The 58,207-nt window shown below is 47.6% G+C and overlaps 3 protein-coding genes across 7 annotated transcripts; 1 reads left to right on the forward strand and 2 right to left on the reverse strand.

Moving 5' to 3' along the window:
- The first annotated feature begins 9,280 nt into the window (after nucleotides 1–9,280).
- Nucleotides 9,281–16,286, forward strand: LOC104021669 (retinoic acid-induced protein 3). Of its 2 annotated transcripts, XM_087765775.1 has the most exons (4): nucleotides 9,283–9,544; nucleotides 12,104–13,071; nucleotides 14,130–14,182; nucleotides 14,879–16,286. In XM_087765775.1, the coding sequence occupies exons 2-4, from the start codon at nucleotides 12,150–12,152 to the stop codon at nucleotides 14,969–14,971; spliced, it is 1,068 nt and encodes a 355-aa protein (XP_087621901.1). In that variant the 5' UTR covers nucleotides 9,283–9,544; nucleotides 12,104–12,149; the 3' UTR covers nucleotides 14,972–16,286. The 2 variants fall into 2 exon arrangements, with proteins under 2 accessions (XP_087621902.1, XP_087621901.1); XM_087765776.1 differs by lacking the exon at nucleotides 14,130–14,182 and having other exon boundaries at nucleotides 9,281–9,544.
- A 14,465-nt stretch (nucleotides 16,287–30,751) lies between these two features.
- Nucleotides 30,752–40,761, reverse strand: HEBP1 (heme binding protein 1). 3 transcript variants are annotated; one of them, XR_015706846.1, is made up of 5 exons: nucleotides 40,625–40,761; nucleotides 40,322–40,460; nucleotides 38,895–39,075; nucleotides 31,927–37,584; nucleotides 30,752–31,001 (listed from the first exon to the last, which is right to left on the reverse strand). XR_015706846.1 is itself a non-coding variant. In XM_087767460.1 (4 exons), exons 1-4 carry the CDS (start codon nucleotides 40,700–40,702, stop codon nucleotides 37,413–37,415), a joined length of 570 nt encoding a protein of 189 aa, XP_087623586.1. In that variant the 5' UTR covers nucleotides 40,703–40,761; the 3' UTR covers nucleotides 30,752–37,412. The 3 variants fall into 3 exon arrangements, 1 of the variants encoding a protein (XP_087623586.1); XR_015706845.1 differs by having other exon boundaries at nucleotides 30,752–31,796; XM_087767460.1 differs by having other exon boundaries at nucleotides 30,752–37,584.
- A 3,438-nt stretch (nucleotides 40,762–44,199) lies between these two features.
- On the reverse strand, nucleotides 44,200–52,149 carry LOC148054637 (uncharacterized). 2 transcript variants are annotated; one of them, XM_087766285.1, is made up of 4 exons: nucleotides 51,822–52,149; nucleotides 46,853–46,985; nucleotides 46,315–46,444; nucleotides 44,200–44,535 (listed from the first exon to the last, which is right to left on the reverse strand). In XM_087766285.1, exons 2-4 carry the CDS (start codon nucleotides 46,953–46,955, stop codon nucleotides 44,313–44,315), a joined length of 456 nt encoding a protein of 151 aa, XP_087622411.1. In that variant the 5' UTR covers nucleotides 46,956–46,985; nucleotides 51,822–52,149; the 3' UTR covers nucleotides 44,200–44,312. The 2 variants fall into 2 exon arrangements, with proteins under 2 accessions (XP_087622411.1, XP_087622410.1); XM_087766284.1 differs by having other exon boundaries at nucleotides 46,853–46,990.
- Nucleotides 52,150–58,207: the final 6,058 nt, after the last annotated feature.

Consider the following 58,207-nt stretch of genomic DNA (forward strand, 5'->3'; position numbering starts at 1 on the left):
ATTGGGGCCTCAGCTTCAGTTCTCAGGTACTTAATCTCTCTGGCTAGGATTCAAATCTATGACCTCAAGTGCTTCAGCTTTACAAAGGCAGCCACTGAACTAGACAGCATTTAAAGAGTGCAGATCTTCAGTTCTGGCTTCAGAGAGCAAGCAGAGGGGTCCTGTCACAGTGTAGCACATGCTAAACATCCTGCAATGAATTTTCCAAGGAAAACCATTTTCAGTGGTGCTCCTGGCTTGCAATTGCCCTTTCTCTCTCTCAGCCTGCCTGGCTATCACTTCCATCAATAGCACCCTCACACCTTGCCAGTCCTGCATTTTTAGCTAGTTTTAATAGATACTGCAACTACAGAGGCAAAAGCACGGCAGGCAGTCCGAGGCTGGGTGTGGCCAGGCTGCTGTGTGTGTGTGCTTGTGCACAGGTATGCGTGTTTGTGCGGGGTTATGTGCCCACTGAGATTAGGTAGACACTGCAAAGAGAGGCATTGTTTTACAGAAGCAAGCAGCTGGAGCAGGAATGCTATCAGGCCTCTTAAACACACCCATTTAAATTTCTGCCTTAGTTAAGCAGATAGAATAGAGCACTGTTTCCCCCCTCATTTTCCCTAAGTACAGCTACTTGAATGTGTATCATTATGTCATAGATTTTTATGCTGCTTAACTACCAGATGCAGCAGGCATGCGTCAAATTAGCATTGCTATGTCTCTTAGGGAGCTTAATGTCACTGGTGATACTAGGAAGCTGGAGATCTCATAAAGCATCAGTTGTGATTAGCGGTAGGACAGCAGGAAACTTGAAAGACCTTAATGTTGATGCAACAACTGATTGCTCCTGGCAAATATTGCACTGGGAGAATCATTCAAGAAAGGATTTTGGTGGGAGGAGTGAAGAGCTGAACTGCAGTCCTGGGCCCCTAGTGAGGCAGTATCTGGGGATACTTATGTGGGTGTTGTCCTCGAAGTTACAAGAGCAGCCCACTCACCTTAACATACAACATGATGGAAGAAGCGGTGGAAAGAGGACTGCACGTGTTGTCTTGTGCCAAGTGAAAGGAAGGTGCTCAGAAATGTGCTGGCCTTTTAAACAGAGGATACCAAGCGCTGTTGCCCAGCCAGCTCTGTAACTTCCACCCAGTGTGAGGGTCCTAGGCTACCATCTGCACTCCTCCTGTGATGGTGGGACCCACTGCTATCTGTGCATGCCTGAGGAGCACCAGACCTCCAGGCTCCCAGGGCATGCCATCTACCTGTGCCAGAAACCAAGTGCTTCCAGGCTGCTGCTGTCTGCAGAGCAATTCCCCTGGCTCCTGGGTTGCTGTCCTGGTTTCATCTGGGATAGAGTTAGTTTTCTTCTCAGTAGCAGGTATAGTGCTGTGTTTTGGATTTAGTATCAGAGTAATGTTGATAACACACTGGTGCTTTAGTTGTTGCTAAGTAGTGCTTATACTGGTCAAGCGCTTTTCAGCTTCCCGTGCTCTGCCCGGTGCACAAGAAGCTGGGAGGGGGCACAGCCAGGACAGCTGACCCAGACTGGCCAAAGGGCTATGCCATACCGTATGACGTCATGCTCAGTATATAAGCTGGGGGAAGAAGGAGGAAGGGGGGGACATTTGGAGTGATGGCGTCTGTCTTCCCAAGTAACCATTAAGCGTGATGGAGCCCTGGTTTCCTGGAGATGGCTGAACACCTGCCTGCCGATGGGAAGTAGCGAATGAATTCCTTGCTTTGCTTGTGCGCGTGGCTTTTGCTGTACCTATTAAACTCTCTTTATCTCAACCCATGGTTTTTTTGACTTTCACCCTTCCAATTCTCTTCCCCACCCCACCCGGGGGGGGGAGTGAGCAAGCGGCTGTGTGGTACATAGTTGCTGGCTAGGGTATAAACCATGACAGTTGCCAAAGGGAGGGGAGTCTTCAGCATTTGAGTGAAAAGGCATATTGTGTGTGCTGAAAGCATGGCCCTAGCCCTGCCCTGATGAAATACACATTCTGTTTTTCTTCCATCCCATCTCTCTGGGTGTTTGCAAGGCTGCATCGGCCTTTTTGGCATGTGCACACTGAGCTGGGGAAGGACTGCAGCATGCTCTGAGCTAGGGTTCCCCTCATGGTTGCTGACATATGAGTGCTTGAGCTGCCCTGAAAGACACCTGAGGAGTTTTATGGACATACATAATCATGGTCAAGCAACAAACTTTACCTAGGATGAACTAGTAAGCAGAACTGAGGCGTTGGCTTTATAAACCATTTATATGTATAATTTGGCAACTATTACTCGCTGGCATTTTTGCCAGGTCAGCACTGGCATGGCACTTCCAGCAGTCTCCAGCTCAAGCCCAGAGGAACACAGACTATCTCCCCACAAATCACAGGGACCGACGGGCTGTAATGCCCACGGTTGCTGGGAAATGGCTGTGTCTGTGGAGCAGAGCGGTGCTAGAAGCCCCCACCTCCATCTGCCTGAGCTTTGCTGCCAAGCACCTGACACTCGAGAAGATGAAACTGTGCAGAAGAGAAACTCCTTCTTCCAGGGCTGCAATAAGACATTCTTTATCAGGGCTAGCACCAAAGCCTTGTGTGTTACCGTGTTCCTCAGTTGCATTTCCCTGAAGCCTGACCGGGATTCCCAGGGACCTACATGGCTCCTCAGCAGCTCTCCAGCTCCAAGAGGTGATACTGGGATTTGTGGCAGCCAGAGATCAAGAACTGCCTGCCCTGGGGACCTGCTCTAAACCACAAGAAAATATTGAGGCTATATAGGCTGTGAATTCAATTACTTGACCTTACAATTGTTTCTTATATTTTTCTTCCCTGCTGCCCATTTCCTTCAAGAAAAATCACAGCATTGATTAATGATTAGCCTTGGTTGGATAACGCACACTGACCGAAACTGCTGGCTGATCCCAGGCCATGGTTCTGCAGTCAATAGCAGATATGTGCACAGCCATATCGCTCGATAGGATGTGTCTGATTAAGATTAAGCATGTAAATACAATTGTATTTTTGATAATTTAGCCAGGATATACGATATTGAGTTTATGCCAGCTTTTATGCTGGCTGTGTGGGGACACAGATCTGTACCAGCAAGAAGCTTGTTGATAAAAAATAAAACAAAATCTATCAACACTTTTTTTTCTGATGAAGTCTAAAAGGAAGGAGTGATTTATGTTGAATCTCAGCTTTGTTTTGTGTTATTGCAGTGCTGTTTGATCCAGGAGCAGTGAAGCAGAATTTTTTGTATCATTGAGCAGGGAGTTTTTGTGTGCAGCCTAATTGCCAGGAATGCTTCTTGCGTGGAAGCAGTCCTTTGCAGAGCCTCTTACCCAAAGCACTGCTGGTAGGAGAAACCAGCCTCAGACTCCAGGGCAGGACAGCTGTCTCACAACGTCTATTGCCAACAGCCACCCATGTGAGAGAGGGCCTAATCCTCTCTCAGTGAGAATCTCAGCCAGTCATATCAGCCCCACGTGGAGTGGAAAAGGACGGAAAAGGGAAAACTACTCCAGGCACAGTGGGCAAGGAATACCGAAAGGAACACCATTAGGGGCCAGGCAAGGGTACCAAAACGAGGACCGGCACACAAGGAAAGCAAAGGCTGACTCCTCTTGGAGTGCTTTGCTGAGAGTCTCTCTATCAGGCTTCACCAGCTAAAGATACAGCCAGACATCCCCTCTCTCCTAAATCATTTCCCCAGCGTTGGGATCAGCCTTTCTGGGAGAGAGAAAATGCCTCCTGGATCTCCCTTGCTTGTCTTCCTTTCTGAGGGTATCAGGCAACATCCCCACCAGTTGGTATGTTTTCAGATCCCTGTTTCCTGAGAGTTATGTAATTCTCCCCAAATGTCTGTCTACATAGAATACCCATTCATCCATATCAGTGCAACTTGCTGCTTTGGGAACACATCAGCACAAAAGCAGATGAGGTTAATGCCATAAAGGAGAACTGGAGCCTTCTTAGCTGCTCTGGTAAGTGGATGGGCACGGGATACCTCCAGAAAACTACATCTAGAGGAGTGGCTCAGTTGTCCTGAGTGAAATGTTTATCAGCATACTGTTGAAAGTCCTAAAGGAGGTGATAAATCTAATTATTTTTTTAACTTGCTCACAGCCTTCAAGTGCACCAGTTTCATTGTATTAAAAAGCTCTTCCTAGCCAAAGTGATCACAGCCACAGGTGCTCTTAGTTTTTAGCTGTACTCCACTTATTCCTTCCTGTTCTTGCTCTGGCTTCCACACTTGTGGAATATGAAAGACAGTGTGACACCTGCCACTGTGGGATAGGAGCAAGTCTAAGGCATGAACTCAGCACAGTTTCAGGAGGTGCTCCAAGAGCCACCCCCTACCCCTGGGTTTCCAGGTACTAGGCTGGCTGTTCCTGGGATTACATACAGAAATGATCCTGTTTGCAGCACAGCAGAACATTATGTTCCTAGGGGAGAACGAGGCAGTCCATTTCCATTAAATTTCCAGAAGCAGGGTCTTCTCACCAATTAGGGATGCTCTGGCAGATAATTCACAGGTTTGAAAGTTTCAGTTTATAGGACATACTCGGTAGCACTGACTTCAATATTTTAACAAGTCTCCTTGCCCTTTTCTTGCCCAAATCTCTCCACTTCCCAGTAAATTAACATCCTGTACCAGAAACCTGGGCATTTAGGAGCCAGGAAGAGAAAGAGGCTGGCCAAAATCTACTCATTTAAAGAAGGGAGCTACTTTGAGAGGAGCAGCAATCAATACTCAAAGCAAAGCAAAGCACATCACTGTTACGTACTAGAAAAGTTTATTTGGTTCCTGAGACTGAAAATGGCAGGGAGCACAGCACGCGGTTTGGAAGAGCTGATGGCTGCAGAGAAAAGTAACAGCTCTGAAGGACACCAGTATAAGGTTCTTTTGCAATTTTTTTAGATAACATTTACTTTTTGGTGCCACAGTTTTCATTTCCAAAGGAAAAAGATTCAACTCTTAGACAGGGGTTTTGGGAATCCTTGGATACATGCTTTCAGAGCCAGAGCACAAGGGATTGAGGGACAGGACCCCCCAGGACAAAACCCAGTGTTATGCAGAGGTGCCATATGTCCCTTTCCAGAAAATTACACCCCCTGCCCTTGTCTTCACTGTGCTGGTTTTGACTGGAAGAAAGTTAATTTTCTTCACAGTAGCTAGTATGGAGCTATGTTTTGGATTTGTGCTGAAAACAGTGTTGATAACACAGGGATGTTTAGTTACTGCTAAGCAGTGCTTACACAGAGTCAAGACCTTTTCTGCATCTTACCCCATCCCACCAGCGAGTAGGCTGGGGGTGCACAAGAAGCTGGGAGGGGACATGACTGGGACAGCTGACCCCAACTGACCAAAGGGATATTCCATACCAATGACAACATGCTCAGCATATAAAGCTGGGGGAGGAAGAAGGAAGGGGGGGGACACTCAGGGTTATGGCGTTTTGGTTATGTCTTCCCAAGTAACCATTACATGTGATGGAGCCCTGCTTTCCTGAAGATGGCTGAACACCTGCCTGCCAATGGGAAGCAGTGAATGAATTCCTGGGTTTGCTTTGCTTGCGTGCACAGCTTTTGCTTTACCTATTAAACTGTCTTTATCTCAACCCATGAGTTTTCTCACTTTTACTCTTTCAATTCTCTCCCTCATCCCACCGGGGGGGAGTGAGCGAGCGGCTGTGTGGTGCTGAGTTGCCGGCTGGAGTTAAACCACAGCACTGTCTAAAGCAGAGGTGCTCTGAGCTGGCTGCCTGGACTGAAGACCCGTCACCTCTGTGCCAGGCTGTTTCCAAGGGTGTCATAATGTTTGTATCTGAACTGATTTAAAGATGAAGGAAATGGATAGGGCAGGACAGGGTGGAGGCTGCTGTAATGTTAGCTCAGTATGACTGTGATAAGTGCTGGCAAGGGGGATTTTTTCAGGGAGAGACGTTGTTCTTGTGTTGTCAATGTACTGCACAGGTAGCTAAGCAGAAGGAATGACAAAAGCATATTCATCATGCAGCCAATATCAGTGACCTAAAATAAACATGTTATTTAGACACATTCCAGAGTGCCAAGCACCGTCTCTCCCCAGACATCTACTTGCTTTATTACTTGGCTTAATAAGATACTAACTCAGTCCCTGAACCTCCCAGACATGCTCTCTCCCCAAGACCTGGCTGAGCTGAGAGGGGCTGCAGCACTCTGCCCTTCGTTGGCAGCTCAGTCCTGCAACACTGAAGCCAGCGGAGCAGGGCTGGCCCAGGGCACCGTGAGCAGCACTGGGCATTGGCACCCCACGGGAGGGAGCACGGGCAGGCAATGCCAGCAGTCAGAAGGGGAAAGGAGTGGAGCGGACACAGAGGAAGAGCCCAGCCCTCCTCCTCCATCTTGTCGTGCTGCCCGAGGGCTGGAAGGGAAGGTGTGGGTGCCTGCTGCCCAAAGCGGTCAGTCGTGCTTCCATCCCTGCCTCTCCTTGTCAGTTGTAGCCACTGGTCCTTCCCATTCACCAGCAGCCAGCTTGCTTGTCCAGGGCTGAGGTATGGCCAAAGCAAGCTGTTTTGCTACCAACAGCCTCCCACCCAAAGGATCTTCCAATGTTACAAGCATTTTGCTACTAGATTGTGTTGAAATTATTTTGGAGACTTGCTATGCAATTCAGCTGACCAGTGTAAAGATGTGTATCTGAATTCATTATCTTGTCTCCCTTCACCTCTGTTGGAGAGAAGCAGATACTTCTCAGGTGTGATTTGGTTTGTCATGAAGCAGGTCAACTGAAACTCCCCTGGAAGTGCCTCTTTCTCTCCACCAACTATAGTGGGAATCTGGATGACTGCCTCCGGTGAAGAAGTCTGCTCTGTAGATACCTAGGAGTCCATTTAATTGCCTACACACTGGTGCCTAGGACCCTTTGAGATCCCCTGGGTTATTCAGTGTGAGCTGATGCTCCAGAAGGGTAGTTTCCCACAGCTCTTGTATCCTGTGTGCCATCCCTGTGCTGGTGACTGAGTTACAGGTGACTCAGCTACAGTACCTTCAATGAACTACTTGTCTATGCTGATGCACCAGAATGAAGTCCATATGGTGGACATCTATATCTAGGTACCTACATATAAGCTGGGCATCTCAGCTCTGAAATAGCCAGTGGAGATTCAGCACTCAATCCATTTGCTCTTACAAAAGTGATTTGAGTTGCCTAAGGGTATCCAAAATATCTGCACAGGACTGCCAGATCTGATACAGGAGGTATGGGAGACTCATGTGCTCCTGGAGTGGTCCCTAGAAGCTGAGCAGGATACCCTGTGGCATCTCAAACAACATTATATGCCGATGTGCAAGCAACTAAGGTGAGGCCCCAGGCAATCCAGCCAACCACACCCAGGGGCATTTCAGTGTACACAGAAATAGGCACCTGCATCCAACCAGCTGGGCCAGTCCTTCTGACCTTTTGGCTGTTTGGGAGCTGAGACACGCAGCTCACATTTAGGTAATACCCATCAGACATCTAAATTTAGGTGCCTCTATCTGCAAGTTGCATCCCATCCCTAAAGCAAGGTGACAAGCAACTCACCTTTCTGGTGTGATTGTTGTGCCGTTTGTACTCACCCATGTAGACCAGCAATACTTCTCCACCCTCCTTGACACAGCATGAAGGCCATGGGCACCATTTCTCAAGCTACCTACCATGAATCAACAGCACTTGGGCTCCTAGGTCACTTGGGATGTTTTTTTTAAACTTAGCCCCATTCGTTAGCCTTTTGAAAGTACAGGGTGTGTTTGATGACTGACTCTCAAGGATTTCTCAGGCATTCTGGAAAATGTCAGTGTTTTACTCTTCTTATCTTTTCTTCTTTTTTTCCCCAATATAATTTGACACGCTGCCTTCCATGAGGTTTTGTGTGTCTGTGTAAATGTAGGGAAGTAGCTGGCGGTCCATAATGTGCTCTGACAAGATAAAAATAGGCTGGCGGTGACCAGTGGCCTTTGAAAGCTTCTTGGGATGTCTTCCTAAACAGGTTGGGTCCCATGGAGCTGGTGCTAAACTCCTCCCCATCACTCCTTCTTTCCTCATTTTTCACAACTGCCGCCTTCTTGGCTGGCTCACTAAGCCTGGGACCTGCTTTAAAGTTAAGACTAATTTCATGTAAAGAAACATGGTATGTCCTTTCCTAAGAAGCCTCAGGATTTTACACTGAAATGAAAGTAGGAAGGACATGAGGAACTGTCCTAGGGGTCAGCATGGCCCACCCTGCAGCGACTGTACTGAGCGTTGCCTTTCACTCGATGAGCCACTCATCCCTGCAGGCCCTCGTGTACTTCTAGGGGGTGTGCAAGAGAGGACTCTCTTGTATGTGTTTTGCGGCAATCTCCATTGTGACATTCAAAAGGGATCAGCACCCAGAAATAAGCCAGGGGCCCTAAAACAAAAAAGCAAACAAAATTAACATGCAGATCAGATAACCATGGGCAGTCAGACGGCAGCACAGGCATGTACAGCTGCCCCCCCAGTTTTGGGAAGCAGCACAACCTCCACGGGGTAGGAGGGATTTCCAGGTTTAGGGGCTGTGTGTGGGACCAAGTGCTTGGTGTGGATAGGCCCTGATGTCAATTCTTTAATCAGAATATACTCCCAGTGAATAATATTTAAAATTACAGATGAAGTCATGAACACATTGGAGATACCTGAGGCTTTGAATGGGATTGTGCTGATAGGTGTGTCAGGCCAGAGGCACAATGTAGAGCAAGGGGGAATTTGTCATTGCCTTCATTCATTAACTGTTTGGGCCAGCAATTTGGGCAAAAAGTGACTCACAAGCAGACAAACTGTGCCTTCAGAGAGCAGGGCTGGGCTGAGCGAGACACCAGGAAAGACAAACTGCCCTTTTCAGGAAAGGAGCCCGTGGCTTTCACTGGCACAGGTAGAAGTGATGAGCGGAGCAGACACATCCCCGCACACAGACGCAACGCCCAGCAAGAGCCCTGAGGAAACTGTCTCTGGAGCTGGGCATGCAGCCACTCTCCCTCCAGGTGCTGTGGGACCGTTTGCATCCCACAACCTCCTCTGTCTTTCACCTTGCAAGCAGTTATCCAGCAAGAAAGCACGCAAAGAGGCAAAAGCCTTGGAGCAGGGAGGGGATGCACTGCTATTTATAGGCACGGTCCCCACCCACGGGTGCCAGCAGTCAGACAGGGGAGAACCTTACCAGGCGCTCTGCTGAACAGCATTCAATCCCATCCCAGGGCTGGGACAGGCAGCGGCTCCATCTCCACCCCGACACGGGGGTGAGTTCCCCGCTGACGTCAGGAGGCCTTACTTCATTTCCTGGCACAAGGACTGTATTTTCATAGCCGTGTCCTGCCAGACAGGAGAGGCTGTGGAACTGGAATAGGCGTGCTCAGCCACACCTCCTCAGCCCTCCAGCTGTTAAAGCTCCCAAGGAGGGCACGCACGGGGCTGCTGCTTGGCTGGGGTTAACAGGAGCGGAGGTGACTGTGTTACCGGTGCACTGGGAAGTTGCCTTTTCTAGCTGGAGCCTCCCTGTTGCCGTCTCCAGGCAGGACCCAGAAAGGTAATTCAAGGCAATGTCCTACAGGATTGAGGGTGGACCTGCCTTCTGTGGCTGGGGTGGGATGGTATGCAGGACCATGGCTCTGTGGGGTGAGAGAGCAGGGGCATGGGGTGCCACGGTGAACAGAGACTGCATCTCACCCTTGACCCTAACATGGGATTGCCAGCTGGAGCTGGGAGAGTTATGGCAGACTTTCCTGGGAAATGATTTGAAATTTGTGGTTGGATGGGTGTATTTTATGCACAAGTATCACTGAGAGATACTTCTGGAGGGAGAAGACTTAGCACTACAGTGAGAACCATGATTTGGGGTGAGCTGTGATGTGGACCCAGCAGCAGTGAAGTGACCACAGCACAGGCTCCCTTGCACAGACTGAAGAGCCCCTTGGAAATCCCAGGCACTTGTGTAGGTGCTGGATGAGCAGACTCGGCTTCTGGGGGGGCAACACTCACCCAGGAGACAGGGCAGACTCTTCATGCCTCACAGGACATCTACCCTGCAAAAAAAGAAAAGGGAGTAAAAATCAGCACAAGTGACCCAGTTGTCCAAGGCGGCAAGGTTCTTTCCATCCTATTTGTTCCAAGGGCCATGGCAGCCAACTGTGTGGCAAGTACCACTTTCAGTAAGCACCAGTCAGGACCCAAAGCTATGGATGTTCTCTGTGCTGCCCTGGGGTGTCATGCTGACTCTCTGGGTTCTCCACCCACTCCGACAGCAGGCACTGATCTGTATCTGCCAGAGCTGTGAAGAGATAAGCTTATCTGATCAACGGTAAATTTCTGTGGTTAAGATTGTAGCATTTTCTCTCCAGATTTTCAGAAAGGTTTGTTATTTACTACTCTTGAATGTCCAGATAACTCTCAGCTATGTGTGCAAGAGATCATAAATCCCCAAAATTTTGTGAATGATTTGTGAAAACTCCCATGTGTGTTATTCACCAATTCCTTTCTCTTCATGATAGTCCAGAGTTCCTTCATATTTGCATAATTTGCATTTTATTGTAGCCAGCTTTTTGAAGAGCTGCACATCTCCTTTTACACAGTGAAGTTAAAAGCTGGAAAAATACCCCACCATTTATAAGCAGGTCACATTGAGGCATATGTGGGGCTGAGAGTGAGTCAGTGATATTTTCTCCCTTCATTCATCCTTTGATTAGATCATCTGCAATTTATTGAAGACTCAACCTCCCCTCCCTAAAATCTATTGGAAGGGTTTTAGAACCAGCCTCATAACTGCAGTGTGTTGTTCTGGAGGGGGAAAATGCAGGCAAATGGCACAGTGAGCACTAAACACTAAATTTTGCAAGGGGAACTTTTTTCTTTGTATCTCAAAAAAGAAAACCCTTGGTTTTCCAGTGTGGGTCACCATTAAGGCCAGATTCCCCCATGTTTCATGCTGATATTGTATGTAACCTCCTGTTTTGATAGATTTTAGAGATTGGAGCCTAACTGAGCAATTTGGTACTTAGAAAGCAGTACCTGGCCCTGGGATCTAAACTCACTCAGTGCCTGCATAATGGGCCACGAAGTACGCAGTGTCCTCATGCAGTGATTTCTGCACATGCTTCAGACTCCCGAGGAAGCAGGCAACTTAATTCCCCGCGGCGATGGGCAGAGCTCACCTAAACAGCCCTTTTATCCTCTGGCGAGACAGGCTTAAACCAGGCTTACTCAGACAGCACTGAACTCCTTATGACAAGACAGCAGGAATTTGCTGGGTGCATTAGAGACTTTGTCCATCCTTGACTTGTGGACTCCTCAAGCAGTAACTTGGTGGTTACTTCTCGTGCAATGAACAGCCTTAGCTCTGACATGTCAGGCCTCCAGCCAGCGCAAGGCAATATCTTGGGGAGGGGACCGAGATCTTTGAGTTCTTCTTGCCATGCTGCCATGAAGAAGAAGGAATATGAGTTTGGGGCTCAGGGTTAGTGGTCAATATTTGCTATTTAATTTGGAGTGAGAGGAGTTATGCTGGAGGCATCCAGATTAGTTATCTGCAGGGTAGAACGCAGTTAAAGTTCCCCTTCATTCATACCCATAAACCAAAACAAAGAGTGTTTCAGAGAAAGTAATAGAGGGAAAAGAAACAGAATAATGGTTTCCTGTTCTGCATTGTTCGTATCTGAACTTCAATGGTACAAGGTACTGATGTTGTGTGAACTTGTCAAAAGAGCGTAAGCTGTATTATGACTAACAGCTCCTCTTGTACCACAAAAGTGACAAGGCAGCTCAGTCCCTGCTGCAGGGCACCAAGCTAACGCCTGTGAAAACACCTCACCTTCTCCCTGGTCCCCATGCTCCTATGACATTGCACAACCCCAGGCACAGTGCAGAGGACATGCAAGGTGAATCACCTCTTGCTAAGGGGCTTGGCTTGCCCTTGACAGAGAGCCGATGCCACAGAAGGGGATGGCTCTGCTCCCACAGCCCCATGTCCTTAGTACTGTTGTGTCCTTGCCCAGTGAGCTGGGGATGGACACCTGTCCTGCCTCTCTTTCCTCTCTGCTGATGGCACCCAGGTGGTTGATAATGAGAGCCTGTGTCTTTTCTTCTTCTACAGCTTTAGGGAAACATTTCACGGGGAGGTTTTTCAAGAAGGCAAGAGGATGGTGACGTCACCTCCCCGAGGCTGTGGCAGCATCAATGCTGACTATTACCTGCTCTGTGACATGGAGAACGCCTGGGGGATTGTCCTGGAGTCGCTGGCAGCAGCTGGTGTCCTCATCACCATTTTCCTTATCTGCTCGCTCTTCTTTTTCATCTGTAAAGTCCAAGACAACAGCAAGCGGCACATGATCTCCATCTATTTCTTCTTTCTTTTAGGCACACTCGGCATTTTTGGTCTCACTTTTGCCTTCATCATCAAACTCAATGACAGGACTCGCCCCACTCGCTTCTTCCTATTTGGAGTCATCTTTGCTCTCTGCTTCTCATGCCTCTTCACCCATGCCTGCAACCTCAACAAACTAGTGAGAGGAAGAAGGCCCTTCTCCTGGCTGGTGTTGCTGCTCCTCATTGTTTCCTTTGCCCTGGTTCAAGTTGTGATCAGCATTGAGTACTTAGTCACCATGCTCGTAAACCAGAAAGACAGATTTCTGAATATGTCTGCGGAGGAGACCAACAAGGACTTTGTCATGCTTTTGATCTATGTGCTCTTCTTGATGGCTCTGACCTTCTTGGTTTCCATGCTCACATTCTGTGGGTCATACAAAAGCTGGAAGAGGCATGGGGCGCACATCTTTGTCACTGTCCTGTTCTCTATTGCCATTTGGGTAGTGTGGATCACTATGCTCACAAAAGGCAACACAGTTTTAAACAGACGTACCTGGGATGATCCTGTCGTGGCCATTGCCCTGGTCTCCAATGGATGGATCTTCCTGATAATGTACATCGTCCCTGAAATTTGTTTCCTCACTGCCCCTCTGAAGCTGGGAGACTACCCTCCAGAAAATGACTTCTGCGAACCCAAGTACTTAAAGCAAACTGGAGTGGAAAACCATGCCTACACCCAAGATGAAATTGTGCAAGGTATGATGAAGTGAACAACTCCACTGTCCCTCAGCCCTAAGCACACATGCACCACTCATGAGCTAAAAGGGGTAGAAGGACTACAAGAAAAGAATTGAAGATGATGGATAACGGTTGGACTTGATGATCTTAAAGGTCTTTTCCAACCTAACCCGTTCTATGATTCTATGATAATTCAGTGGTAGGAAAAAGTTTCAAACTGATGAAACTTCAGAAGTGCAAGTGAAAATGAATCTCCAGACAAGAGGAAAAAGAGTAAGGACCAATGCAAAAGCCAAAGATGTGTAGGAGAAGTGACCGAGTAGGAGACTTACTGGGTGTCAGGGCTGAGACATAACTCCTTATGATTCTGTTACATCTGGGAAGTCCATGTAAAAATTCAGGAGTTTTTTTGTTTGTCTCTTAGCAATACTCCAGTTCTTCAGGCCTCTCCAGGTTATACCTTGGAGATTATTTATTCCAGTTCTGACCTGGTTCCCATTAGCTATTTAAAAATGAACTCATAATCCAAAAAGGAGGCAAGGAGGTCTTACTTTTCTGTATGAGTCTCATGCCTACTTGTACAAAGCAAAATGTTTTATCAATTGAGACTTCCCAAATCTATGGGTAGGAGATGTGACTGCACTCCCTGTGGATCTGCTACTGAGATCACATTTGTCCCCTGGAGTCAGACCTCCAGGTTTGTAAAAGAATAGCCAAGAAAGGCTGTGCTTTCCCAGGGAATACCACAGAGAGGGTCTTGTGCATGCAAGTGGGAGGGATTTGGCCAGTGATGATGACAGTAATTGTGAGGCAACAGGAGGTGTCTAAACTCCAAGGCCACCTATGTCCTGTTATTTACAATACCATTCATTCCTGTTTTCATAAGGAAATATTTAATAAGTCACCCACCTATGGCTATTAACCCATTCCTGCCCACATATTGCATAGTTTGATCTGTCTAAAAGCAAATGCTAACGTGGCCACAGGCCCTCTGAGTCTCCCTTGATGTAGTATTTCCAAGCTACCACATAACGCTAACTCACTAACTTTCCCCCCCTTCTTGTCTGGTGACTCAGGAGACACGGGAGACCTCAGCTACTCCCCATACTCTTCTCACTTCCAGATGAAGGTAAGTTCATGCCCCCCTTCACCTGTTTCACCACACATAGGCTACTGTTCAGGCACTGAAGGGAAGGGAAGGAGAAGGGACAAAGACAGATGGACCTAGAGCAGGCTCTGTGGAGGCAGGCAGGTGCTTTGCATGGAGCTGGGTGATACCATGACGTGTTCATGGAGGTGCCTGTGTCTGGGGAGAGGGAGCTGTGACATGTCCAGGGATATGGGGAGGCAAGAGAGGCCCAAGGCAAAGTCTGAGGTTGTGGTTTTCAATACTTCTGGATTTGACACCACATAAGAAGTCCTCTCTTTCAACACAGTTCCTGCAGTAGACTGTGCCCTGTCCTCAGGAGGTCGTGCTCCTTTCCCCAGCTCATGCCCTGAATGTATTCCCACCAGCAGTTACTGGAAATTGCAGTGCAGATCCAGAGAGTGGGCAGTCTGTATGTCCCCATGTCCATTCACCGGTCCTCTTTCAGACCACAGCCTAGCCAGGTCTAGTAGCTCACGTCATGTCTCCACATGTCCTCCAGTGACATGTCTCCATTACTGGTTTGTTCTGCCAGGATCCTATTCCACAGCCCCACTGATCACACTCTCAGGAAGCCTTCAGCTCTGTTTCTCCCTCTCCTGTTTTGTTTTTTCAAAGCCCTATTCTACTACATCGCTCCGGTTTTGAACAGTAAAGACTTTCATGCTTCCTTTTCAGACCATTGAACCCCAAAATGATTTCTCTATCCCTCGGCCCAAGGCCCGGACAAGCCCATACCATGACTACACCGGTGGGAAAGGCCCCATGTAGCAGCTCCGCAGGGAGCAAAGAGACTAAGTGCCCGTCAGCAGAGGCGCGGGGAATGGGCCACGTGGTGACAAGTGAGCCGATCCTGCAGAAGAGACCGTCAACCCACACTGGCAAAAGAGGAGAGGGGTCCTCTTTTCCTCACACAGGCACCCTTGTAGCCCCCTCTCATTCCTCAAACACAGCTTTCAGACACTGCTCTGGCCATCCTGTCCCTGCTCACTCCATGGGATGGAGCTCATCTCTTCTGACAGAGGAACGTGCTGGGAAGAGCCTGTCCTGGCCTATTTTCAGCAGGAATGCTGTAGGGCTAGAGCAGCAGGAAGATCATCAGCTGGGTCTGTGACTGGCTCTGCCCCAGCCAGGACTCACTTTGATCAGCTCGTGGGGATGGCTGTGCCCCACATCTGACAGGAGAAGAGCCAGGAGCAGGAGTGTCAGCCCTACACATCCCCACTCCTGCCCACCCATGAACACATCTCAGGTACTACCGAGGACACCATTATCTATCCACCATTACTTTTGTGCCCACTCCCAGCCCTGCCTGGCTCTCCTCCAGAGATCGGTGGAGAAGAGACAGAGAGAGAGAGAAAGAGAGAGAAAGAGTATTCCTTTTTCTTCTTGTTCACTTCCAACCCCTTCCTCATCACCTAGACACCATGGTGGAGAGGGGGAAGAAAATTTAAAGACATAAAAACATCTACACCTATTTACCCTGACACATTTTCTGATTTGCACTCTAGCATCAGCCTTCCTCCTAGATCTGACTCCTGACTACGTACCCCAGCTGAGCTCCCCAGGGTGCCTGCCCAACCCCACAAACCCTCCCTCCCCACCCCTGCCACCTCAGGCTGTGGATCTCTGCAGAAAAAAACTCTTCTATGCAGCTGCTTGCAATACCCTGGTGAGATCTAATCCCATGCACCTTGGAACTCTGCCTCCTCCCTAGTGTGTCTGTGGCATTAACAGGAACGTTTCCCAAGAAGCCAGGTTACGGAGGGCGGACACGCTTCTTCCCAGGAGTGAGCTGCCCAGCAGTGAGCATGTGCATGAGTGTGCATGCCCGCGCGCGCGCGCGCGCGCGCGTGTGTGTGTGTGTGCGCGGACTGCACCCTGGTGATGAGCCACAAGTCTGCAGAGTTGAATAATTCCGTAGCCTGCTTTGCATTTGGTAAATAGCTTTTCATGGTATTTCATATATAAATACATAGAGCTCTCCAAGCGAGTGTGTATGGTCCGCGGGTGTCTGACACAGCTGTGTATTTATTTAGTACTTTGTATGTGGAATATTTAATTAATAAAAACTCAAATGGCCTGAGTACAAGAGACTGGTGTTCTTCCTCAGGAACGTGATTCCTCCAGTGGCTGGTGGGGTGACAGCAACAGCTCCCCATGGGTTGGAGTGGGCCACCTGGGAGATTGCAGCTGGGGGGGAAATGGCAAAGAGATGCTTCGAAGCTGTCACTGTGGACCAGAGATCAGCTGCTTGAGGGTGCAGAAGAGGGTTTAGTAGCTTCTGCATGCTACTTTTCTTGAATAAAGAAAGCTGATTCAATGTTAGAAGTGCTTAAGGAATGAATAAATATAAACCCAAGCCACAGCAAGCAAATAAAGGAAGAAGGATGTGATCTTTTCATCACTGCATATGGCTGTGTCTGATGGGTCTGTATTCCTGTATTTATTCACTTGTGGCTTGCTGGGTACTTGCATAATCAAGAATAGGAAAGGAGCTTGTAGGTATTTAATTCAGCATGTAAAAATATGTCTTTCTGATGTTCTGAACATATGTAATATTTCTAGTTGAAAGTAGAAATAATATCAAAGCAAAATAATTATGATGGTGATGATAATGATGATTATGATGATGATAATATTAATAATAATAGTAATAATAATGATTTTTTTTTAAACTTCCTGATGGTATGAGGCTGTAATCTCCCATTTTAGAGGCTTCCTCTCCCATGAGTTTTTACATGGTGTGTCGTGCTACCACATATCCATATGCTCCTGGCAAGCAAACCCTTTTCCTCAGGCACAGTGCTGTCTAGAATATGGCAGGCTGGGCCTTCCCCACTCTGCCTACCAGCACTGAAGGGCAATGCAGGGACATTTGGCTCTTCTGAATCATTTGGCATGAGAAAGAGCCCTCCTAGACATTGGTTTGAAATGCATCACAGGACATCTTGTCTTTTTCTAGTAAATTTGAGGTGGAAACGATGCTTACCCTGCCCTCCACCTACGCAGTTCCACATGTGTAACACAGAGTATGGGAGAGAAAATTCAAGGGTGCTAATGCAACATTGGGGAGCAGATTGGGAAGCGGGTATGTGAGTTCTGACGCAAGCTGTTGCCTTGCAGGCTGAAGGTAGGAGGGATGTGCTTGAAACAATACCAGACTTTCAAGAAATTAGGTTTTCAAGCTGATATGGTGCCACTGATGGCTTATGTGTAGCTAGAGTATGTCCTAGGAGGAGCCAAAAATGTGCTAAATAAGACAGAGCCATCTCCCCTGCTTCCGTGGGGTCTGGTGGAGCAAAGGGACAGGCTAACAGGAAAAATAAGAGCAAAGTGTGTTCTTACCATGTGTATTTTTCACATCCCAGACACTTATCAACTCCTTCACTGACTGCCACAGACCAGAAAGTGCCTCCCAAATGGGCCTTGGCCCCAGAGGCAGCAGAACTAGGAGGGATGAGGGACACCATATGCACTCCCATCGATGCAGGGCACAGCAATTTTCTTGATTACTTGGTCGTTATTGTGCATGCTGCTCGGCAGAGAGTGAAAAATCTCCTTCCACGGATTTACAGCGCCTTTCAGAGTAATTTTTTTTAACCTCTGTAATGACACAAATACTAATCTGCCCAGAGTTATTTTGCACTTTTTCAGTATTAAGGCAGCTTTGGGTGAAGGCTGATTTAAATGCCAAATTAAATACAAATTTCTGTGGCACTTGAGGCTGGCGGGAAAGCAGTGGGAGAGGCTCAGGAGAAGCTTTTGCGAAAGCAGCAGTTTCCTCTTTCCTTACAACTGACCTTAAACCAACCCAGGTGACCACTTAGTCACACACATACAGGTCCTGGGAAAATCCTAAACCGGTAGGGCCAGACAGATCAGATCCAGAAGGAACAAGCGAATGGAGGAGGCATGAAGTTGCCTGATGTTTGTGCTGTTTTTTCTTATTATCTGCCCACTGGAAGGCCAGTAAACCCAGTAAGGCTCGTACCCACCCTCTCCCCTGCAAAGGGCTCCTTTGATGTTGGGGCCTGCAGGTCCACTGCCTGCAGGGCCCTCTGGTTTCTCACCCCTCCTCTCCCTGTTCAAGGAGACCAGAGCACCAGAAATGTACACACTGGAGAAGGGTTGGCACGGAGCACACCTGGATTATGAAAGCAGCCAGGATTATTGGGAGGCTGGATAAACTCAGCTGAACTTCTGGTCAGGGATGTCACAGGAAAAGGGCAAGGAAGGGCAGAGGCACTGCTCGGACCCCTTCAGGGTCATCATCTCGCAGGCTTGCCAGGGCTGTAGGGCTCCAAGTGCCCAGCCAGGCGTGGGCACAGGAGGTGCAGTAAACCCTTGGGGCACAGTCCCACGCCAGTGCTGCCAGGGCCTGGGATGGGAAAGGACCTTGCGGGGTTCACCTTCCTGCTTGCCAAAAAAGCTTCCCCTTTGGCAGCCAGTGGGGCGCCATCCTCCCCACACAAAGTGTTTAACTCTATCCCAGCCAAAACCAGTATAGGGAAGGATCCACCCTCTCCCCACAAGCCCTGTAGTTCTTGCTGTGGCACAGGGGTGGTAAATGAGTCCTCCTCTCTCAGCTGTGGCAGGAGATGTTGGGGACTGGTTGGAGGCAGGGAGGAGCACACTGCCAGCCGGTGGAGCCGTGACTGGGTTGCATCCTCCCTCAGGATCTGGAGGCAGAGGTGTTGGGGAGCTTGCCCAGCTCCCATGCTCACCAGGCTGGGACCAAGAAAGCAAGTGTTCATTTCCTGGGATGGCAGGAGGCAGGTGCATGGGATGGGGAACCCACAACACCTTGTAAGCCCCTTGTAAGTGTGGGGCACGCCTCACACCCCCCAGCCTTTTCTGAGGCAAGTGCTGAAAAGCTGCATCCCCCTCTAGCCTCCCCCATATGAGCAATGGGTCGCTAGGAGCCACCCCTGACTTCGCCCTTCAGATGTCCCTTCTGCTGCCATCCATTCCCCTCCCTGTTTCAATATTCAACACAGAGTGGTGTCAAACAGTGACTCAGGCTTGTGGGGAGCCTGGCACAGCCTTGTGCACCCGCTCTCTGCAGGCTCATGGGGCCAGGGGATCGCTTTAATCAGATCTGCTCCCCAAGGAACAGAACCACAGGGCCACGTCTCAGATGTGGCAACTGTTGACCCAAGTGTGCATGGTGCTCCTTTGACAAAGGTGACCATCCCCACAGTAGGGCTGACAGTACAGTTGGTGTGTCCAGACCCCAACGACAGCACTCACTTTCTCCCATACAAACCCTGCACTGTAGGTTTCAGTGTATCTCATCACAGTGGACCACAAATAGAGGGAGCTGAAGAGCAGAAACACCTCTCATTTTCCTGGCCCTGATACAGGCAAGGCAGACAGCTGGGAGCAGTCTCCTTCAGCCACCCGGAGTAGCTGCACTACAGCCTGTGAGCAGCACCCAAATGGGACCACCACCCAAAGAAGCAAGTGGCAGCATCAGAGCGTGAAGAGACCTCCCCCTGCATTTCCACCTGGCCAGGTGGGTTGCTTAGCTTATGCTGTTCTCCTCAACACACACACTCCCCAGGGAGGAAATGGCTTTGCAGTGCCTTAAAGACAAACACGAGATCTAAAAGCTGCCAGTGTGCAGGTCATGCGTGGGTAACACGTGGGATGCTTCTTGCTTTATTCTTCCCTAAGGTCCCTTCAGTGCATAAGCTCCCACATGTGCAGGGAGGTTGTGGTTCTGAGGAGTCACAAGGTTCCTCCTCATTTCCAGCTTTCCTGCATTTTAGTAGATTTAGCAGAATTAGAGAGTCACACAGAGGTTTTGGTCAGATGGGACCTCTGGAGAGATCTAGTCCAGCTTCTGCCCTGAGCAGGGCTCACCTCAGAGTAGACCAGGCTGTCAGGGCCTTGTCCAGATAAGCTTTAAATATCTCCAAAGGTGGAGATCCCACAGCTTCTTGGGGCCCTTGTGCTGGTGTCTGATCACTCTCATTGGGATTTTTTTTAAACTTGCGTCTAATCAGAATTTCCCTTGTTGCAACTCGTCTGTCACCCCTTGTCCTTTCACTGTGCACCTCTAAGAAAAGTCTAGTCCCATCTTCTCTATAGCATCCATTTACCTCATAAACAAGAGCAACTGGATCCCCCTTAGCCTTTCTTCTCATGGCTGAGCAGGTCCCTCTGTCTCCCATGCTCCAAGCAGCCCCCAACTGTCTTAGTAGCCGCCCTGCCAGACTTGTTCCACTTGATCAAGCTCTGTTGCATTGGGAGACCCAAACTAGACACAGTACTCCAGACACGGCCTCACAAGTGCTAAATAAAGGGGAATAACCACTTCCCTCACCTTGCTGACTTCGCCCTTACTTATGCAGTCCGGTATGTGGTTGGCATACATTGCCACTGGGCAATGCCTTCTTCAGGTTAGTTTTCCCCAGCACCAGTTACTCCCTTTGCCCTGGAGGATCTTGTCTGGTTATAAATAGAAGGGACTGAACTGTCCTGAGGTTCCATCTCTAAGGCAGGTGGTTTCTGGCAGGAGCCAGAAACAGCACCCAAGGCCACTCATGAGCTGAGGGTTGCAGCAGCAACAGCAGCTGCCTCTCCCAGCAGGGAGTCCTGGGGAAGGAAGTCTAAGGGCCCATGCCAGCATTTGCCTGCTTTCTGGGGGCTCTAAATGCAAAGTGGAGGTGTGCCTCAACGGCAGCAAGCCCAACCCTTGGGTACCAGCTGGTCTGCATCACTCCACCCAGGTTGGGGTTCGTGAGCTGTTGTTGACCAGCTGCGCTCAATGAATCTGTGCCCTTACTGGGCCATCCAACCACGGGCACTTGGCTCCCTCTGCCCCAAGGCAGTCTTTGCTGCTGCACTGAACAATGCAGGACAGTGGCCGTGGGAGTCTCTCTTGGGGGACCCTGCCCCACTCTGGCCACCCTGGTCCCTGTGTGCCTGGGACTTGTCCTGTCCCCTCTCCCTACCTGCAGCACACTCACCTTTCTGCACCTCGGACATGGGTGGATCCTCTCCTCCGCTTAAAGTCAACATGCCCTACCACCCATAGTTTCTAGGGAAACTCATGTTTGCTTTGCCTTTGCTATGGTGATGAATGAAACACCGTGATAGATATGAGTGCCCTTTTCTGCAAAAGGCTTTCTGAAGTGCCAGGCATGGAGAAGGAGCTGCCCTTCCAGCTGGCCAGGCTGATCTTATCTGGATCTGTCTCCGGAGTCAGCTGGGGCTGTGCCTGGCTGAGGAATTTCTCCCATCAAACCAGTAACAGGTGCATTTGAGAAGAAAGCAAAGACTGTGGCTAACAAAATGGGTATCTTGTTCTCTAATGAATTAGTCAAGAGCTGAAATAGAATGCCGTGTCTCCAATGTACGGCACTGTCTGCTGTTCCCCCCCCCCCCCCAAAAAAAAAAACAGTCTGCAGTGAGGCAGTGAGGCTCAAATGCTGGAGCAGAAGTGTGAAGAACTGCTGAAAATTTTGGGTGAGATCTATAGTCGTAGGGAGAAAAGGACCTAAGTAACATCCTTGACTCTAGTGATGCTCCTTGCTCAGTGCACATTTTCCTGCAAATCGGCTCTTTACTGATTTTGCCAGATTGAACAAACACATGTTTAAATCTCTGAAATTAGGCACCTTGGTGTTGCTCAGTGTCACTTAGTCATCCCAGGACCCCTCTATAATCAGAGTGAAGAGACAGGTTGTTCCTGCAGGCACTTTAGTTTTAACAGTGCTGAAACACCTTCTCTCATTGCCTGTTTGCCCAGAAGGAGCCAGCCGTGACCCTCAGCCCTTAACCCAGCCACCTGAGACCGGTGCCAAAGGAGCAATGAGGCACGAAGCATCCAGGATGCTTTCGGCATCCGTACCCATGGTGGTCTCCAGACCAGTGGGCCCCATCCCACTGGGCTGATTCTGGCACGAGTGAAAGCAACCCCCTCAAACCCAGGGAGGAGGATGCTGGTTTTAGGTTTCTGGTTCCGCAAAGGAAGCGGAGGCAACGCCAAGAAAGTCGGTACGAGGAAAAGAGCCGGCGGCGCGGCCGGGAGGACTAAAACCCACCGGGGCGGCTCCTCCTGGCGTTCCGCCGGCGGCCGCCGGGTGGCGCCCTTGCCCCGCGGAGCCCAGCGCCGGGCGGGCCGGGCTGCGGCCGCCGCCTCGGGGCCTGGCCCCGGCGGGCTGCGGCGGGGGCGGGGGCGGGGGGCGGCTCCTGCCGCAGGCCGAGGCGTCTCCACCTCCCCTGGGGGTCAAAGCGAAACACCCTGGACTCCTTGTTGTGATTAAAATAAAAAAAACCCCGCATCTCATTAAAGCTTTACTATTAAAACCGTTAAAAAAAAAAGTTATTTCATGGCCTTTCGTTGAATTTTGGTAAAATTTGCTATTTTGCTCCGATGAAATGATTTATTTGACTCAGCATGTTCCAATTAAAAAAAACAAAAACAAACAAAAAAACCCCCTAAAACTTTCCAGCCTAAAAAGGAAGCTTTTCCATTGTGACGTTCAGCTTGTTTTATACAGCAATACAAAAAGCTGATCTCTGAACGCATTTTCCTTTAGGCACAGTTTGGTTTGATTTCAACTGAACTCTTCCTGACTGGTTGTACTTCAGCTGCTGGAGGGAAATGACTGCCTGGAAAGCCTCCTGCCCAGCTGTGGTGAGGTGTCTATGGGCAAGGAGGATCAGTCAGTCCCCAGACCCTGGGCCACAGCCTCCTGGTGCTTCATGAGGCCACGGAAGATGGACAGTCACTGGGGTAGCGCAGCAAATGGGCAAGCAGGCATGCTTCTGGCAGCCTGGCTGTCCAGGCAGGCTATGGCTTACCAGCTCTGCTCCCCATCCTGTCCAGCCTCCCAAATGGAGGTCACCAAGCTCCTGGGCCTGCCTAGGTGGGACTGTGCTGGTCAGCAGGACAGGAGGTCCCCAGTGGCAGAGCTGGTGACATCTGGTCGCGACGTATGCGGGACAATTTTATTACACAGCGAGGCAGCAGCTGGATAACATTGCAAGGAGCTGCAGGTAGATAATATGACCTGCCTGTGTCCCTCCTCCTCCTTACCCATCACCACCATCACCACTACATATCGAGGCTGTGTTGTGGTTCCCATTGTTACAACCAGATTTTGGGTTTAAAATGGCAAATGATTTGCGTGAGATGAGACTTTGGCAGGGCCAGGATTAAATGCCCAACTCTTAAGCGCACGTCACCTCACAAGCAGATGTAGTCACTGATGCAGCGACGTGTGCGCTGGTTTGAAGGGGAAAGGGTAGAAAAATGTATGAACTCATCTACCTGGCTCTACTGGGTGGTCTACGGACAAGATAAAAGCATAAGGTTTTTCCAGCACAACAGACCTATCTGTGAGTTTCTGGCAACGTGGCAAGCTATTGGGTTGTGAGACAGGAGTTCAGTTCTCCGTGGCGTGGGCCGCTGCGAGGCTGCTGGAAGGACTGTGGGGCAGTTATGACGCTGCTTCAAATGACCTGGGGTCCTGCCTGTGCAGCTCTCGCAGTATCACAGTGCTGGTGGCACACTCCCTGCTCCTCTCCTAGGAGGAGACCCGCTCTTCTTTAGCCTATTCCCTGAAATACCAGCTAAAACCTGCCTTGTGTGAGGACCTGAAATACTGAACGGGCTCATTTTTCCCATGATATCGGGCCCTTGTTGCACGATCTTCAGTCACCAGGCGGGGGCACTGCGGGATCTGCATCCACCGTGGACACACGGCCCCGTTTCTGCTGAGTTACCCAGATTGTATGAAGATAGATCATGAACCATTTTTAACCTATTCAAACTGCTCGAGTGAGTACACAGCAGATCAGTGCTTCGTGTCTTGGCAACCATCACATTTTTCACCCGACAGGAGGAGTCCTAAAGCCGGATTTGCCGAGGTGTCCAGCCCTGGCTCTAGCTACAAAGGATTCTTTCCAAATCCTGGAGACAAGTGGGGTGGGAAGAGGGGAAGGTCCTCGCTCTGCAAGTTTCATTATGCATCTCACCTTTTCTTTGAATATCATTTGTCTTTATTGTCTGGTGGTAATCTCTAAAAGTGGAAGCAACTTTGTCTATACTGAATGAATGGGGAAATGCTGAAAGAAGCTGCATGCTCCTTTACAGGATCCCAAAGAGATGAAACCCTTGATAGTGTCTCGCCTGATTTCTCTTTCACACTGCACTCTTCAAATGTAATCAGCTTTTGGGGCATGCTCTGCCTCCAACTGTGCATACAATGCTCACATTGAAACTAATAGAAGCATGATGATACATTTGAAGTGAGAATCTGGGACAAAAAAAAGTTAAATTCTTGCTGATAAAATCAATGACAAAAGTTTCTTTGGCTTTAGTTCTCACTTTAGAGGCATCTGTATGTCTAAGTCTGGAAAGAATCATTTTTATGAGTATATGTGTCTTAGCAACATCCTAAGAAGTAAAAAAACATGAACTTTGGATACATTTTATACAAGGAGTTTAGAAATGTGTCTTTGTGACCTCCCGCTTAGCAGAGATTTGTTGCTGTGTTTAACCCCACTGCCTCAACGCTAGTCCTACCCTGGGGGATAGAGAATTGTTTGTGATTGATGGGATCATCACAATACATGCGGACAAGGTGCTAGGCTTGAGTTTGTATAAGTGACCTCAGATCTGGCATTTACTAATGCTCCTACTGTGTTTTTGATGTGTCAGTTGAATTGCTGAGTCCTACAGGAGAACTTTCATGTGCTTATCCTTCCGTCATGCCAGCATGATGGGGAAATGCTGTTCCCTACATTCAGGGCACAAGGTCAAGAGCAGATTTCCACCATGCCTAGGCGACTGCTCATCCTCACACCCAGGTGAGTTGCTCTGTGTTGCTCAGAGAAGAGATCCAAACCTGGGCTGCTTCCAGACACTCACCCTACTGAGCCCTCCTTCCTCTCCCCTTAATGGAGGTGATGTCTGGATAATTGCATGTCCCTGGCTTGACTCAGAGGTGACTGCAAGGGAGCCAGAGGCTGAGCCACACCAGCTCCTGCAAACACACTTCATCTCATGCACTCACAGGCTGGACCCTCAGCTGAGCCAGTGGCTCATCGTTATCCAGGCAATGATGGACACCAGTCTCAACCAGCAAGTACATTGTCTAACCGGGGAGCAGGGGCTAATCACAGCTTTGAGTTTCTGGCTCCTTTTCCATTTTCCTTGGGATTAACTCTTGTCATTGGGTGCTGATGAGGTGAAGTTGAGCAGCAAAAGATGTCAAACCTGAAACAGTCCCAATCTCTTTGCAAGGGTGGAAGGAAGAGAGACCCAGTGGAGTGATGGGGAGCCAGGCAGGGAGACTGTGTGCCCCCTCTTGGCTCACCCCTCCAGGGTAGTGGGCAACACAAATCCCAGGTGACTTCAGCCATGGGACACAGTCCCTGTGGGGCAGTGCCATCTTTCCCGCCACTCCACACAGTTGCTCTAACCACTGTCACAGCAGAGTGGCATTGATCGTTGACATGCTCCCACCCTTGCAAACCTCTCTGCATGCAGAGAACTGAATAACTTCTTGCATAATTAGCCTCTCCATCTGTTAAAACAGTCTGAGACCCGGCAAAGCTCTCACCAACAGCTGGCTTACAGGACAGAGAGGACTAAACAGAGTAGGACAGCTCTTCTGATCTGCAGCCTTACTCAGAAGGGGCACTACTACCAAGTGTAAGTCAGTGGGGTTTAAGGTCCCTTCCTGAAGGAGGATGCCCTTTCAGCTGCCACTGATCATTTGCTTAAATGGGAATCTCTGTAGGAAGAAATGAGGAGAGCCAAAACACCAGGATGCTCTCATTGCACGAAGGGGATGCTTAGGATAGGCCACCCTGTTCAGACTGTCCTGTCCTCCCTGGCACTGACTGAATCACAGCCCATGCTGGCAGCTGGTCTTGAGGCTCTCTGTAGACTCGCCCCCCGGGCCCTGACAATTTGTCCTGTCCTGTTCTATTAGCTAGATGAAGCAAGCACAGGTTTCCCAGAACAAGCTGCATGCCTGCCACTTCTACTATGTAAAATCAGCCAGCAGCAGTTTGCTGCAGAGATTTCGTAAGAGGGAGGAAGTCACAAGCTTAGAGGCACTTGGTCAAGAGTTTCTCTGGCTGCAGTTCTGCCTGGAAGAAGCTCCTGCCCCTTGTCTTGTGATCTGGACTAGATATGCAATCATGAACAGACAGCAGGGGGGATGGGAGCATCTTCCAGTCAGGCAGAGTCACCTCCTGTCTCGGCGGGCAGGACAGCTGAGGTGCAGCTCCCTGCACCCAAATCATCCATCCTCCCATTGCACCATGGCCTCCTACTTAGCCTCCAGCTGGTACCCTGGCCAAGGGGAGGAGAAAGGCAGGAATGGGATGTAATCCTGTCACCTTGTGCTGGCAGTGAGTGTTCATCTTTTGCAGCTTCCTCTGAGCATCTGTAGCACTGATTTTCCTGTCTCAGCTCTGTCCAGCTCTGCAGGTGAATTCCCGAAAGTGCTGTGAACTAACTGCGCTTCCTAAAGGTCTGAAGAATGAGGACATTATTTACTTTTGGCTGTCCATGGGCATCAAATGGTGTGAAAGAAATGTGTGCCTTAGCTCCATCACTATCTGGGACCAAAATAACAGATAAAAGAAGAAAATCAGTGGGAGTTATCATTATATGGAGTTGCCATGGAAATAGCATGAGAGAACTTGGAGAAGAGCTCGCACACCATGTCTCCAGGAGGGCATAAATCCCCTGCTAGCCTCACTCCTTTTTATCACATTAACAGACAATATTTCTTGGTTTAGCAAGAGGTGGAAAAACATCAAAGCACAGTTCTGACATTTCTGTCTATCCCTTGATTTCTCTGACCAAGACCTCCCTGACCTGTCAAGAAGTAGAAATGTGAACCCTAGTGCTATTGGAAAGTTGTCCTGGAAACCATTTGATAATTTCAGTAAAATGGTAAGAGGGATATAATTTTCCCCAGGAAATATTTATTGACTTTTGTGAAATCATATGAAAAAATGAAAAAATGCTTTTTTTTTTTAAAATGTACTATTATAAGAATTTTTTCAAAGAAAAATGTCATATTTCATTAAAAGGATTTTTTTAATGCTGATTTCTAAGGAAAAGCATTACAATTTAAATGATCTCAGAGATTCAGTGAAGTTGCTGTCTTGTGCTGTTGCACCATTCTGAGATGTCCATTTTATTCTCCTCTCTCAGTTGCTAAATCCTGCTTTTAAACTGCCTCATCCCCTCTGGTCAGGACAGGACAACCGTGTCTGCTCATGCACTATATCCCGAGACTCCACAAACACAGCTCTGATGCATGATGTTGTATGGGGGTGGCACCCTCCGGGACACACATCCAGTTCTCCACCTTGTGCTTCCTGGCAAGCCACAGGTCACTCCTCTGGAGGGTAGTCCCCAACTGGGACTATCAGTGATGGCTGTGGCAATCTGACCCAGAGTAAACTACCACTTGGATGCTGGCATCCAGCTGCTTATGAGTACTGATATGTCAGTGTGAGTGAATAAAACCAGTTCTGTTCTTAGACAAAACCATCGTCCTGTCCTATAAGGCCTCACATTGAGTTCTGCTGCATTATTGCTCCAATGTTGCAATATTTCTTCCCCGGATATCGCCTTCCTCACCCCTAGGTCCTACCATTCCCTAGGGCTTTGGCCACTACAGGATGTGACTGAGCACCTGAGACAGGCTCCAGAGGGGAGAGGGCAGACAGGAAAGCCTGGGGCAGGGCAGCAGTAAAACCTTCCTATTTGTACCTGCTCCCTTTCAGCAGAGCCAATAAGCGGGAAAGGAAAGATGCCTTCAATGAGACTTCATCTTCTTCACCCACCAGTACAAATGCTTTGTCCCCACACCAGTGCTGCAAGGTCAAGTGAGATGAAAGGAAGCAGAATAACAAGAGAGGAAGCCAAAGAGCAGAGTCCCCAAATGCTCCTCTAAGAGCCAATTCAAGTTATGTCCCAGCTACTGCCCCCAGTTCTGGCTCAGAGCCCCATTTCAGCAACTGAATTTCCATTACATTTGTGACTCCACTTCCAAGAGCTGGGACTCCAAGTGATATACAACTCTGCAGTTGGAAACCTCTCTCTTACAGAATAGCTAAAGCTGTGGAATTAATTTGTGTGGGGTGACAACTCTGGCCCAGGCTGCTTCTTTGGTTTAGAGTCATCATGTTTGCCATGATGGGAGTAATTCCAACATTCTTCTGTAAAGCTGTCTTAAAGAAAGAAAGGAAGGGGGGGAGAGAGGAGGAAGGTCTCTTTTGACATCTGCATTTCTAAGGCAAAAGTCTTAGTTATCTAAGGTGTTACCAGCAACCAAGATTTCTCCTCAGAACAAAACTTCTGTGCTAAGTTCTTGTTGATTGTTTTGTCTGTTTGCTCAGCATCAATTTAAGATAAAATTATACACATAATTTTATAAATGCTATTTATAAAGCTGTGAATACATATTATGCATATTTTGTGACAAAATGGATCCATTTTTACCCCTATGAAATGACAACTCCCAAACACTGCATAATTCCAAAGGGGCTATTTTTATGGCACTTGGTGGTACAGTTGTTGCTGAGTAGCAGCTCCCTGTCTATAGCCATGGGAATAGACATCATTTTTAGCTTGTCATAATTCTGGAATGGGATTCATTCCAGAAGAGTTTGTCATAACAGTGGGCTGTGCAATGGCTATTTATGATAAATGGATTCATGGATTATGGGATCAAAAATTTTGGAAAACAATTGTGTTTATCTTCACATCAGGACTGTCTGGGGAGCTCCCATTCATCCCCTTGCTGCGTCTCCCAGGGCAGGGAGCTGCAGTCACTGGGAAACTCTCTGGCTGGGTGGCAGTTCCCAGGACAGTCTTCTCATCTCACTGGTGCGCCTGGTCGTATAGTGTTGCTCTCAGTAGAGTTACCTGGAAGCAGCTGCCTCCAGTGTTTCTTCAGGATTGTTATTTTCACGTACTTATTTCCAGGGAAAGGGAAAACATCCAGAGCCTTTTCAAATGCTACTGCCTTAGCATCGGGAGTGGAAGTACTTGAAAGGTGAAACAAAAATCCCTGTCTGTATCTACGCAATTTTTGCTACATTCTGTGCATTCTGGGCTTCCATTCAAAATAAACAAATTTTTAAAAGCCAAAAACTAAATCGTATACTACAGAAAAAACTTTCCTTTTTCCTCTTGTTCAGAAATAGCACCATCGCAATGTAAAATCAATGAACTGCTGCCTGTTAACAAACCAGCTCTGTGGAGAGCTGTCTCCAGCCAAATAACTCCCCTGGTTCAAGAACTGGCCTTCATTCCTGGATCCAGAGAGATTTGTGCAACCATTAAAAAGCTGATACTGACCTTGCCTGGAGCATGCATCTGAGGAGCAAAGCGGGGAACAGGGCACTGCCTGCCCCGAAGGTGAGCACTGCCACCACCATGCCCAGGGAGATGGGAGAGGTGAGGCATGAAGCTACATAGGGGTCAACACACAGTCAGACAAACAAACACACCTGGAAGGAACAAAACCACCCTGGGTACCTCGTGTGCCTGAAACTGTACCTGTTTTTTCCAGCTCTATTTGCTCCAGACCCTGTTTCCCCATTCAGATCAAGCAAACATTCCAAAACCCAGAGGACTGCCTTCATTGTTTTGAAATTGGCTGGGCAGGTTCCCAACTGGAGGGTGTTTTAGTCCAGGTTTCCAAGACAGAGTATCTCATAAAAGCAGTGTTTCTGTTTTTCCCCTCCCTGGGGCAGGGAGGGGTGCTCAGAGCAGTCTCCACTGCTCTCGTGGCTCAGGATTTCACCCCTCCTGGGGAGCAGTGCTGAGAATGTCCTCAGAGAAAGAGCATGGCTCTCCGCGAAGGCGTATACCAAAGTCTTGTGCAAAGCAGATGGCAACACAGCAGGAGCAGAGTTGTGCTTGGGATTTCCAGGGAGATCTTTGTTCCCTGGGCCTTGGTGTAGGGAGGAGACAGGGTCTGGCTCAAGGCAGAGCTGGAGAATTTGGGAGGCATCTCTGGTTCCTCTTCTAAGTTTAATTGTACTGCAGCCATCACAGCATAAACCCTTATCGGAAGGGGTTTGGCTGTCTCCCCCACCAATGTCTGCCAAGGCAAAGGGCCAGCACATGAGTTATGGGGCACCCAAGGCACTGTGCCCAACCAACCCACCCTCACACCACCCTCCCCTGAAACAGCACAACCAGGGCATCAGCCTTCTCCCTCCTACATCTCCAAAGGATTTTTCCTTCCCCTTCAGCTTGGGTTTCCCACACATGGGTACCGGTGTGCAGGTAGAAGCAAGGAATGGGAGAATGAGAGGCATGGTTTGACATTAACTTAATTACCCCAAATAAACACCACTGCAGTAACCAACCCCTTCAAAGTACTCTGGCTAAATAATACTACCGCTCATGAAAGAGATTTCAACGAGCCAGCACATGTTGATTTAGAAAGATGTTCCCTTGTAAAGCTGAGTCATAAAGAGGACTGAGAAACTCTGCAATCAGTGATTAAACAGCCAGAAAGATCTGCCAGCAGGAAAGTGTGCCCAAAATTGTCATGCTGTACACTACCATTTATTTCGATGCTTTGCTTTGGGAAGAAGGTTTCATTTGTTTCATTTGTCTGAGTACAATGCATTTCAAATTTCAGATCCTCTCCTCTCCTACTCACAGCAACATTCAATTCTGTTGATCTTGTACTTCATCAGTCATGTGGGAAGGTGACTGAACTTTTTGTCTAATGGCAGAAGACGCTTCAATTGCTTCTTTGGACTCCAATTAGGAAAGGCCTTAAATTAAACACTAGGGATATAAAAAAAAATGAATGAGATTGGAAAACTCTGGAAAAATACTCAAGGGAAAATAGTTGCCATGGCAATGCTTCTCTGTTTTCTCTTGGGATAACAGAAGTATGTATTGAAGAAGACACTTCCCCAACAGACTCCTCACTTAGACCCAAACCCACTTAGCTTCCAAGTCCAGGCATGGGCAGGGTAGGTGGTGCAGCTGCCCACATAGCACAGGCGTGGGGTGTGCTGTCCCACCGCAGGCAGCCCTAGTGTCAGGTCACACTGCCAGTGGCACACTACGCACACAACGCCACACTGTCACCCAAGTCACGATGCAGGTCAGGGCACTGCAGTACATGGCTGACGATCTGCTTTTCCATACCGGCTGCCTCTCAATGGCCTCTTAGCTCCAGAGCAGCTCTGCTGCTTCTTGGTCCCGCAAAGCAAGTGGGGTTGGTGAGAAGCTCACAACTTACAATGTCCAGCTGCATCAGCTCATGGTATCTCAGAGGGGGAGAAGGGCCATGGCACTTGTAAGTCCACACTGCAGCCCAGGCTGCAGGGGATGTAAAATGGGAGGCAGTGGCCTGATCCTGTGCTTGGTATGTGGCAGTGAGTTGATGTATATGCATGAGACTCCAGATCTTCAAAGACATTGAAACACCCAAATCCCAGTGGTATCTTTCAGGATGTGGTTTCTGGGATCTTTCACTTCCATTTGTACTTTTGAAAAATCCACACCGAAAATTCAGGCTTCTCAACCCAGTCTTCTCACTGGGACTGCACAGAAGATACATCTGACCTTGGGCTGCCAGACCTCACACTCAGTCTAAGAACAGCGCGGCTCCCTCCACCCCATTCACTCAAGTTCCTCCTCATGGAAACTGGGGGGTGGGCAGCAGTGAGGGGCAGGGGAGCAGCATGCACCCAAGTCTCACCTAGGCATGGGGTCTGGATGTGGAATTAGACAGACAGCACCTTAGGAATCAAGCAGCATTTGCACTGACCCATCTTCTGCAGCAGCTCCCACAGAGGACTAGAAAAAAAGTATCTGCCATGGCTGAAACCTGTCTTGTGCAACAGATTCTGCTGAAAGCAAAGCAGAGATTATGAATGAGCTGACAAAACCAGCCTGCTGTTGGCATAGGCACCAAGCAGAGACAGAGTAGCTACACTGGAAGTGTTTCATCCATTACTGTCAGAGAAGTCACTTTTACCACTGATCCTGCTCCAATAAATCATGTTGCCAAGCAGTTTTATAGAGGCGTTATACATCGAAAGCTACTTATGGTCCCATCAAAAGACCTGCATTTCTTTTTTAGCTCAGTGTGGCTGAAATGCTGTCACAGAAGAGAGAGAGTCGCTGCTCAGAGTGCTATGGTAAAAGAGGTATTACTGTAATCACAGCAGGAGGGACGATGTGAGCTAGGAGCCATCTTCTTCCCCTGTCCCATCGCCTTCAGGCAGTCTTGCAAAGCTGAAAATTTGCTACCACAAGCACAATAGCTGCTCACACACCCTTTGCCACGGTGATTGATGAAAATGGGGAAATAATGATGTTACTTCCCCATTCACCATAAATCACCCATTCCCTCAAAGTGACTATGGTATTATAAGTCTGGCCAGATTTATATGGACAACTTAACCAATTAACTCTTTTATAAAGGCTGTCGCCTTCTTAATGCAGTGTTAGATATATTTAGGCATGTGTCTACAAAAGAAAGTATTTATTTCCGAAACTAACAAAGCTCTCATTCTAGCAGACTTAAAACGTTGGTCTGCAAATGTTTGCCCTGTGGCTGTGTTCGCATTAGCAAGTTATTCAGCGACAGCAGAAGCCAACCAATAGATCAAAGCGGGGGGTCTGGAGGCCCCTACACATACACTACATGTATACATATACATGTACATATACACGTACACACACATATACACATATTTATACAGGTACACATGTACATATATAAATATATATGGTTTGCCACTGTTGAGGCCAGCAGGAAAACTCTCACAGATTATGTTACTAACAAGTGGGGCAGCTTAGGAAACCAGTATATCCAGTATGGCTAAATCTACACGGCATGCATATAATTCCCATCAAGATTATGCTTTTGAACTTGGCTCTATTTAAATGTGGCCCTTCCTGTGGCCAGCCCTATCACCATCACACCGCTGCTCTGCACTGTGCTGGGAGGGACCTGCCCGGCTGCTAATTAGCAGCAAGGCCACTCCTGTCTCTGGAAGACAGAGATAATTCCCAAGGCCGTTACCTCGCTGAGCCTGTCCAGCCCAGGAGGCAGCGCAGGCAGCCATGGAGGTGCTCCCCTTCCCCACCAAGCAGGGCGATGGGAGAGGGGCCCCGGGCAGCGATGCAGCCTTCGCTGCGCATGCCCACCGCACCCCAACAACACAGCAAGGCAGCTGCTACCAGCGCCACGGTGTCTAAGCAAGAAGAAATGTTCTTCTTCCAGTTTCCCCTGCACGGTCTTCTTAAATCCACACACAACAGTTAACACCATGACTCCCTTTTGAACATCAGAAAAGCACCAAAATATCCCTAATTTCAGCGTTTGCTTGAGACGGAAAAGGGCACTGCACAGGCACAGAAGAGAAGCAAGGAGGTCTCTAGGCAACCTGCTGCACTGCTATTCCTCAGAGAACAAATACTGGAGGGGGCAGAGAAAAAGCTTTTTTTTTAAAATATCAGTTCAGGAGTCAATTGCGTGTAACGGAGTGGCTGTGACCATACTGGCCTTGAGTCAAAATCCAGAGTGCACCTCTGATTCCTGGCCCCAGCACAAAGATGTTGCTGGAAACCCTCTAATGTCAACAGTGAGTCTGGCTGTCCAAACAAACATGCACCTGCAGTGATGGAAGTGCATCAAAGAGCTGGATGACCCAGCTGCCTATGGACCAGAGAGACAACCTGCTGGAAACCCTCAGCCAAAGAGTATTTCTGCCCTTCCACATGCAAGGAAGTCCTTGCCATAGGACAAAAGGATGCTGCAGATATAGTAAATTTACCTAGTCTAAAAAGGAACTGGACAAATGCAAGGGATTAAGCCTTTCAGGGTCTACCAAGCACAATAACAAATACCCCTGAGCCACACTGTACTAAAGATGGGGGAATATTTAGAGGAGATATCATCCCACAGTTGCACTGATCCTGTAATCTCTCAGTTGTCCACTACTGTCCATCACTGGCAGCAGGTCACTGAGCTAGACATGTGACAATGTCTAACATTTCCAGATAGTAGGTCGTGTTGAAAATCAGTCATGAATATTTGCCTGAACACTCTCTGTGAACCCCAGCCACAGGAACACACAAGTGAACACATGATTTTCCTCAGGTGAGCAGGGCCCCTAGTTTCTACATTAGCACAAATACATCAGTCAAAGCCTCTCAGTGGCTGGAACCAATGAGAAGGAGAGTACTCCATCAGCTCCTATCTCGCACAGTCAGATAATGCAGGGCCACACCAGGATACCTAAAATAGCAATTTATTGGAAAAAGCATTATGACTATAGATGCTGCGACATGATTAGTACCCCAAACAGAAAAGATAAACTGGCAACCGAAAGTCTTTCAAATCATCAACTCCCACTGAGCTTACAAAGCCAATGATCAGCACAAAAATTGTAAATCACAATTTATTTATTTATTTATTTACTTATTTATTTAAAAACTCTAGAAAATGCAGACAGACATCTTTGCTTGCACAATGCCCTGGTTTCGGCTAGGATAGAGTTAATTTTCTTCCTAGTAGCTGGTATAGTACTGTGTTTGGATTTAGGATGAGAATAATGTTGATAACACACTGATGTTTTAGTTGTTGATGAGCAGCGCTTACACTAAGGCAGGGACTTTTCAGCTTCTCATACTGCCCTGCCAGTGAGGAGGCTGGAGGTGAACAAGAAGCTGGGAGGGGACACAGCCAGGACAGCTGACCCAGACTGGCCAAAGCGATATTCCATACCATATGACGTCATGCTGAACAAAAAACTGGGAGGAGTTGGCCGGGGGGGCACGGCCGTTGCTCAGGAACTGGCTGGGCATCGGTCAGCGGGTGCTGAGCAATTGCATTGTGCATCACTTGTTTTCTATATTCTTTTATCATTATTATTTTCTCTCCCTTTTCTGTCCTAATTAATTGTCTTTATCTCAACCCACAAGTTCTACCTTTTCTCCCATTCTCTCCCCCATCCCACTGCAGGGGGTAGTGAGCAAGTGGCTGTGTGGTGTTTAGCTGCCTGCCGGGTTAAACCACGACATACAGAAAAGGCAATTCTGTTTGCATAAGGTTTTGATATCACTTGACACTGTTTATGAAACTGTACCCTGCCTACTGCATGCAAAAGCCCAGTAGCAGGACTGCACAGGCAGAGTCTACAGATGCAATTACTCTCACTGTTGGGTCAGAAGCTCTTGCTCTCTGTTCAGAGTGTATGCATGTTACAAAAAAAAAACCATGCTGCTGAGATGTGCAGCTCTGTTCATACCAGGTTTATTATTGGTCTTCCTAACGTCTGAGATTTCACAGGAGAAATTTTGAGAAATTTCAGGATTTTGATCATTGCAGGGCATTCATCACTGGTAGCCGGAAAGGACTGCATTCACAGTCTACACACAAGTTCCAAAATGAACCCAGGAATGCATAAACCAGGCAGCACTGTACCCCTCCATTCCTCACCCACACAGATGAAAATAATCTGGGACTTGAATAGGCCCCTTTGGCTTCAGGAATGGCCTTAGAACGGCCTTTGCCCCTTAAAAAACTCCTTCAAAAGCCTAACTCTTTGTCTGCTTCGATTTCCCTTTTGATTCCTCCTTCCCTGCACTGCAATCACTAACTGCAGCCAATAGCTTTTCCCTTGGTTTTTTTTTTGAAAATGAAATATCTGCTCTTTTTACCCATCCTGACTAGCTGCTCTTGCACACAGGTGACTGAAACTCTGTCATAATGTCCACAGCAAAGCTCTTATATGGCTCACAAGAGAGAAAAGGAAGGCACATCAGAAACTCAGGTTTTCTCCTTTTACTGCTGAGATTCATTCTCAGGAAGCAGGCACATGTCAAACAGCCCAACCGGCCAGAACCTGGGATGCCATCTGACAAATCTCTCTTCCAGCTCCAGGGGGAAAATGGCTTTTGGAAAGCACCTGAACTTTGGGGCACTTAAGCATCAGAGGAGCACACCTCTTTTAGGGGAGTTAACGAATTATAGAGGCACCCATAGCAGCATGGCCTGTGAGCGTGTTCCCACTGTGGGCATCCTGCTGCCTGCCTGGCAGAGCCCACAGCTAAAATGCTGGTTCGATGCCCAACAGTTAAACATTGCTGGTCTTCCTAAAACAAGATCCACCCTTACTATTGTATTCGAAGTTTCCAAAGGGCTACTCATTATTTGATGTAAACCCCTGTTTCTAAGAACAGCCAGGTTTTCCTCCTCCTTTAAAGAAGACAGCTGCTCTGGGTAGCCCTTCAGAAACTCACACCATTTAAGAAGAGTTTTTTTAAAGATCTGCACCCACAGTAGTTCCACTAGATGTTCACCATTCTTCAAATGCACCCTCAGATCACAAGTAGTAGGCACCTGCTTTTTTCACAGCCTGTATTTTTCTAATTCAATTAGATTACCCCACACATTTCAGCTTTGGCCCTTGTGTAGGCTAGTTTTAAAGGAAATGTCACACACAAGTAACAGGAAGGTGAGGAAATGATCTTTGGGTCTCCACATCACCTTGTCCAGCTGCTAGCCAAGATCAGGACATAACACACCCCAAAATGTCTCAACTCAAACAGAAGGACAGCTGCAAACAGAAACCTGGATCTTCCTCTAAATGACATTTTTCAGTCAGATGACAGAAGCATTGCTCTCCTGCACACTCTGAGTCAATGTAAAGGATGCTTATTTTCACTGCACTGTGTTGGTAGCAACGCCCACATCCCTTTAGACTGCTGTTGGAATGGCACAGATAAAAGCAGCATTTTACAGCTGCAGCAAGCTCAAGAAGATAAGAAAGTCCCTGTATGCACTTCCGTCATGTTCTCCTGCCTGCCTCAGGTGAGACCAGTAGTCTGGCAGCACTTAGCAGTGACTCCTGTCAGGCACCAGTCTTGCTAATCAAGTACTTTGGCTGTCTCGGCATTGAACTCTGGGAGCATGAAGGAGATAAAAGCAAGCCACCAAGAGATGATGAGAGTCTGTGTGGTTGAGGACTTGGCCCAGAACGAAGGAGCAGGATTGTCAGAAGGTTCTGCAGTGTTCTAAAATGGCTGGTCCGTAAAAGACCAAGGCATAGGTGTGGAGGGAGGAAAGGATGGTTTTCTGCCTCTGCCAAATTGTTAGTTTACTTTGAAGAGGACAGGGACATAGTGTAGGGAGGCTGTCAGTGCAAGCCAGCACCACAGTGAGCCAGATGCTCATTCTTTCACAAACCAGACCTCATTGCGTCGCCCATAAGGCTTCATGGGGGGGTCGTACCCATTGCAGAAGTAGAAATCCTTGCAGTATGCAGCTTCACTCCCCAGAGCAGACTTCAGCTTGGCAGCATAGTTCACATAATCCACCTCTTTGGCATAGCCACCAAACTGCCTGCAAAGAAACCAAGCACAGAGAGGTGCTGAGCAGTCCTGGCAGAGCACAGAAAGGAAGAGAGGAAGAACAATATATAGCCACAACATATTTAGCCATGCATTTTGATCCAGGTCCCACCAACATGCACTCGTGCAGGCACTGTTCTTTGTGAAGCAGCACACTTTGTCTGTGATAGATTAAGTCTCAAGGGTTACACAGCCAGGGTGCAGTCAGCCATTGGCAGACCCCAAACAGATCCATATATATCAGTCAGCAGAATGGCCCTGCCCGTTGAATTAATGCCATATCAGAGGAACAGCTTCCTAGAGCACAAGGTTATCTCTAAGTCTGCTCAGCCCACAGCCCTTACACTAATGCTGTCAACAACCATGTTCACTGTGGTGTGCACAACCATCTGCTGGAAGCCAGATCATGAAGGGCAGCGAAACTCTAGTGAGCCCAAGGAAAAGGGGGGGTGGGAACAGAGATGGTAGCAATTACAGCCCACAACGCTATTTAAAAGGGGTAGGCTGGAATTGGTCTGGTTTATGTTGACCTCCCACCAACAGGAACTGTTTCAGCATCAGCCAGCACCTCACCACTCTGCCTCAGGCCCAAGGTTTGAGACAAAACAGCCTGTTCTTGCAGAAGTGGCCCACGCCTGCAGCAAAGGTCAGGCAGCGGTTGCAGGCAAGGGAGGAGCCAGACAGTTTAGAGTCAGCCAAAATAGTTCAAGCAAGGAGGCAGGGGAACATCCAAGGGGTTAAATACAAGATGAAGAGCTTATTGCAGTTGTGATGCTAGTTTGAGCCCAGCTTGTCAGTCCACAACCGAAGACATTCAAAGGCTATTTGAAGCAATGCAATGGCTGCTTGTTTCCATGATGGACTCTGGCATGAGTCCATCTAAATGAGGCTTCAGCTGACACCTATAATTTGATGTGAACCACACTGAAGGACATTCTTGATGACTAAGAACCATCTTTATCCCACAAAGTGGGGAAAACAATAGTTTTCAGAGATTAGGAATGACTCAGTACCTTCACATTCTGCTCTTTAGCTCCCCAAGTGAAACAAAAGGGCTTTCAGGGCTCACCTTTGGACTTGTTTTCCCAGTTTAAAAAAAATCCATATTCCAAATGGGTGCAACATGATCAATCATAAGAAATGGCATAAAACACCTGTCTTCAGTCTAGAAAGACCCCTCCATCTCCTTCTACCACATGCACCCATTACCCAGCAAGTCACTTGCTAAAACCAACACTGCCCTTCAGCACATGCTAGAGACCTTAGCACTTGGGACTGGAAATCCCAGGATGAGTTCCTTACGTGGAATAAATGGTCATCCCCTGTCTCTCTTCAATCTTAATGCTTTTATCGTTAGGACAAGGAGGGTTGGCTTGAAACTGACTCGGGATCCGCAGAGAGACCTTCACTTTCTGCTGTAAGGAGCCATCTTCAGCAGGAAAAGCAGTGATGGAGACAGGAGCAGTCATGCCCATTCCAACCCCTGAAAGAGACACACACACGCATTACTGAAGAATGCACAGAATTAACAGTGGATTCACAAAAGCTAATTTTAGTTTAGGAAAACTCCTCATACTGAACTCCTTGTACAGTCAGTCAAGAGTAGGGTCCTCTGGGGCATGCAGAACAGCCACATTAGGCTTCTGCTTGGACCAAACTTCTCTCTCCACTGACTATACAAGGACCCTGGGAGATAAGGGCCCCAGGTGACATCTGGATGGCTTTTTATTAATGGTCCTGTTTCTGTGTGTGTGGTTCTCAACCATATAGCTCCTGCCACCGAGACACTCTGTTCTTCTGACAAATCACCTCTAACACAACAGGGTCTATAGTTCCAGGGCAGGTCAGTGGCACATGTAAATCTACGTCAGTATTTACATTGTTATCATCTGTACTTAGTGGTGAGCCCATAGCCAATACTGGGTGACAACTTTCTCCTAAACCCTTCCAAATGCTTCCAGACATCCTACACGTTCCAGCGCCCCAAAACTCAGAGCTGTTCTGGCTTTCAGCAGGACTGTCCATGCTGTCCACCACTCCAGGAACAGACTATACAAGTCCCTCTATCAGTTGCCTGTGAAAGATGTGAGAGCAAATGTATATGCCTCAGAACCACTCTGTGGTCTTCTCCTCCTGCTACGGGTGATTACCGATGCACATACTTTAGTAAATTGAGAACTAGAAGGAATCACCTGGAAGCACCGTTATAAAACATTACAAAGTACCACTAAAAGGCAAGCTCATTGTTCATTATCCTTTCATGAATAAAAATAGCCAGAGTAGATGATAAAATATCAAGGTCATAAAAGTTATTTCACTGCCTACAAGGGCACATCACAGACTCAGTGTCCCAGATATCCCAGCTTTCATCAGCTACCACTCACCCAGGGAACTGTGATAGGTATACATGTGCCTATCCTCACGCTATCCCAGCTGCAAGGTAACTCATTCCTGCTTAAACAAATCATTTTTGAGATTTTTACCCTGAAACAGAGACGGGTTAGGAGTGGACTCATAGCATGAGTTGGCTGGGCACGCTTTGACTTGTGGCAAGTTTATTTTTCCCAGTGAGGGGCCATCCCCATCACAGACCACCGGTGCCGGGAACTGCAAGCCAGGCGGGCCCGCAGTGCCATTGCCTCCATCCATCCAGCTTTCACCAAGCCTCTGCTAGCAGCATTCAACCACAAACATCGCCCAAGCCCCGCGGGGCTGGGTGCATCTCTCACCCTTGTCGTTGGTTCCGCCGACGTACTTGAGGAGCTTGAGCACCCCTTCCTTCGAGGCTTCGTCGAACGGCTTCCCCGACACCTCCACTGCCGCAAACCGCCCGCCCTCGCACGCCCTCTCCTCGTAGCTGAGCTGCTCCTGGGGAAGGGGAGAGGGACGGAGAAGCTGCCAGCTGCCCGGAAGGGCTGGGAGGAAAGCACTGCCCGGAGGACACCCGCTCCCCGTCGCAGCGCCTTATCCGGCCCGGCTGGCGCAGAAACCTCCCGGAGGAACAGAGCCCGGCCGCCCGCCCCGCCACCTACCTTCTCCCCTTTGCTCAGCACCCGGTAGGGCCATGCCTCCACCGTGCTCAGCAGGGAGTTCTTGATCATGCCCAGCATGGTGCCGCTCGGCTCGGCTCAGGCTCGGGCGAGGTGGGAGGGCCGCGGGGACGCCCCGCCGCCTGCAGCGCGGCACACCGCCCCCAGGGGGCGCCCAAGGGCCGCCCGCGCCGCCGCGGCGGCGGGGGCGCGGGGCCCGGGCAGCCGGCAGCCGGCAGCCGGGGTCGGTGGGAGCTGGCGGGGGGGGGAGGCGGCCGCGGCGGGCTGTGGGAGCGGAACGGCGGCGGCCCCGGGGGTGAAGGAATGGAGGAGGACGCCGAGGAGTGTGAAGAGTAATAAAGTGTGGGAGCAGGGGGTGTTCATCTGGGGGAGAGAGGAAATCCGAAGGAAATAAAACACAAGGGAGGGGAAGTACTGACAAAAGTGTGTAACATATAGCGTGGAGGGGCACAGCTCTCCTGAAGCTGCAAAATCATAACGACTGGTTTGGGGTTTTTTTTGTTAATAAACGGAACTAAGAGGGATCACAGTTGTTGTTTTTAAGACAGTGAATTTAAGGCAGTGCTCTGCGTCTCTGTGGATGTTGTAAGCTTTAGGTAAGGGGTAGATCTTAGAAGACGCTGATGATATTTGCTCTCCCTCCGCTGACCTCTGCGTGTGTTCACAGCCCAACCAGTTAGCTCCGTTTAAAACTCCAGTCAGGTCCCTTCCCAGAAATAAATGTAAATGAACACAACAGGGGGCTTAGACAGCTTATATAGCTGGTTATGTTCGTGTGCATGGAAGACTTAGATCCTTCATGATCACAAGTGGTTTTAGTTGTATAAGCCATGTCAAAGGACAAGTGCCAGGTAGAGAAAATGCCTTGCCCAGGACCGTTTAAGAAGCGGGTAGCTGAGGCAGGAATCGAATACCGGTCACTGGGCAGCCATGGATCAGACCAGCCTCCCCAGGCAGGTGAGGCAGAGGCACCTCGAGATGCCTGCTCAGCTGGACTTCTGCCTCCTCAAAGAGAAGGTGAGTGGCGTGGAAGCAGGCTGATGTGTAACTTTACTGTACTCTCAAAAAGCAAAAGAGAAAATGATAACAGAAATGTGCCATTAAAGCATTTCCATTTAGAGAGAGAGAGTGGTGCGAAGACAAAGAAGCTAAAGCAGCTGGCCACGGTCATCTGATCAAACAGGCCATGTTCAGGTCAGGGAGCAGGGCTGGGGCCTGGCATGGACTTTAACAGAGTGAATGACAGGGGCTGCTATCAGTGGTGACAAGGCCACAGATCTAGTAATGTATTAACCATTTATATAATTCGGTTTATTCACCGTTATGCAAGAAATTGCAAAATTGTAATATACATTGTGTGCTGCAGCTTATTTGTTCTCTTTTAAAACAGTGAGTTTCTCCATTGAGCTGAGGAATTTTGCCAAAAATACCAACTTGCACATATCAGTATAGGAATACATGGACTGGGTCAGAGCAGAGGTCCATCTTGCCCAGTCCTCTGTCTCTGGCAGAAGCTGGTGGTGGACATCTAGGTAAAAAGTAAAAGCATGCAGTGATCTGGTCTGGCCTCCCACCTCGAGCCATCTGTGACTGAGAGACTTCCCTGAGCCAGAAGTCTTGCCTTTCTGTTTCATGGTGGATTTTATACAACTTCAGATTGCCTGATAAAATGCTCATGTCTAAAATATGAACATGAAAGCTGACGTTTATGTTGTATTCTTCCTCTAGATAGGACAAAGTGACCAGCAGTCCCTACAGCCCCAAGCAAAGTGCGTAAAGCATCTCCTGGAGGGACCAGCAGTCTGTGCAAGTGTACAGCTGATGCTACAGCATACCCTAGTAGCTCTGAATGCAGAATAACAAGGAGGAGGTTGATGGGGCCTTTCTCTCCTGTTTTTCCTTGTAATTAGGTAAATATATTCTAGGATCAAAATACTCTACATTTCCTGAGAAATTATGACAACTTCACCAAAGGCACAACTGTATCTTTTTATCAGCCTTTTCACAGGCTTGATTTTTCCCTTGTCTAGTTAAGCAGCATTTCAAATTCTTAAGCAAAAGCCAAAGAAAGACCTTCCAAGTTAGAGTTTTGTTATTTTCTGAAAACCTGAACTCAGAGAATTTACATCCGGGAAGTATTTATCAGATTCTCTCATACACTCTTCATACCTCCCCCACTCAACTCCCAGGTCACAGCCAAAATGCTGACTGTGTTACTTCTTCTGGTTCATTTTGAAAGATTTCACAGGAAACTATTTTTTCCCCTTTCCCTCTGGAGGTTATCCTTAAATAGATAGTCTGCATCCTCACTGTTTATGATTGGAGAGTGTTTGCAAAACAATTGTCATGCCAGCATCCCCCACAACCATTTAGACATAATCCATTCTTTATTTTTGTTTCCATAAATTGCTTCATCCAGACCTTTAAAAAAAATAGTTTCTTTTCCTCTCTGACTCTCCTGCCTATCTTTCAACAGATTTCAGGTATGCAGCTGGCTGCAATGCTGGATGGAAATCTCTGTATTGAATTTACCTTTAGAGACCTGAAGTGCAAGCCCACTCTATCCTCTGTTCAGTGCATAATTTGATGTCTGCACTGGTTTTTATCACCAGTCCTATCATCAGGAAGCCACAGGCAAAGACAAGCTGAAGGCGGGGTATTCTGGGTACTCCCTGAGGCACCAAAGTTCTTGAGTTGTGTAGTTTTTTTTTTTTTTTTCTACAGATCTTAATTGTGCTAAAGGATGTTGGAAAATGGAGGCCAGTGCTTGTATGTGGAGAAGATACTCCGTGAATTAGACACCAATTGAATTATTATCTGTGATTTTGGGGACTGAACTGTCTCTTAAGCTACTTTGGAAAATCCTTCTAGACACCTATCTATGCCACTAGGTATCTAAATAGTTTTGAAAAAACATCCCTGGTTTCCAAGGGTCTTGGCAGAAGGCAATGTGATGTCTTTCAGAGCGCTGGAAATTCTAAACCTGCCTGCTGAATAACAAGGTTTTGAGTGCCCAGTTCCAGGTAGCTAAAAAAAATGCTCTTTGCAGAAGATAGATGTTAAAGCTTGGTCCCTAGAATCTGACACATCTTCAGTCTTGAAACGTGATGCACAGACCAAGGTTATCCAACCATACCCACTCTCTGAACATGTGAACGGAGCATTCTTTGTACTGATGGAGAATAGGTTAAGGCTGTATTTTAAAACATATCTTCCTCTCCCCCTTCCTGCCCAGCTGGAAATGCCAAGCACTAATCTATCTTTCTGAATTCATCAGGCATTCAGCACTTTCAAAGATCAAATTCCCCAGCTGTGTCAGATGGAGTGCTGTAAAAATAGGACAGAGAGAAAAATTCACCTGATCTTTATAGAAAGAGCTTCCTCTGGTAAGCAGAAAGAATGACTGTATAGCCTGAAGGTATTCACACTCAAGTAGACTGAGCTTGTCAACTGATTCTGCTTGGGACACAAAACAGCCATCACTGAAGAACAGGGTCAGATTTCACCTACTGACCTAGGTTTGAAAGGCAGCAACAAAATGCAGAAGTTCTAGTCTCCTTAGTAAAGCTGACTTGTATGTGCTTTACTTTATTCTCTCTAGCAGCATCCCATAGAGAAAGGCTTAAGCAGATGAGAAAAATAAAGATTTCCCTTTTTTTCTGGTAGAAAATTAACTCCTCTGAGGTCTCCTGCGAGCATACAACCTTCTCCTATGCATGGGAAGTCTCCGCAGCTGAGTATTTCCACGCCTCTGGCTCTGCAGAGCATTCAGTCGGATGGGAAGGACGGTTTTGCTGATGACATTGAGGCGTTCATTCAGTTCTTCTAGCCTTTTCCTTATCGACTCGACTTCCCTCACAAGATTGTCCACAGCCGCCGAGACAGGGCGGAGGCTACAGAGAGAGTAATACAGGAGAGTAACTCAGTGTGAGGAGTGTTCCTGAGCATGCAAAATAATTTACCATGGCCTTGTGTTTGTTGGTGGGGAAGTTGCAAGGAACCGTTAAAAGATGCTTCCAAAGCCACCCTGACCCTTGGGTGGTGGGAACTTATCTGAGATGCCCCCGTCTGAACCCAAGAAACCACAAGCTTCATGACCAGCATGGGCGACATGCTCTTTCCATTCCCACTAAAGCGTATCTGGCTCGGTGCAGAATGACAGCTGGTTTATGAGCTCCCAGAAGCACTTCACAGCACTCCTGCTTTAAGGGGGGAGATGAAAACCATCCTGCATTGCTAGAACCAGCAGGGGTAGAGAAGAAGAGAGCAGCAATGCATGGCATTACCTATGAGGACTTCCCAATGAAGGGAAGGCTGCTGCGTGCCGTGGTGCAGCTGTGATTGCACAGCCCCCTGGCTGCTCCAGGCTGTGCCTCTGCCAGAGCTGAGGGAGGGGGAGAGCCAGGTTTTACATCATGATTTGGCAAGCTGAGGGCTGCACTGATGCACCAGTGTGCTTTGGGGTAACCATGTCCCTTCCCTTGGAGGGCTTCCTCTTAGTGTCCCTTTGGGTGTTACAAAGCACTGATGATGATTCTAATCTTACCTGATATTAATTAGTATTAATTACCCTCACTGTTAACCAGGAGCAGACATGGAAGCTGGGCCAGTGATTCCCATGGATTACTGTCAGTCCTCAATATTTCTAATGGACTGGCCTGTGTCCTTACCAGCAAACTCTTAATTCAAAGCCCTATGCAGGAAACATGGCTGAATAGTCTCATTACATCTCCCTGGACTGAAGTTAGAGCTTTCCAAATACATGACTTAATATCATCCCTGATAATCTTAGGCACCAATGAATTTCAGCACTGGCAGTGTGAGAGCTGTGATGAATTCTGTGCTAATAACAGCAGCCACCATGCAGTCAGGGAGAAATCCACATGATGCTAAAGGCTAGCATATAATCTATCAACTATATCCTCTTGAAACCCTAATTTGTACAGATATTGTGTGACCTTCTGACTAGTGCCATTTTATTCTTCTAGCCTTTCCTCCTCAACTGGTTCAATGCTTAGCAGTTGTGGACAGATATTCTTTTCTTTCTCCTAAAGAGAAAGCTGAGTTATGGAAGAGGACTATTTGCTTTAGGAACAACTCTGATTTAAGTGATATTTAGGTTTCTAGTATTCCCGTCTCATCTCTCTCTTTCATTGCTTTTTCCTCTCTGTTTCTGGAAATTTCAGATTAAATTAAATTTTGGGAGTGTGCTCAATTGCTAGTATTTCCTGCGATGCAAAGGGAGGATGTATGAGGACATGGACTGGTGAATAGCTTTCTCCGATCTGGGTGTTACAGAGATTGAAACCAAAAACATCACAGGCCAAATCAGCTTCTTCTCCCTGCCCTGTGGCCAAGTCCATGTGTGGATTTGTAGCACAATTCATTTTTCCAGCCTGTTCTCACAGGAGTGAGGTGCTGATGACAGCCTAAATTTTCTTTAGGATAATTCTTATAATACAGTCATGGCAACAGAGAATGTTTCACAATAGTCAGCAGAATATTCAGTTTACTGGAGTAATCAGAGCTGCTAGCACAACAGATACCAAGACAGTGGGCTTCGTCTCCCCACAACTGAGCAATCTGAAAGTTCATCTTAGAGAAGATTAATTCATCTCAAGGAAGGACACCCAGGAGATGACAGAATCCCACCTCCAGATGAAGGGAATTACCTGGAGAACTCAGGCAATAAAGAGCTTGGGTTGTTCAGCAGGGTGTGCTTCATTTGCCAGAAGATGCCGTTTCCCCATTTCTCAAGTGTTTGAGTAATGCTGTTAATGCCTTCTATGTTGACCTTGTCAGCTAGGTTAGCAGGACGTCCGTGGAAGAGAGGAAAATAAATGCAACAGAACAAGAAAACATGAGCCAGTGGTCTGAGTTTGATTCCACTCCCCATCACTTGAACTGAGTCGCAATGAAATGCCAAATATTAAATATATGGAGGATCTAAATTAAAAAGCAGATAACTTTCCCTCACAGTGTAATTTTCTACCTCCAGGTGCCCAAGGTTTCTGCTGTCACTGGATACCCCAGCTGATTATTTCTAAAACCATTTTTCTCTCCAGAAATCTCAGCAGCTACCCAGGAATCAAGAAAGAGCACTCATGAATGAGCACTGCGTGTCTCACTCCAAGGACAAAATAGGCGAATCTTCAGCTCTGACTTACTGAATGCCTCCCAGGCTGACCCACCACCACCACCACCTCTTACCGCCTTCTCTGTAGTTCCATTTCTGATGCTGGTCCAGAAAGTCCTCCTGGGATTTACTGCAGGGCAAGAGGATGAAGAAGAGGAAAAGAGGAAGAGTCACCATGATGGCGGTTCAAAGGATCTTGACTTCCCCCTGCTCTGCAGAGACAAAAAATATTGCTAACTGCTTTATTTGTCTCTTTACTCTCTTTCTCCCACTGGTCACCGCAACATCAAATCTCACTCTGATGATGTATTTCTTTAAAATGTTGTTCAAGTTGCTCGGCCTAGCTTTTACAGAAGCACAGGGACTGTTCTTTTTCACAAGTACAAACCTCCTTACTTTTTTTTTTCAAGCCATTGAGTGGTACAGAGATGCTTCATTAACTGGCAAGGAAAAGTAACTTTGCTTCTTACGTAGCCATGCTGGGATATCACCTTTTAGCTATAAATGTTCTATCAATGTCAGGAGGAGGTACTATGAGGTACAGAAGTAGCTGCATCCCCACTTTGCAATCATGGAAAGCAAGGTTCAAACCAGTGAAGCAATTAGTCAAGGATTTAATAGAGGCCAGAATACAAAATTGTTCTTTTAGATCTGATCCACTAACCAGCGGCAATAACTCAGATGCTGTTCAGTGATGGAGCCTCAAAGGCAACCCCACCCGGCATGTACTGTCTCCACCTTGCCCTGGTGTCAGGGAGTCAGTTCCTCCTGAGCAAATCTTCAGAGTAGGCAAGACAGGTATATGAACTGATGTGAGCATTTTCCTAAGCTCCTTGTCTTCTTTACCATCATTCCCAAGCCAATGGAAGTCAACCCTAACCTGCAGGCCCTCCTGGACAAGTACCATCTTGAAATGTGAGAGGGCAGGTCAGTCTCTCCACAGCTTACTCATGCTAATTTGTTATTCTGTCTTAATTACGTAGTCCCTCAGTGTTGAATCTGATATTTTTATTTTTTTTAAATGTCACGAACAGCTGTTCTGGTAGAAACTGGCTGGAAATACCAATTATGCACATATTGCACATAGCAAACAGAAAAAATGCATTGCCAAGTTCATGGATTTTAGTGATGATTTCAGTCATCCGTAGTCACAGTGATAGAGGGGCTCATGTGAGAAGAAGGCACATTCAGAAAATGCAAATTATTCCCCTGTTCAGGTACATGCATCAAAAGTCTAAGACATTAAAAGTCTAGGACAATGAGGACATTAAATTACTTTTTGAGTATCATATAACCCTCATCTCCTAACCATCCAGGAAGAATTCAGCCACCTCAAAACCTACTAGAAGCTGTAGCAAATAAAGCAGTACATAAATAAATCCTTTTACTTTGTGCCTTTCTTACATTCAATCACGAGTGTAATTTAATTGCAACTGCATTTATTTTTCCATATATTTAAAATAGCAGTATGAATATAGCCATACTGATGGAAAATGTCATGCTACTTTAAAAATATTACTTTCCACCTGTCAGGATGTATTTTGTACTCAGTATTCTTCTTCTAATTGCAGTATTCATTTAAAGGAAAAAAATAAATTACCTTCTTCCTATCTCACACATACATACACCTCTTCTTCTCCCCAACTCAGAGCTGCCAAAATGAAGATCTTTAAGAAGGTTTGATGATATCACTGAGGCGCATAATAAGAAGGTCTTCATGAACCTTCTTGAAACTATTATTTGCATTGACACCACAGCTCCTCTGCCTCTCTGCATTTCCAGATAAATACTCCAGCCTTTAGACCTTTTTTCCCCTCTTTTGATGACTATGCACTGCACATGCCTTTTTGATCTTCCCTGATGGGAAAGGACTTACCAGACATCAATGACTCTAATTGCAAATGATTTGAAAATGCTGCCAACATCAAGGAGGCAGTGTGGCTTCCCAGCTTATTTTAAAACATCCTGAAGAGATTGTCCATTCCTTACCCTTTCTACCTCCCACCTGTTTCAATACCCCAGGGCTGGAATATTTTGATATTTCTGGATTTGTTAAAAGAAGGGTGGTGATAAATTCCACCTACATCTGATACTGAAAATCCACCCTACTTGATCTCAAACTTTTTAAAATATTAGGTGTCCAAATGGATCACAAGACCCACATGCATTATTTGCGGGTTCCCCTCAGGGACCAGTTTCTTTGTAGGTTTGATCCTTGCATTCCTGAGGGCCTATTGTAATTTATTATCACAGTAAACATCAAGTTACAATCACCTTTGAAATAGATTCCTCTCTCTCAGACACAGAAATTGAGCAATCTTCCCTCTCTTAGGTGGAATTGTAGAAGGCAAATGGTTATTCACTAATAAGGTTTCTAACAGAAAAAGTCTGCAGGGTCATCTGTAATAGGAACCAGATCCCAAGCCCGTTGCAAATATGTCTTTGGATCCGTTGCAGTGTCGCATTGGAAAATAACACGGATTGACAAGCAGGGAAAACTCTCTTACATCCTTGGATGAAAGCGCTTTTCTAAGTCCAGAGAATAACACTAATAACATAGTAGCTTTGTTGTTCTTACTATTAATTACAGTAATTTCTCTGTCAGAAAATTACATCATATTCTACCCTTGGAGCAGGGTAGGCTCAGTGATTCACCAGACAGTCCCTTCATCTGCAAGCAATGAAGACATTGCATTATTACACAATATTTTTTTTCTTCTTTTAACCTCTCAGTTCCTCACTCTGGCATGATAAAAGAGCTCTGCTAGCTCAATACCCTGAGCACAGCCCTGCTGGGATCGGCAGTTGTGCCGATTCCCAAGTGTGAATCCCTGCCCCAAAGCAAAGGAGCGCTGCCAGGATTTGAACTCCCATCGCTGTCCCTCTCCCATTCACCCCTTCTGTTTCTTGCTGCTCCAGTATACTCCACTTCACACAGTGGGGAATGACACCAGAGCACTGAGATTTCACTGGTATCTGCCCCAGGTTTTGCCACATTAAGAGAAAACAGGTGATGACTTGAGTTCATTACTGCCCATGGATTGTGCTGTCTGCTAGGATATGGGGGAATTGCCTGGGTTATCCTCTCCTGGTGCCAAACACAGCTTCATTTCAGAGAGCCCTCTCTCCCCTGAAGCCTGAGGAGAACACACTTGTTCCTATTGCAGACATGTGAGTTGTTACATTACGATTTAGAGCTTGCCTGCCCCTTGTATATCAAGAGGGCCTGAAACCTTTCCCTGCACTTCTGACTGCTCTTAACACATACACTCTCCTGATGCCATGCATGAGCATCCCGGTGTGTTAGCTCAAGCCCATGCTTGCTTTGTGAGGAGGATTTTGTTGATGAGAGTTAGCAATCACTGTAGTGATACCTAAAATGAAGGATTTTTTTCTGCAATATTGGACTGAAAGTGAATTAGTTTTGTGGTTTTCATTTGAGACCCATTCTCCTCACATAATTTTCCCAAGTTCCTTTCGAGCTACTTTCAAACTAAAGCTGAAAAGTGATATTGGGTTTGGGGTTATTTGCAGAGAAATAAAATATACTTTTAAATGAATCAAGGAGTTTGATCTCAGGTAAATCATAAATACATAAAATGTAGCTCTCACTCCAATGGTAATGGATCTTTAAACATCAAAGTAAGTTTAAGATTCTCAATTTTGTAAAGGATCTCAATAGATAATAAAGGTATTTTTGCATACTGTTGGAATTTCTCTATCTTTATTTCCATATGCAATATTTTAAGAATATTTTATTTGTATTACTTACACACACCCAACTAAAATGTTCTGGTTTATGTATGAAGTCAAAGAAAGTTTAGGTGCTATAAACCAAATAGCTTTGCATTAAAAAAACATATAGCAGCTGCACACAATTTCTCAGTTAATGCCAGTTCTGCCAGAGGTCCCAGGCTGGGATCCTGAAAAGACTCTGAGCTTTTAGAGGAGAAAGCTGCCAAGACTGCAAGTCCAGAACAATCAAAGAATTTGCAAGGTCTACTTGCAAAGCGGATGGCATTTGTTAGCTCTCCAAGCAAAAAAAGTCAGAGTAATATAAACATTAGCATATGCTGATAGTATTATGTAATGGTGGAAAGATCAAGAAAAATGCCAAAAGCAATTTAAAAAACTGGATCGTACAATATTAACCCAGCCACAGTGGTACAGCTAGAATATCACCTGTTTCAAAAGTCCCTGTTAAAAATCCATTGTAAAGTATTATTCTTCAGTTCATATGTGTGTGGGTATAATGCTATATGTTGGTACACGTGCACACTCAGCTTTGGGTTATGCAGGAATAACAATATCTTGACTTTTTCAAGTTTGGCAACATATAGTGCTTTTGCATGTGATTAAGAGTTACACCGCTCATTTTCTACCTGGATGTTGTGTGAAAGCAAAGAGCACATGAATCCCTCAAATAGCTTGGCCATCCTGCTAAACAAAGGGATCTGACTGACAGCCCCAATGACTGACAGCTAGGGTGATGCTGTTGCCAGCAGGCAGGCATGCTGATGCTAAAGAAGGAAAAAAAAAAAGCCATCCAGGTGCAAAGCATATGTCTACTGCAAATCATAACATTAGTAAAGTACTGTTGGTTTTGAGGAGGTAATATACACCTTCTGCCTCTTCTCCAGGCGTACTTGCTTTTTCAGGATATGTCTTATCTCCATCTCTCTCATTCAGAACTTGGTGCTCCCTCTTAAGAAGTTTCCTCTCTCTCCCTGGATAGACACCCACAGACCTTGTACTCTCCATGTCTGCCTGTCTGGCTGTCTCTACGGATTTGCTCACTCTTCCCGTCTCCCTCCTTCTTTCACTTTGCACACCCCTGTTCTCTGGAAATGTAGGTAGCAATCCTCCAACCTCCAAATCCATGCCAGTCTGCACATGTTCCCTCCTCTCCTGGCTCTTCCCACAGGTGCCTTTAGAGTCCCTCAATGCAACAAGCTCTTTCCGAGGCGCATGGATGTGTCTCCTCCAGAGGAAGAAGTAAAACATTCCTGGGAAAGAAGGCAGAGAATTGCATACAAGCATTACCTGTGCTTTTGAGGCCAGTCCTTCTGTGACGAGGCTTCCAAATCTCTGCCTGCTTCTCTTCTCCTCACCACCCTTTCTGCATTTCAGCTTGCAATGAGTGATGTGTCTCTCTTCATTTCCCCGCTCTCTGTGTTTCCACAGTCTTCCCGTGGAGCCTCCTCCAGCTGTACCTCTCCTACCCCTCCCTCCCACTCCTGCAAGCTAGACATCTCCCCCCACACATGGAAGCCTTATGGGAAGGAAAGGCTGGGCGATGGAGCCCCTCTTGAAAGCAGCTCCGTCTGCAAGGACACCCGTATATTTTTGCCCCCGGTTCTTTTGGGCAGCTCTCAACGGCTGGCTCTCCAGCACAGCTGTACGACTTCTCTTACTAGTCACAGTTTCCACTATGCAGTGCTGTCTCTGGCTGCTTGAACCCTCCGGCCATCCAGCCATGAATTTGTTCACCGTGTTGTTCCTGCCTTTTAACAAACATGCCAATTAATCCCCTGCTGATTAGTTCATTCCTGATGCACTCTGCCAAATCTATTTCTGGTGGAATAAACAAGGAGGGATGAATCGGCTGCAGTGTTGTTATTTTTTTTCCCCTGCCCCCCTCCCCCAGGTCCGTGCATGCCAAATCAAACAGGCTCAGGCCTGGTCAGTATTCGATAAAGAGACTTCTGAAGGAACACAAGGTGTTAAAGGGATGATTTTTGTGAAGCAGGAGGTGGACCCCCAACTCCGATCCCGTGTCCGTGTCAGACTGACATTTTGCTGTGATTTGAGACGACGTGCAGCCACCACAGCCCGAAGCTGCACAATTGCTGCACACCCAGGCTCATGACTAGACCCATGGCACTGCTTGTGAGTGCCTTGGCCAAATCTGCATTCTTCCTGATATTACTTCTCCAGTATCAGCTGGCAACAACACCCTCTCTGTTTCCTGACCAGCCTATTTTTATTTAGCTCCGTTTTCCATGGCCAAAATGTCTGCACTCAGCAGTGAGAAAAAAGATGCTTTTCTCACAGGGCGAAGGACTGTCCAGCCACTCCGAATAAAAGCAAACACCCAGAAGTAAGGAGCCAGAGGATATGTGCAAGTGTTATAGACAGAGCAGTTACAAACGCAGTATTATGATTGCAACAGTGATGCTGGTTTACCCCAGGCGAGGAGCCGATAGAGAGGAAAGCTGAGTGGCATCCTTCTAAGCACAGTCCATAAACATCAGTCAGTACTATCATTTAGTCAGCCACTTAACTCTACTCGAGAGAGGTCCAACCGGGACCACACTCAGGGGTATGTACTTCTCTTTACACCAGAAGCATGTGGTTTTGGCTGCTCCTGCTCCCCCAGTCCCGCTGGCTCTGTGGCAGGGAAATTTCTGAGAAGACTGCCTTGTTTATGGAGCCTTGCCACTGAAACAGCAGGACACTCATTTGCAAAGTTATAAAACACCAGTTTTCAAAAGCAGCCCACAATATACAGGCTTAACACAGACCAGCCTCCAGAGGAACTGGAAGCCTATTTTTTCAGGGCTCAAACAAGCAAACAAAATGTCCAGGCAACAGGCAAGTAACCCAAACAATCATCTGTCTCCAGCTGTTCCCCATTCAGCACGCAGCAAACAAAGTCCTGTTATGCTGCCGTTGCAACTCCCTGTGAAGAGGAAACGAACTGTTGACAGTCAGGGTGGGATGAGGACTCTGGATGGAGGAACAGTCCGAGCAAGAACCCCTCCACGGCATGGCACAGAGACACCAGCTGAGCGAACCTGATGGGGAAACCCACACAGGCACGGCAACACACTCCCGAAACCCTGGTCCAAATCCAACCTGTGCTGGTGAAGGGTTGCAGTGTGTGCCTGATGTCCTGGTCTCATGCTGGTGGCATGCTACCTCAGCATGGTTCTTAGCAGGCAGGAGTGTGTATCACAGGAATTCTCCACACCCTCTGCCTCCTCGGGGATTAGTGGGGGAGGCAGGACAGGAGGGAGCTGTAGCATTTCCCTTCCCTGTCTCCTGCTTGCTACCATCCACATTCCCAGTGATGTGAAGGGAGCACTGCCCAGCCCACCATCACCACCATGGCTGCATTCAGATAGGGATACCCAGCGCCCACATGCCATCACTGTACCACACTAAGCAGAGACCAGGAACTTTAATACAACCAACTAACAAGAAACTCCCTTTTTTTTTGTTGCCACATTTCTGTGACTGTGTTGTAAGCAACTGCAGGGTGTTCGATCTGCTCTGCCGCATGAGGACTGCTGCTTGCAGTCAGTTTTCTAAACTTGAGTAGCCTCAGCATGAAGCTTGCTTGTGAAAGGAGGTTGTAGCGAGGTGGGTGTCAGTCTCTTCTCCCAAGTAACAAGCAACAGGACAAGAGGAAATGGCCTTAGGTTGCACCAGGGGAGGTTTAGATTGGATATTAAGAAAAGTTATTTCACCGAAAGGGTTGTCAAGTACTGGAACGGGCTGCCCAGGAAAGTGGTTGAGTCACCACGCCTGGAGGTATTCAAAAGACGCGTAGATGTGACACTTTTAGGCATATGGTTTAGTGGTGGACTTGGCAGTGCTAGGTTAACGGTTGGACTTGATGGAAAGTTGGAAAGGTCTTTTCCAAACTAAATGATTCTATGATTCTATGGTATGCAAACATGCTATTGCACACGTCTGTCTCTGGGTCTCTCAGGACACACAAGAGCTCTGAGACAGCAAAATCCTCCTGGCAAGAATGTCTGCAGAAACATTTGTGCTCATTTCCCCAGACCCTGGCTCAGCCTGCAGCCTTTGGGCAGGTGCAGATTTAGCAAGCTGAGGGCAAAAGGGGTTCAAACCCTCCCTGTAACCCCCTGTGCCTTGCAGGGTGTTTGTGCCTTGGGCCATGTGGGAAAGCAGCAGCTGCGGGGGTCTCCCCAGTGCTGCGGCTTTTGTCCAGCCCTGGCTGCCACGCACACACTGAGCCAAAATACCCGCCGAGTGCAAAAACTGGGTGCCATGAGATGGAGTCACAGGAGAATTCCTGACATCCCTAGGGACCAGAGGTCAGGCTGGCTCCGAGATGTTAACACCTGTAGGGCTAGAGACCTTTTAAAAGTCCACACATGAGCCGCCAGGGATTTCAGTAAAGCTCTGAGATGCCACAGATGCTCCTGTGCAATTTCTAGGAGCATCCATCTTTGGAGCTGCCCCAGGGACGGCTGGCCACTGCTGGACTCTGACTTGCCTCAGCCCTGCACACGAGCCCAAAGGCAGCCTGCATGAAATAGCTCTTCTCTCCCCAGTCTGGCTTATGGGGACAATCACCTCCACCACCACTGTGCCCGTTCTCCTGCTTGTCCCTGCGCAAACCACCGCTGCTTTGAGGTCTCGCCCATGCAGTTGCAGCCACTTCTCTCTTGCATCAGATCAAGGCAAGTGCTGAGCACCTGTGAAGTGTTGCTCTCTTCCCCTGGTACTATGTCATACCTGCTTTGGACTGCTGCAAATCAGTGAGCAAAATGTCTCCGCTGCATGATGCTTCCTCCCTTGCCCAGCTGGGATGTCTGCATGTCACTGCTCCACACACAGGCACCTGCAACAGGACTCAGACCACCCGTGGCATTGCCACAAGCTCATGCGGGGAAGCAAGGCTGTCAGAGGAAGCCACAAAGAACAACAGGGGACACAGGCCTGGCACTGAGAGCCTGCACAGCACTTAACAGCATGTATCGACCTGGTGTTGTCAGCCCCAACTGGTTAGAGGGAAGAGGGTAACTCCCAAGGGTGCATCAAGATGTATGTTTGGTGCTGGGCAGTTTGCAGGATTTTGCAGCAGATGCTGCCTCCCCTTGTGCATAACATATCCCCTTAGTATCTACCCTCTCCTTCTCTTAATTTATTGCTTCTCCATTTCAAACACCACTGAGCACTTCCCTCCAGGCTCTCAGCCACAGGACTCCCAGCACTGGCAGAACAACACTGAGACTGGAAGAGTCTCCAGAGGTGGACCGATTAGGAGTTTGGTTGGGGCGGCCCGCCGAAGTAACTCCCTCAACTAACACACCCTGTGCCTGCCCCTGTGATGGCACGTGGGCACACCACACAGCCTCGGGGCTGCGCAGCTGAAACCTTTGCACAGCTCTGACCATCTTTTGGCCTTTTCTCGTGCTGGGTGAACACAGGGCTGGCATTGGATTTACTGCCTGGGTTCATTAGAAACTCTACGATCATCTGCGCTACTTAAAATTGCCCAAAGTGCGCCTGCTGTAGGAACTTGGGAGTGTTTTGCACCTGCTAGAAATGTTACTGTCACTTTTCCTGGTTTTACTTGCTTTTACTGTTTCTTCCTGTTAGCCTTCACTGCTTGATTGCATTTCAGTTTGTTGTTTGAACAAGCATTTCCTATTTATTGCAATATCTGCTCCTCTGTGAGTCCTCTGTCATGGGACTCAGCCAGGCACAGGAGGAAAGAGGATGGTGCTCCTGGCCCTGTTCATGTAGCCATGCAAAGGAGAAGGGTGGGACAAGAAGAACAGGTAGGAGCATTAGCTTAGCACTAACAGGAGTGCAAAAATGCAGGTTATTTCTTCCTTCCAGACACCTGGAGGAAGGGACAGCTGAGAACAGCTCCTGTCCCAGCAGCTCATCAGGAGGTGATTGCCCCTCTGATCTTAAGGCAGAACTGCGTGTGCAATCACTCCATTGTGCAGCTCTGCCCAAGTGACCTGCTCTAGCTTGAGGACCTTCAATAGCAGAGTTTAATGTTCGTCCTTTTGGTATCAAGGAGCAACCAGAGGTTCTTGCGCAGGCAGGCTGGAAAAGGCCGTAATTTCTGTCAGAGAGGTGGCAAGAAGCAAGGCAGTGGGGTGTGAGACCTCACCAGTTAACCCTGCCCTGCTGCAGCCCAACCCAAACCTCTTTCTCCATTTGTTTGCATTAGCCCCATCCTTTACTAAGTGATTGGCAGTTGTATAAGGGGAATCACCATACAAAAAGGGCAGCACTTTTCACTTGTGGGACATTCAGCGTAGGCTGGTCCAGTGGCCAAAGCAGAAGAGAACTGAACAAACTGATTGCAAGGGAGGAGGGGTGTTATGCATGGCCTGTAAATAATGGAGGGGGAAAAGAGAAGATAGCTGCAACCTGGCTGCAGGGCTAGAGTGCCTTATCTGGGATTTCTGGACAAGGCAGCTGTCCCCACATATTGTGTTCCTGCTGCTGTTCGAGGACATCACCCCTTTCCTTTTGTGTGGAGTGACAGCAAGAAGTTACTGAAAGGTGACACTGAAAAGGTTTCCTTACGGTGTGTCCCACCATTTTTGAGCCAAGTGCAAAGTCTTCTGCACTGGCCCTATTAGGTGGGCACTGGAGATCACTACAATTTGTGTAGGTCAGGTGAATATTGCGTACCCATACAGTGACTTCAACGCACCGGCATTTCAAAGGACAGGGCTCAGGTCAGAAATCAGGCATCCAGCAGGGCACAGCAAATTTACCTCAGGCAGGGTCTTCACCCTACACAGGACAGCAGGTGCCAGTGTGGGCCGAGAAGGCTTGCACAGGCTTAACACTAACAAGGGGCTGGTGGGTGTGTATTTTTGTGCTTTTTGGCTTGTAACATTTTTCTAAACAACGACACTGCCAACCCAAAGCTCTCAGACTTCCAAGCTTAACTCCAAGTATCTCATTTTTCAGCATCTGGCTTTTTCAAACTGGTTTGGAAAAAATAAATAAAATGAAGAGCAACATTCATATAAATGAATGATTTATTTGCAACTTGTTTTATTTTCACAGCTTTTTGATTGATATTAGTATACTTGACAGGTCCAATTTATATGCAAATCAGCTTACATTCACAATGTAAAGGAGGAAAACTTCATTTCTCATGCTTTGCAAATCATTACACCCTCTGAACATTTTGCTTAGTCATATGTTCCTCAAAAGCATCGGCTTTCACCAGAAATCACTTGTCCTTGCTATCCATTAGCCTCACAGAGATCTCAGGGCTTGGGGAACGAGCCATATTTGTGGGGATGCATGAAATTAAGAGTGGGCTATGCTGTACCACAAACGTACAAGCATAGTAAACTATGGGGTCTTGCAGTGTATGTATGTGTGCTAGATGTTAGAAGATCACAGATGAGGACAGCAGATTTTCCAGTTCCTGCTTCTGGCTGCTTTCTGCTGTACCTTTGCTCACAGCTCTAATTGGTGCCAGGAGCATTTTCTTAGAAAGAGCCGCTCTGCTGGACAGCTCTTGTCCCTGTGTATCACACGTTTTGTTAACTGAGACTTGAAAAGGATCCAGGATCTCTCCTGTAAATATTTACATAGATACAGGATCGTCACTGCTCTTAAATCAAAAAGTGGAGGAGGGGAAATGGCTTACGGAACAGAAGGACTCTGTATTCAGAAAGACCTGG

This window comes from Nipponia nippon, unplaced genomic scaffold, assembly GCF_047370975.1.
Source record: "Nipponia nippon isolate SJK-2023a ecotype South Korea unplaced genomic scaffold, ASM4737097v1 scaffold_3, whole genome shotgun sequence".
NCBI lineage: Eukaryota > Metazoa > Chordata > Aves > Pelecaniformes > Threskiornithidae > Nipponia > Nipponia nippon.

What these genes read in the sequence shown, in the direction of transcription:
- LOC104021669 (XM_087765775.1), top strand. Translation starts at nt 12,150, where the DNA reads ATGGTGACGTCACCTCCCCGAGGCTGTGGCAGCATCAATGCTGACTAT. An exon ending in CCAAGATGAAATTGTGCAAG is followed by an intron (nt 13,072 to 14,129) that starts GTATGATGAAGT and finishes CTGGTGACTCAG; the next exon opens with GAGACACGGGAGACCTCAGC. An exon ending in CTTCTCACTTCCAGATGAAG is followed by an intron (nt 14,183 to 14,878) that starts GTAAGTTCATGC and finishes CTTCCTTTTCAG; the next exon opens with ACCATTGAACCCCAAAATGA.
- LOC148054637 (XM_087766285.1), bottom strand. Translation starts at nt 46,955, where the DNA reads ATGGTGACTCTTCCTCTTTTCCTCTTCTTCATCCTCTTGCCCTGCAGT. An exon ending in ATGGAACTACAGAGAAGGCG is followed by an intron (nt 46,445 to 46,852) that starts GTAAGAGGTGGT and finishes CTGCTAACCTAG; the next exon opens with CTGACAAGGTCAACATAGAA. An exon ending in TTATTGCCTGAGTTCTCCAG is followed by an intron (nt 44,536 to 46,314) that starts GTAATTCCCTTC and finishes CTCTCTCTGTAG; the next exon opens with CCTCCGCCCTGTCTCGGCGG.
- HEBP1 (XM_087767460.1), bottom strand. Translation starts at nt 40,702, where the DNA reads ATGCTGGGCATGATCAAGAACTCCCTGCTGAGCACGGTGGAGGCATGG. An exon ending in CGGCGGAACCAACGACAAGG is followed by an intron (nt 39,076 to 40,321) that starts GTGAGAGATGCA and finishes TGTCTCTTTCAG; the next exon opens with GGGTTGGAATGGGCATGACT. An exon ending in GGGATGACCATTTATTCCAC is followed by an intron (nt 37,585 to 38,894) that starts GTAAGGAACTCA and finishes GTTTCTTTGCAG; the next exon opens with GCAGTTTGGTGGCTATGCCA.